Raw genomic sequence first — 52,960 nt, 5'->3', positions numbered from 1 at the left:
GTTTGTGCATACATTGAAATTGTGATAAACAAAAGAAGTGTCATACAAACCAAGTAGTTAACATTTTGTTCAAAAGCAACTTGACACTAAACATTGTTCACCAAAAAATAACACTAAACTATGCTAAGTAGCAACCTTTCTTTTCTTCTCCCTTGTGTTGCCTTGCTGTGAAGAGGAAGTTGCATGTTCGGCCTTCTTTGCTGATGCCTTTTTGCCTTGCACGTCACTGCATTGTGGCCTAGTTCTTTGCATAGGCTACATTTGTTATTCTTGTGCGTTTTTCCTGTTTTTGCTTCATGAGCAGCACTTCTCCTTTGCTTAGGTGGTCTGCCAGCATTTCTTTTCCCTTGGGGTGGTGCAATTTCTGGCACATCAAGTAAAGGCCAGTGAGTTGGATCAGCCATGGGGTGGATGTGGTCTCCATAACTGAGTTTGTATGCAGCCCCCTTGTAGAAAGGTGAGAAAAGTCCCCTAGGATCAAGTCTCTAGTTGTAAATGACCCTGATACCATGCTTGCAAGGGATCCCTGATCCTTGCAATTTCCCACACCCACAAGTCATATTTCCAAGGATGAAAGGGAACTTGACATGACCATCCCTTACCTCAAACTCTCCACCACCAGCTGCATTGATATGGCAGAACCTAGAATCATCAGCCCTAGTCTCCAGCACCCCCTTTGCATGCTCTGTCAGCTCATTAGGTTCCATGCCCACTATATGCAGTAATCTCTGAACACATCTAGAAACTATGTTTTGGTTTCAAAAATCAACCACTCCTCAAGAACAACGGATCCAAATGGTCAGTGAGACCAGATTTTACCATTTTTGTACATTTTTTCTAACACATGAGACCCATCTAAGTAATCCTCAAACTTCTCATGTATATTTTCACGAACATCTTCTTCTCTCACAATGTACTTATCCTCCATGTCCAACTCCATATCAGAATCAGCCTCAACATCAGAAGCCTCATAATCACCATCTTCACTATCATCAGAAGGCCAACCATTAGACTCAACATCAATTTCTTCAACCACGGAATTTTTTTGCTCCTAGTGTTGATTTGCATCCATGCTGCAATTTTCTTGCCAACATCAAAGCCAAACTTAACAACAGTGCTTCTAGGCACCCTCCACTCTTTGGGTTACACTCTTCCAACGACTATTTTTAAAAAATGGTATTTGACGCAAAAAAAAAAAAAAAATTAATGGTATATGGTGAATTAATAATTTACCACAAAGGCACATTGACGGCAGTTGTCATTAATAGTATTCTGTGCTAACGTACGAAAACTCAATGGTATATGGTGAATTAAAAAATTTTATGTGGTATATGGTAAATTTTGGAGAAACTCAGTGGTATATCATGAAATTTTCGTTTTTTAATTAATAATTTAAGTAATTTAATAAAATTGATTAAGAAACGATCATAAGAAATAACAATTTAAAAATACCTCATTTTATTTATTTATCAAAAATTAATATCTAATAGTAATACAACTTGGCATGGGCGTTTTGAAGTAGGTCACGTGTCGTGATAGGCCATGAAAAAGGTCGGATTATTATTGTACTCATGTGAACTGCATGCCTAAGCGACCCATGCGCCAATCTGACCCACTTTGCATGCTCTAAAGGATGAGATTATGCATTTCTATGCTTTCTATACTTGGCTTTTAGTTTCGCTCCGTGAACTACTACTTTTGTCTTGATTTTTAAATCCTTATACTTGGCTAAGTTTTCCTCAATTTTGGATTTTTCTAATATAAGATAACATTTTGATAATTGTCTTGACCTCCTCATTTCATCATATTGTATCTGTAGAAACTGTTAGAGATAGTGAATAACAACAAAGGGGGGTGTGAATTGTTGTTTTAATAAGTTTAAATTATTTTTGCCCTACTTTTGCGGAATAGATTGTGGAATTAAAATTTAAACTTAATGCGAAAAAGTATAAGAAGACAACACAATTTATGTGGAAACCTTCTAGGCCTAAATAGAAGGAAAAACCACGATCCCTTGGGATTTCGAAATTCTCCAATATGTTTTAGGCAATTAGTTACAATTACACAAAACAAATAAACAAAACTATGCCAAAATCTTTTTCTCCTTCTCCTTCTCTTTCTCCTTCTGTTGCTTCACTCGAAGCTTCTCAAATTCTCCCCTAGACTTACCCAAGTCTAGTTACAAAAAGTCTCTCAAAAACCCTTTACAAAGGATAAATTCCTAAAGATAAAATTAAAGAGTTGCACAAGAAAATATTATAAGTTAATTGGCAAGTTTTGGAGCAAAATATTTCTTGTTTTGTTTTGATCTCTCACGTATGGACACTCCAAGGCTCACTTTTTCGGTTGAAAAACAAGTCCTCTTTATATAGGAGCTCATGTAGCTAGTAAAAAGATCTAACTACCCACTACATCCTTTTTTTTTCTAAGGTTAAGAAGAATTAAGTGGATCTTGAATCTCAAGAAAAAAATCCCACGGCTATTTTCTCACTACATCCTTATTCCTATGACAAAGGAGAAGTAAGTGGATCTTGATTTGCAAGAAAAAGCCACGGTTATTTTCTAAAATAGGTAAGGTAGTTTTTCTTAATTAAACCCATATTGCAAGCCTATTTATGTGGAGAAAAATAAGAAGTTTTCTCCACTTTAAAAGGAGTGGTTATTTTTCTTTTAAAAAAAATTTTTTCCAATTAACTAATTAAATAAATAATGCAACAAATTAATTTTAACCAATACATCAACTAAAAAATCAGAAAATATATTTAACAGAATTTCCAACTGACATAGATTCTCCAAACTCCAGTCTTGGGAACAGAGCACTGTCTCCATCTACAAGTATTGTCAAATCATCAAATTTGGGAACAGTAGACCTCCTGTCTACATTTGACATCCTAAGCGATCTTCCTTATCTAACATCCTTGGATACATTTGACATGTACAACATTCATAAACTAAGTCATAGGCACTATCAACGATCTTTATCAAGACCGGATATCGACCTATATACAATCTCTAAAAATATATTTGTTTATATTAAGTGTAGTCATCATCAAAACCTAAGAGAGCCAACAATATTCTTCTAACTTCTTTACCACTAAACTACCATCTAAATCTCCTAAAATTTTCTTAGTTATTTGAATGATACAAGTTTACATTCATTTCAAGCATTCTCTACATCCAAAGTCACCTCCTGATATGCTTCTTCAATAACTTTCTTGGCAAATACTTTAAAATTATCCTCTTTTAATCTTTGTCATTTATCCTTCGTTCTTTTTTGATTTTCTTTACCTTTGATCTTGCTTGAAGGCGAACATCTAGAATAAGGAGTTTGCGTTGGGGATCCACACTCTCCTAGGATAAACCTTACCGTTTTGGAATCTACCTTTATCTATCATCCTTATCAAAATGTTGTCAATTTGGGTTGCATTTACTCTGCTTTCAAAATCACTAATTTACTATTTCTTTACCTAAACCATGTATTAGCAAACAAAAATTCATATGAGAGAGTAAGATCCAAAATGGAGCCTTCTATTGTATTCCTTGTTCCTTAACTAAAGCATCCATAAACGTTTTCATATCCACTACGACATATCTCTACGTGCACATTCAAATCACCTCTTAGAGCTTCCCTTTCATTAGTATATTTATACCACATCATCAAATCTTCAAAGAATTTCCTTTTAATTGATTCCTATTTCTCCACTTGCGGTGCATAGACACTTATGGAATTCAAAATCTCTTTAATTACCATACAATTTGCGTTGTTATAATTCTTCGTTCTTCCCGCATACCTCTACTACATTCTTAGATTTTCTATCACATTCACAATAACACCAACTTCATTACGAATTTTGTTTGTCCCAAACACCACAATTTATATTCCTACCTTACATCCATTATCGTTTTGACTCTAGTAAAAGTGTAACAGGCACTATTGTGATACAACTTAATTATAGTACTAATTAAGTTGGGAAGTGTCTGAAGTTATTTATGGTGTATATTGTAATTTTGAGGACGAAATTATTTTAAGTTGGGGAGAATTATACAACCATTATTTTAATACAACTTCATTATAATACTAATTAAGTTAAATTGGGATTCGAAAAAGTTAATCCAAGTAATATTATTTTATAAACAATAATTTGTCTAATTATTTATTTGACTCGTATTATTTAAAGTTTTCTTTATTTTTTTAAAAAAATTGATCTTTGAAAAATAAAATTATAAGACTATTTTATTTTATCTACAATATTTATTTTAATCATCATTTTTTATTTTATCTACAATAATTATTAATTCAAACATATGTTATACTGTGGAATAAAATATACAGTTACAAGTCTTAAATTGTATTGTTATATGGTCAATTGATAAGTGTCAAGTTGGAATTGAGGTTGATAAGATTTATGAGGACATGTGTTATTAGGATGGATGTTTGATGACACATATTACACCATGTGTCAACTAGGGTAACAGGTGGATTTGATCAAAACCAAGTCATAAGATAAAGGCTAAGAGAACATTAGCTTTGGGGTACACAGCAGAAAGGAAATAGAATCCCGTGTATGCATAATAAGGCAAATTTCTTTCTACACCTCTTTCAATATTTTCTTTTTAGAAACTGATATTCCTGTTTTGAAATTTTCGAATAGTTCTGTTCGTTTTTAGCTTTTTGTGTCTGAATATGATTAATAGAGCTTCAAATCGTGAACACGTGGCCACTTGAATCGCCTCGAAACGAGTTCGTATGAGGAAGTTATGTCCAAAATACTAACAGGGTGTCTTTAAAATCGAGTTGGAAGTTACGAAAATGTATAATTAATTGTTCAAGTTTGGATATCAATTGGATATTTTTTTTTATCAAATGTTTAGGGTTATTTATTAGGTATTTATATTTCTTCAAGTGAATTGGGGTTCAATTGATATGTGGGTTAGTATCAAGTTAAATTCAAATCGGGGATAATTATATTCTGAAATTTCAGTTTAGAAAACTGATCTTTCTGTTTTGCGCATTTTGGTGCATTTATGTTTGTTTATGGGTTTTAGTGCCTGCATATCAATTGTAGTGCTATGAGTCGCAATTGCGTAGACACTTGAATCGTCCCATTTGATTTTCGTATGAGTGAGTTGTGCATATTTTAGTAACGAGGTGTCCTGAAATCATACGGGATTTGTAAATTGGAAACACAAGCTTTAGATTTTAATGGGTAATTTACTAATCTGTTTTTAAGCTCATTTTAGCTTTTTATTGGGTTTATTGGGTGAAATAGAGTGGACGTTTGAGTTTATTTGGGGTCGGGAGTAAACAAAATTGAAGAGTAACTCATCCATGGAAAATTTCAAATACATATATGCGGTTTCCTTCTCAAAGCTTTTCTTGGAGTTGCTATTTGGGCTAAAACTCTAATCAATAATCATCTTTAAAGTATTTAAAAGGTGTGGAATAACTTGATATAAAATTCAAATGGAAGCTTTGATCAAGTTATATGTGATTTTGATTGCAATATTTGATCAAAATTATTTAAGCAAACTATATTAAGTATTTGATTGAGTTTAATTGTAAGTCTAAGTTTGGATTATGATTGGTAATTTTGTGTTGTTTATTGAATTTAGATTGAGTTTTATGTTGGTTTGATTGTGTGTGAATATTGATTCGAATTTGGGATGTTGATTTTGTCCAAATGTACCAAAATCGCAATCCATGACAAGGTTTTCAGTTTTCTTTTAATTCATGTTTTGGTCATATCTTCTTCGTTCGAGTTCAGAATGAGGAATATGACCAGTCTTTACGACCGCATGGATGTCTAGAATAATACTCGATTAGAATTTCTTCAAAATGTTTTGTGGAATCTTATTGTGTCCATAGATTCCCAAAGATACAAAAATGACTTTACTAAAATGGTCGGCTTAAACTTATTATAAGGGTATTGTAAACTTTAGTATTAAGTTTGAATTAGCTTATGGACCTATATATCAATTTTTATAATTTTGTTAATAATATATGTGTTATTAAAATGTTGGCATTTATTTGAAAACAGTAACATGATAATTAAAAGGGTTTATAGTAAGGAAATGCCGAACCATGCTCTCGGCATGTAAAAAATGTGGGACGTGTTTTCTGGCACGTCAAATACGGCGAACACAGTAAGGTTATATATACTGACCTGTGGCTCGAGCAACATTGTACCGGAGGAGTGACGACTCCCTTTAAGTTAGGGGTTTTGGTTTACCTCACCCTAACAGGCCTTTATATATGTAAAACAAAGATCATATATGTTGGATTCATCTAATAAATATTTGGATTCCACGCCCTAACGCTCAAGCGGAAGTGTTAGTAAATTACGCCCTGGTACTCAAGCAGAAGGACTAGAAGTTAAATTTATAAACTTAACATAAAAATGAATCTCTTATATTAAATAAAACACATTGCATATAAATTTTTTTTTCCATACACTTTTTTTTGTACATTACTTATTGAAATGCACATATTTTTATACTTGTAAAATTATTGGCAAGTTTCCATACTTTACTTAATAGTTGACCCAATCCCCACCCTCTTTTCTGAATTATGTGAAGTCCTAAGTGCTACGCGGAGTCACTTTTGGGTGCTATAAAGGTTTCATTGTTTCGGGTACTACTCAGCCTTGGTTGCTGATACTACACAGTTTTTGTTGTCACTCTAAATAATTCCCCTTGAGGGATAGTGCATTTACGAGTGTTGTAGGTGTTAGTTGGATATCAGAGTAGCATATCGAAACATGGTTGAAACTTTTTCTCTCGTGATGAATTGCGTTTTTGATTAAAGAAGTTTATTTGTATCTTAATTGAAAAAGAACATTTGTGTAAATTTTTAATAAAATTATTTAATTTATTAAAGTATTTATTTATAAAAATCTAATTGATTTGCTTAGACCTTTGGTCTGAGTTTGAAATAACCCGAGTAATTAGTCAAAAGTCTTTTGTTGTATCAGAAGAAGTATTTTATTAAAGGTAATTAGGATTCGGGCTGTTACAAAAAGTCTTTATATACTTGGTCCACACTATTTTAGCGTGCACCAACCTAATAATAGCAAATATTTTCTAATAATTGGATTTGATTGTATTTGTCAAGTAAAAATACTTACAATATTAATATATTTTAAGGTTAGTAGACGCTAACATAATATGAAAAAAGTCCATTAAAAACTTTGTTTTGGCTCTATATGTAATCCATTTTATCTTTTATAAATATTAAATGTTCATTTTCTTCATTCCTATGTTATTTATCAGCTCTAAAATCAATTAGTTGAACTACTAATATTTCAAGATCCTTTTCTCAACCTAAGGCCCTTGTTTTTTCTTAACCTCTTAAGCTTAAACCTTGTATGACCTTGCTCATTTAACACTGTACGTGGCCAATATGGCGCATTTTTTATGAATAACGTCCTAGTATAAGTAACTTGTCCTTCATCATTTTTAGCACCACACTTGAAGATGAAATCTATTGGAATCCAATTTGACCACTTCCTTTCATCTTGATGAATAATTCACTTTCTTATAAAATTTCCCTTGTTCCTTAATACGATCTTATTTTTGGAAACCTTAGGTTATTAGGTATTATCATTGGACATCTTCAGGCCTATTATGATCGTTCTTCATTCTCGTCCTCTATTTATGATTCTGAATCAATTAATTTTGTTATATTTCTTTTATGTATTTCACTTAATTTTTTCTTAAAATAATATATAAAAAGTTATAGGTAAGCTTGGTGTAACACAGAAAATAAACTGTTTAGGTTCTAAATATTGTTTTTGTATTAAATATTAAGAGAAATACAAGCCTCTATTTATTCAAGTGTAGAGAACCTAATCTAGGAAACTAAGAACTAATTTAGGAAACAAATATGAAATAAATTACAAATTAATAAGAATCAATTGTATACTTTCCTATACTTCCGCTCAAGTTAGGTCTTCGGATCATCAATACCTAACTTGCATAGTGTTTCAATAAAGCCTCACTACTAAAAACACGGAGCTTTTCGACGGAAAAACTATGGTTTTTTCGACGGTTTTAACCGTCAAAAAATATATTTTCGACGCTTGACGAAGCGTGTAAAAACTGTAGTTACAAATTTTCGACGCTTTTTTCAACGCTTTTTACAGTGGATGTTATATCTATTTTCCGATGCTTTTTACTGTGGGAAAAAAGATTTCCCGCCTTAAATCCATACTACAATTTCACGTTTTTAGACGCTTTGAAGCGTGGAAAATGCTGAATATTTTCGACGCTTTTTATATGTGGAAATGCTGAATTTTTTAGACGCTTTTTCATATGGATAGTGCTTAATATTTTAGACGCTTTTATACGTCTAAATGAAAATAAACCCTTTAAAGCCCTTGATATCTAGATATATGCTTTAGATATTTACATGCGTTGAAAATGTATATATTTTCCATACTATATTAAATTCATCAAACATTCATAATTACTAACAAATATCATACCAAAACAATCATATCCACAAAAGTATTAGCATTTGATATATTTTCGACGCACATACATTCGTTGATGTAGCTTTGACCTTAAGTTTTTGTAGCTTGGTCAAAAAGGTCCAAGCAACATAGGTGCCTAATTTGATCAATATTCACATGCACATATATATTCATCGATGTTTAAGAGAGCAAAATTTAAAAGTTAAAAGTTTGTCAAAAGTTGAAGGCCTGCAAAATTGTTTTCATTATGTTGCAATTTCCACTCTAGTGTCAAAGACCTTCGCAAAAGATGATTTGTTGGTCATAATATGAACATCATCTGCAAAAATCTGCAACAAATCAAACAAAATGCACAAACTTTAGTCAAAATACATACTCCCCGTTTGTGCTTCAAGGCCAACAATTATTTTCAAATATGGGATTACCTTAATCACCAAACTCCCCTTGAATATAAAAAAACTTTATATAAGTCATTATCATATCTACTTCATCCAACTACAAGCAAGATTGCACATAACATAAAAAAACTAGAAACTACACATCTACCATAAGCACTAAAAAGTAATATGAAAAAGATTCGATGGATGATATAAATAATAATGATTCTTACTTGTCCTATGATTTTGTTGTAATTGATCTAGGACTAATGCAAGCTGAGTGAGAATTTTTTGATTTTGAGCTCTTAGTTCTTCAACTTCTTCATTTTTTTTCAAAAGTTGGGAAGAACCTCATCATTTCTTTTTTGTAATTGGGAAATAATCTCATCATTTTTTCTCATAACCTCATCACTTTTTCTCTCAACAGACAATAGGTAAGATTTAAGCCCCATAACATCACTTGAAGTACCACCACAATCACCTATGTTGTTGTTTCGTAATTGAGCTTCAATACCAAACACGTGAGATCTACTAACCCCATGACCATAACCAACAACACGCTGATTAAGTTTGTCTTGTTGATGCATCATCTCATTAAAAACTTCTGTCTCAATCACCTCACGAGGTTGTTTCGAATCACGTAAACGTTCATTAACGCTACTTTCAGCAATATCCTATAACAATACAAAAGTATAAATGAAATATGCAATCACATTTGTCATAATGATAAATGTTTCCAATTCACTAACATAATATACCATGAAATCTTGAGTGGATGTATCCTCTACATAACCACCACTCTTTGTGGTATGTGTAGTATAGTCACATGAGAAGTTGGAGGGAGCTTTCATATACACCTATTCTTTTATTTTCCCATGTAGGAATGCATTCTTCACATCAAAGTGGTGTAGTGGCCAATCTTTGTTTGCAGCTGTTGAAAACAAGACTCGGATTGTGTCAATTTTGGTATTGGTGAGAAGATTTCAAAGTAATCTACTCCATATAGGTTTGAGAATACTCTCATGTCACAAGTCCGACTTTGTATTGATCAATGGTTCCATTAGCTAGATATTTGATTGAATCCACCCATCTACGTCCCGTTGTTTTCTTCCCTTTGGGCATATTACGTTTCTCCCGTATTTTATTTTTATTAAGTGTGAAGATTTCTTTTTCCATCACCTTTTTCCAATTTGGATCCTACAACGCTTCTTCAACATTCTTAGGTACAATGTTAGAATAGACTAGGGAAGTATTAAAATCCATTGTTGTCATTGAAAGAGCTTCATCATTGTTTTTATTGATCCAATATCTAGACCGATGTGCTTCAAACACTGGAGCATACCTCTTTGGTGAAATTCCCCTTGTACTTTTCGGAGGTAGTTCATACCTATTTGGTGTGTCATCACTAGGTATAGTATTAGTTACACCAGTAACGGTGTCATGAGGCTCAGAAATTACCTCTTATGGAATAACTTTAGGAATTACCTGTCATGGTGTAGGATGCTCTTCAGATGGAGTGGATGGATACATAAGAGGAGATACTATGGTTTCCATGACAACATCGGTTGTCTTACCTACTTGCTCTTGTAGGTCCAGATTCACCATCGTCGGATATGTCAACAAGTTTAGGTCATCACTTAAAGTCTCTCCCTGCGGATCAGGCTGGGGGTAATAATAAGAGTGCTAAAATAGTCACAATCCATAGTGGTGTATAACCTATTTTGGATGGGATGAAAAAAAAACCCTTTTGATTAACTCCATAACCAACAAAGTCACATTTAATCATTCGAGGTTCTAATTTGTTTCTAACTCATTTGGGAAGATTACTTATACGACACAACCAAAGACACGAGGGGATAAAGAATGTGAGGAAAGAAGAGGAACATGTGAACCGAGAGGTGTTTGGTAGTTAAGGATTTTGTGGGAAGACGATTAGTCAGATACTTAGCGGTAGCAATTGCCTCAAGCCGGAAATGAACATGACTATGGGACTCAATTATAAGAGCTCTAGTAATTTCAAATAGAATATGTTTTTTCATTTAGCTACCCCATTTTGTTGTGGGGTATCAAGACAAGCGGTTTGGTGAAGCATGTCATGGTCAGAGATAAATTGTTTTAAGTTTAACGCAACATATTTACCCCTATTATCATATCGTAAAAAATTTTTGGTTGGATTTAAAATTTGAGTACGAGGCCTGTTATAAATTTAATAAAGACGTTATAGACTTTGGACTTGTGTTTGAAGAAGTAAACCCAACTCATGCGAGTGTAATCATCCAAAACTAAAACAAAATAAGAACAATCATAAGGAGTACATGTTAGGGCAGGGCCCCCTACATTAGAATGCATTAAAGCACACACGATCAATATAAGTCAAACTAGGGAAATAAGAGTGTATGTGACTTTTGGCTAAAACATAGGTTTCACAAGATAGAGTAGTAGTGGAATTTTAAGAGAAGGAAACAAGCATTCTAGATAACCTAAAGAAGTATGACCTAACCGTCGATACCACATTCTTAGCTAAAGATCAGAGGAATCATGAGTAATAGATTAAACATGTTGAATCGTCTCATCCACATAGTACAAACCTTTTCGTTTAGTACCACATCTAATGATCGTGTCTGAGCATCCTGCACAATACACCCATTAGAAGTCATGAGATTAGTACAATAAAGTTCTTTAGTCAATTGACTAATAGATCATTACTTATGAGATAAGTTAGGAGCATTAAGACAATTTTTTAATTGGATAGATGGGGAAATATCAACGGTTTCCACCGAAGTCACCTAATACACTCCTCATTAGCAATCTAAATGTGGTAATTAGTAAAAACATTAAAAAGAAGATTAGAAGTGTCATAGGTCATTGCATTCGTTGCCCCGCAATTAAAATCCAAGGAGATGGATTTGGTTTGTAAAGTAAGCCCAAACCTTCTACATTGGGCTTTGGGAAAATAAAAGGAGTATGAGCATGAAAGAGGTTATGGGTTTTTAGGCGAATAGGATTAGGGGACGTGGTTTGAATTCTTTCAGGATTTAGAGTTCAGTTATCTATTTATGCCTCCATATAAAAATAAGAAGCTGATTTTGTTTCTTCCCCTCCCCCCTTTCAGACATTGTATCTGTTCTATGCTTAGAAGCGTGATCCACTCATTGGATCTGGCAACCGTCACTAATTCTATTTCCAATTCTTTATCAGAATTTGCCACTATTGATGTTGTTGTAAGGTCAAACCTACCACCGATACAGATGAGCAGAACCTTAGTGGTGGTTTGTTTGTGGTGTGAGTGGTGAAGAGGAAGGATCCCCCTATGAAGGTAGAGGAGAAAGAAGAGGAACGTCGAGAATGGTGGGGCTTTGTGTGTTTGTAAGATCTGGGTTTGTGTTTTTATTTGGTAGAGTTAGATGGTTTTCCCAACGCCAGTGACATGGATATTCGTCACAAAGTGAAATTCGGGGTTAGAGACACCGTTGTTAGTGTAACACCGATAAGATGGGCCGATTATAGGTCGCCGGAAAACACTATCGGTTCTGATACTATGAAGACAATAATAATGCGGAAAATAGACTATTTGGGTTTTGAATACTGTGTTTGTATTCAATATTAAGAGAAATACAAGCCTCTATTTATACAAGTGTAGAGAATCTAATCCAGGAAACAAAGAACTAATTTAGGAAACCAAATACCTATGAAATAAATTACAAATCAATTAGAATCAATCATATACTTACCTACATGTGCACTATTGCACCAGGAGAAAACATATATTAAAATTAGGATTATTCAAGGTTATTAAAAAGTTGAGATTATTGTAAAGAAATCAGTAAAAGATTGAATTATTTAGGGCAATTTTTCAGTTACATTATTGGTTGGTTTTACCCTTATAGTTTGTTTTCTAACCAAAATAAAAAAAGCTACACTGCAAAGATTTTTATTTATTAGCTTATACATTTATATGGAAAACTAACTTATACAACTAGCTTAACAACTAATAAAAATAGTAAATAGTAATAACTAGTCAGATATAAATCAATTAAACCAATCTATTGCAAAATATGACCTTAGTTTAATTAAACTAATGTTAATTTATTTTGGAACTATAATACTTAGTTTATTGGATTTCTTCTAATGTTGAACTTTAATCATGTTAGTTATTTGGTCATAATGGTGGTAATAAAGACGAATACCAATCGCAATAAGCTCTCTTATATGCTCTCTAATGTAAACTGTCAATCTACTTACTTTAACATGATGTGAACGGTAAATGTATGGTTTTGTTTTCCTTTATCACTGGGATACACTCTCACTGTTCATGGTCTTTTTCCTGATTTACAACAAAATTCAAGTATCATAGACCAACAACCACATGCCAACATCTTGGTTAAATCAAAATATATTAGATGCTTACCCAGTCATATTATGGATCAAAATTATCATCCATCTTGCTTTGATGTTGAAGTTTAATTGAAAACGTGTTTTTATAGATTAGTTAGAGAGATAAAAGTATGAAATGAGTAAAACAATTTAGAAAATTAATTTATAAAATATACGAACACAATGGAAAAAAAGGGAACAGATATTAAAACCCATAATTATTTACCAATTTGTACCAAAGTTTGTATTCCTACTGAATTCAGTAATCAAAGTAAACCAATTATATCCTCTCACATTTTAATAAAAGACTATAAAATTCCACGTGACATCTTCATAGAGCCCCACTAAATAGAAGAATTTTATTGGTTGATATTGATTTGCATGACAAATCATACAATTTAATACAAAAAATTTAAAATTTCACGTGTAATTAGAGCTGTTCAAAAGTACCCGACCCGAAACCGAATATAAACCGACCCGAAAATGTGTTCCTTTCTTAGGTTTATCGAATCGATATTACTCGACCCGAAGCTATACCCAAACCAATTGACAACCGAAAATGGGAAAACTGAACCCGAGTTGTAACCGATTTTTCTAACCGACACGTAACTATTAACCGAGATTACCGGAACTTAATAGTGACCGACCCGAGTCATATCCGACCCAAATCATGCTCAAAACCCGAACTCGATCCGGCTAAAACCGACTTAACCCAAACGAAGTTTAGATCGAACTACTGTAAACCTGAACCAATTTTTACATAGAAGTATGATTGACTCATATTCAATCATCTTATTAGTTATTCTAATAAAGTCATAAATTTTTTAATAAAATAAATTTTATAAATAGATGTTTATATATATTTAGAGTTAATAATCAATGGTCAATGTTTATTTAACTACTTTTTAATCCAATTATATGAAAATTGATAGAACTTTATAATTTTAATTTCCGGTCAAACAAGTAAAGGAACCTTATCATCAATTAAAAAATGACTAACAACTTAATCTGATACTGACTCGATCAATAGTAATTAGTAATTCGCAATTCGTAGCCAAATTCTACTTGAAAAATAACCGAACCCGATCTGCATCCGGTAAAACCGAACCAATTATTAACCAATGACAACCCGAGACCGATTGAAACTCGAGACGAACTTCAACCAACACCGAATTGATGCTAACCCGATAACTCAAATAACCGATCTTCAATCGAACCGTGACTAACCGACCCGACCCGAGTATGACCTGTCGCAACACGCATCCGAAATATAACCGATCCAAAATACAACTGAATCGAATGACACCCGTCCGAAACCGACCCGATTACCCGAATGAACACCTCTACGTGTGATCAATCTAGAGTCCTGCTATATGGAAGAATTTTATTGTTTGATATTGGCTTACATGACAAATAAAATTAACCAACCTATCATTTATAGTCTTTCTAAAAATTAATTAAACTATATCACTTATTATTTGTTAAAATAGATTGAACTGAATGATTCTTACTTATAATGAGCTATACGAAATAAATTATTGGTCGTAACTTATTATTACATGGTAAATTACCATTTTTATAATTTAATTATTTTATAAAACTAATCACCTGAAAATTTTTACCACATAAAATGATATTCCCTCCTATTCTCTATAAAATTACATTTGAGTTGCACACAAATATCAAGGGATGAAATAGGGGCAGAAACAAAAAATTGAACAATCGATGTCGATAATTTTAAAAAAATACAATGAGTTGCGTTAAAAAAAATTACATTGAACCACGATTGATAAATTGACATGGATATTGGATCCGACCCTGATCCGTGAATCCGTATCTATTTTTACGGATCTGGATCCTAAAAAATTGAACCCGTTGAATCCGTTTAGATTTTACGGATCCGGAGCTTAAAAAATTACCCAGACCCGTGGATCTAAGGACCCGTTTTTATTTTTATAAACATTAAATATACTGGGCTTATGGGCTATTTAATTCAGAAAGCCTAACTGATTTTCTAATAATTGAACCCTTTGGATTCGGGTCCACCTGGACCCATTGCCACCCCTAGTAAGTGTCCACGCCGAATTTTCATATTCTGAAAATGACGCATAATATCATCATTTAGATTATATAAATTCAAAATACAGTAGATATTAGTTTAATTTTTCACAATTTACCCTTTGTACTAAGTGTAGTAGATTTTATTATATTTACATTTTTAGTATGACTCAAACAATATTTTATTTTTTCTTTACATATTCAATTTTTTATTTTATTTATATAATTTTTCCCTTATCCATGAAAAAATGTTTTGACATGATAAACATAATACTCCCTCCATTCACCACTAATATCTTATTTGCTTTTTGAACATTATTTATTCCTTACTCTTAATTTTTATTTTATTAATCTATAAGTTGAAACATAGTCAAATAGGATCTTGTTTGATTCGTTTCAATGTAAGAATTGTTTATATCAACTTTCTATAATTTTATAATTTTATTCTTCTTTCTCTTCTAATCTTGTATGCTAAATTTGAATGGTCATAAGAGACTAATGGTGGTGGTTTAATGTTGTACTTAAATGAATTTTATGGCCATCATTAGGGTGTTACGATTTTTCTGGGTAACTGGGTTCATCAATTATGGACATTAAATCCTATTTTCCTTTTTTCCTCTTCCTCTTGGCCAGCTCCTCTCCCTTCCCCTATTACTTTTTTAATTAATTAATTAATTATTTTAATTCCTATGACATACTTTATGCGCCGATGACGAACTGAGAGTTTGCCGGCTTGCCGCCTGCGGCCTGCTGATTGCTGATCATCCGTTAAAATGGGAGGGAAGCCGGAAGGGAAGACTACAGTTCGTAAAATAGGAAATGGGTGGGGAGGCTACTGTTTGTGAAAATGGGGGATTGGGATTAGGAATTAAGAAAAAAATGGGATTAAGAATTGGAATGGCCAGAAGGAGTATGTACATTAAATCAGCAAAAGCCAAAAAAATATGAATGAGAAGGTTTTCAATATGTGATCTTTTTGTTAAAAGTCTATTTCTCTATCAACTTAGTCAACAAAATTTATACTACTAATTTTTTTGTCAAAATTTGAGTGATGTTACACTGGATTATCACTCATTGCCACAACAATTATAGATACCCATGTGATAGTTGAAGTGTTTGAAGAAAAATAATAAAGTTAATAAGGGTATTTTTATAATAAAATAGAACTCATAAAAAAGGAGACCCCAATAATTATAAAATCAATAGAGGTATTTTTGTAAATAAAATAGAACTCATAAACACAAATTGTTAAAAAAAAAACCTTTACTTTAAATAAAAATGAAACAAATATAATGAATTTACTAAATAAGAAAATGAGACAATAAAAAAGAGTAGGAGAGAATATAAACAATGTCATATATATATATATATATATATATATATATATATATATATATATATATATATATATATATATATATATATATATATATATATATATATATATATATATATATTACTTCATATTTAGAATACATAGTGTGATTAATATTACATATCTTTAAAATTACATTTAAATGTATATTTTCTTACTAAGATATTCATGCATTAAACGTGGTTTTATACTAATTAAAATAAAATAATAAAAATAAAATTTGAGTTTCAGAACTCAATACTTGCTAAGATGCGAAATGCATTGCTGTTGATGGAAAACAAAAAGACAGTTCCCATATTGAGTACTACAATTCGATAAATTCTTTTATATTCAAGAAACAACACAAGAGATAAATTCTTTTATATTTTAGCTTTTATGTTGTCTAAAATTATGAATTAGTGTGTAACGAAACAACGAGTACTACAATTCGATAAAGTTTAGTTGTGTATTGTATGATGAACAAACAATGGATTATCGACTATTGATAGCAAACATTTAGAATGGTGTAGTTGGCGTTGCAGCCTCACATTCATTTGCTAGTGAGGCTGGACTTCAACTACTCAGATAATTTGAGAATAGTCGGACATGCCTTCACTCAAAATGATGCACATTGCATTAGACAATAGGGGAACAACATGAAAGCAATCCACAAGATTTACTTCAAAATTCTAATAATTGCTACACAAAGAATGAGCATGTTCATGATGGGATATTCAACAGCACAAGCTCAAAAACGAAGGACGTGATGATAGCAGACGAGACAAGCTGGCAGTCGCAACATCATTATATCCTCCCATAGTCTTTTCTTTCACGAGAAAAAGGTGGAATGTTAACAAAAGGGTCTGTTCGGCGACCTATCAAACAAAGGCAATGGCTATCAATGAACAATATCAACCTTCCCAAGCAACAATCAACAATTATGTAAAGCAGGATGATCAAGTTTAGGCATACCCCATGTTCCAAGAGCATGAGAATTTCCAGGATCAAAGCTAAAAGAACTGTGTGGTGGCATTGGATGAATCCCCTCAAATGATCTCCCGTGATTGTTACGCTGAATAGGAGGCTGTCCCAAACGGCTTAGTGAAGTTGGTGACAATTGTGACCCATATTGTGGGGCCCTTGACATGGAAGGCCCATACCCCAAAGGCATATTGTATACAGAAGGTGGGCTGTTTGCTTCTGGGTTTGAAAAAACTTGAATAGGACCACAGGGCCTGTAGCAAAGAAACAAACACAATTAAGCAATAGCACAATTTCAACCTTAAATTTTAAACTGCAGTCTGTTTACTCATTCAGTACTTGAATAGAAACAAGTATTGTTTTGAGGTCATGATATCTGGCCCACATGGCAAATACGCATGGCCCACATGGCAGGATCATGATGTCAACCAATGACAGACTAATGAACTGTCGCTTCTTTCTCTACCTAGTCCAGAACGACATCTACAAATGCTATGGTGCCTGGTACTCTTGAAAATCCTAGATAAGTATCTGGGTACGTTTTCTATTGGTGCAAATAGAATACGACATAAGGTAGAGAATATCATTCAGTGACTCCGCCAAGTGTCAAGCAGTTGACACACTTACCTACCCTGGTTGATTATGTACCAGGCACAGCCAATTTTTCACTCAGGCATTCTAATAAGCCTCCCCAATCATTAAGTCTTAACACTCATGCCTCTAAACACTCGAAAAATCAATGAAATCAAGAGCACAAGTGCAATAACACAATCCAAAAGTCACATATGAAGTGAATAATGAAACCCTTCCACAATGCAACAAATTCAAACTTCACGTGTTTCCCACCTAATACTAATACACAAGCAATTCTAACTTCTAAAAAGACAACAAATCTGGTTATTGAATACTTAAAATGCATTAGGCAATCCTTGACACTTGCCATGTTGATGAAAAAAATTGACTAGATGCAAATGATTTTAGTGTTCTAGGAACCAATGATATGATTTCTGTATGAAACAAGATATATTAAGTCAGCTAGATCACCTCCAAGATGAATTAGGCACTGGATTTGAATCATGGTTGTATCTTCCCGTTCCAAAAGTCTCTGATGATGCTGTAGCTTGATCGACACAGACCTTCTTACCAAACTCAGAAGTTATGCTGCTCACATCTGAACTATCAGCTTGCAGTAGTAGTTCATCACTGAAAAAGAAATAAGCAAGTTTACTAGGATGCATGGAATTAAAATTAGTTCTTAATATTTTCTTCCCTTTGTTTTTTATAGATTTTCTCTTCTTCTCCTTGTTTTCTTTTTATTTTTTTTCATTCTCTTTGTTTTCTTCTCTGTTTCTCTATTTCACCGTTGGAGTGCGAATAGTAGTTGTTGGCGATTTGGTGTACAACCCGCAACGATGGTAAGGTGGTGTCCCATGATCTAGGTCAACTGTTCTGGATCGGAAAACGGTCCACCATCCCACGACCCAGGAAACTATGGTTTTTATGACAAACTGGATTTCTCTTTCAAAAAACAAGGTGACTTAGGGGTTAGGCATATTTTCCACTGGTTCTATGTTGTTGGGAAGTTGGTATGGCACATTGCTTGTAATAAACAATCTTTATGGTTGAAATGGTATCAAACTCTTTATATTAAGGGAGGATGCTTGTGAGATCTTACTCCTAAGAGTACTAGCAATTGGGTAATGAGACAAGTTCTGAAAGTTAGAGAAGATGGTATGCAAACCTGGTCCGTAAATATATCTTATAAGATTAGTGATGTATATATGAACTTTTACCAGCAATTCTTGTGTAAACTGGTATAGATGGCTTTAGAATAGAGTCTCAGACCCTACGTGTTGCTTTATCAGTTGGTATGGCACATTGCTTCTGTTGCACTCATGAGGAGACTGTCGCTCATGTTTTCTTTCATTGTCCTCTAAGAAATAGATGTTTTGTTGAAATCATGGCTAGGTTTTGGTATCCATCAGACCAGATTCAGACTAAGAGGTGCTCAATGCGTAGAAGGAAAATCCTATTTTCTTGTTTCAACATCAGATCGTATCATAAGTCATCTTAAAAAGGAACTTGGGTCTTGGAGTTAGAGTTGATTTTACTGTTAAGAATTTTTCATGCTATAAATAGAGCTTGGGATGACAAGCATTTGTTGTGAACTCGTGTAGTTGTTCTCTTGTATTCGTGTTGTTTTGGTATGGGCAAGTTGTTTGTACTTCGGCTAATTATTTTTGTTTCCAAATGTATTTTTTGGTGAATATATAATTTATTTTTACCAAAAAACCACTGAAAGCCAACTCAAAGACAACATACAAAGTGGTAACCTAGGAAAACCCTAAGCAAACGTACCTATAATTTGGATCCCAATCACCAGGGTGGGGCAATGCTGTCGCATCAACCTTCTCATCAGAAGGTCCTTCGGTTTGAGAAAACTGCAGACTTGGAATACACGACAGTGACTGATCTGTACTGAAGCTTCGATTACCAGGTGACTGCTTCCAACTTAATGTGTTAGAGTTAAAAGGCATATGCAAGCTACCAACAGGTACCTGTGAGTTACCTTGTCCCTCACCATGACTGAAGCACAGAGTCTCATTCAATTGTCCTTGAGACGAGGACATAGCCTCTTGAAATTGCATATTTCCAGGATATCCCCAATTTTTTCTTCGACTGAAATTGCTAGCAGCAATGCCTTTTCCGAGAGGAGATCCCTGAAAATTTCCTCTTGCTGGAGATGCAGCAGCATAATGTCCAGGAGAACCAGAATATTGAGTATAACTGCTAGGAGGAGTAAATTGTGAAGGACTTGTTCCAAGAGGTAATGGTGCAAAATTTCCAGCAGATGGAGCATAACCAAGTCCTTGAGGCCGATGAAAAATTCTCCACTTCGCATCAGGGCTAGATCCGACCATTGTCATACCACCTTGATTATGAAAATTCATTGCAGATGGACCAACAGGTGAAAAATACGTAAATGTATTAAAATTATCCCCATAGCTCCCATAGCTACTACCAAGTACATTACCATCACTATAACTATTATGGCTTCCTAAACTACCATAACTACTGCCATAAGCATATGGCGGCCTATGAAGGTGCGGAGGAGCATGTATTGATATAGTCCGTCCTGGAATCTGCAGACATGGTATCAAAAGATTGTCAGCAAAACTATAGCTGAGGCTATAAACTTCCTGAAAATGTAGTAATGACTGGACAGGTGATATTATCTAGAAAAAATCATAGAAGGCATCTGAAGAGGCTGCAGACTCACATTAGGAGACAGACCAGCTGCAAACCAGTGACCCCCACCAGGATGATGGTCCACCTTGAAGTTTTGCGGAACTGGGCTAACCGGCTTCCCAGGTGTTTAAAAACAGATAGAGGACATAAAAAAAGTCAGAAACTTGAAAGAAAACAGGATAAAAAGGGAAGAAAATAAAAAGATTCAGAAATTGACATATATACATAACTAAAGAAAAATTGTTTCAACATTTTCTGGATTTTAACAAAACGAATACTTGTTTAAGCAACCAGCAACCAAAACACCACCACCAGGAGTCAAACACCATAAAGGTCACTTTTCGCCAGCAGAAAAATTAATCAACAAAGGTCCTTTTCATCTGATTTTGTACAATTGCAAATAATGAAGCAAGAGGATCCGGATGAGGGTGAGAGGGTTAGTATATTTATGTAGTTGACAGGGAGATAGAAATTCTGAAGAGGTGAAGGAGGTGAAAGAGGGTGAGAGAGGCATTGAGGAGTAAGATAATGAAGGGAGAGGAGAATTAGGACATAGTGATGGTGCAACGAGAGGACTAGACGAGAGACTGTGTTGGAGAGGGAAGAGAAGGAAAGAGTAAATAAAACTGGAGGAAAGGGGTGTCGGGGGGTAGAGGGAGGTCAGTAAGTTTTAGTTCCCAACTGACACCTATTTTTACAAATGAATTTAGAAGTTGACAAAATGCACGTACAAGCCAGTAGTAAAACAGAAGTTACTAACATGAAGAAAATTCCAAATGGTTTTGGGGAAAGAATTTGTTTCAACATTCCAAACACCAGACGAAAAAACTGTTTAGTATTCAAGCAGCATATATAACGCTGGAGTATTAACAGCTTCAAAAATCCATAAGGTAGTGCATGGGAACCAATAGTTGACTTTATTCCATAAATAAAGTTTAAAATCCTCATTTAAATTTGTTTGTCAAATATTAGGATTTTCAACTCCTTAATGCGTAATCCATTATGCTTTTTGGCAAAACAATTTCAATTCCAAATAGTCAACTTCTCTCTTCAACGGCATTCAACTCCATAGTTTGCCATCCTGTTGCACTTTGATATTGGCGAATTAGGCACACCTAATTGCTCATTGTATTAAAGTAACTATAGATTGAGTAATTGAGTTTTTCAAAAGACCATCATTATTGTATTCTTCTTGGCCATGGCTTGTGCTTTTCATTGATGGAGCAAATAGAAATAAGAGAAATCAAAAGAGATAAAAGCAATTTATAGGAGAGAGAAAAGAAAAGAGATACAGAACGTTATAGGAGGAACAAAACAAAAGAGATAAAGAGAAGAGATATGTGTATGGCTAAATCAGAAAAGAGGGTAGATGGAATGTGAGAATAATGAATAAAATAGGATTTACATATGACATAGCTTTTGAGATTTGCAATTCCGTATTTCTAGCCCATTTTTAGCATGCTTGGAACTTAGAATTCCAAAATTTGAACATGACTGAATTTCTTAAACAATAGATTTGGTTCAAATTTAGAATTCCAAATGACGAGACAACAAAAATATAAAACAATTTTAGTATCATTTTACTATAAAAATGTTGACTTTTCACTATTCACAAGTTTTACTTTGACCTCATTTGGTAAATTATCTTCGACATAAATTATAATCATATAGGATTTTTCATGTCGGTCAACATGACGAGACGACATAGGAGTGTACTGAGTCACACGTTGACCAACAACCTCAGGCTGTTGATAAAAATAGGACTTCTAGTAGTAGCGAAGGGGGTAGTGGATTAATGTTACATCTTCCGCAAGGAGTGGATACGCACCTGAGCATAATGCATGGCTACGCACCCAGAACAAGTGATAGATTTGTCTCATTCTTTCAATAAATTAACTTATCATAATTTATAATTATGTATAGTTATTTTTAGCAGTTAAAAATGTGCTTTGGCATGTGTGTTTTGAGAATTATTGCAAGTAAAAGAAAAGGGAGGATAGTATTTTGGTGAGCAGGATTACTGACCACACGAGTCTCTACAGGAGGTTTATATGGGCTTGTGAATGGCTCTCCAGTTACAAAAGGGTGTTTTGAAGCCTGCATGTTAAGTCAAGCAACTGAAGTTACAAATGGTATCACAATACATTGGGCAACTAAGGGTTAACAACAACAAAGACAACAAAAAATTATACATCTATAAGGAAATAATTAACTGCTACTTGGCAGAAAAATGAACGGACCTGATATGGAGACCACCGTTTTGCAGGATCAAACTCCACAAGTCCCCTTAGAAAATCAATAAGTGCTAGCCGTACTTGCCTCTCTGCAATATTCAAAGGTTATAGCAATACACAAAACGTTAGAGGAAAAAACCATGGCCAGAAAAAATTTTCACTCAGGAAATCATCTTAGAGGATCTAAACAGCATACAGACCTTTAATTATTTCTTCTTCACACAGGTTTTTCCTGTAAGGATAAGTTGCAACAATTCCTTCCAAATTCATATAATTAAAATACTCCTTTGCAATCACAGGCTTCTTCTTCTCCCTCTGCCACAAACAATTAACAATGCAAAATTTTAATCCCTGTCTCCATAAGACATAATATTTTGAATGGTGACAAGGATTAGTATATCGAATATCACTTAATATTATATAAGTCAATCAGAAAATCATATATCTTGATGTTGTAAAAATTTCATACAGATAAAACCTCCTAACACCCCACCTTCAGTGAAGGAAAAGATGTGAGAAATCAAACGGAAGAACTAGGCTCCTCCCTCCCTGACTTTCTGAAAAATTGAACCCAAAACCTTATGCATCAATTTGAATAGAAAAGTATATTTATTTAAAAAATCCAACTATTTGAATGGGAAATTTATTCAAAAGAGCAAGTATAGAACTACTGGATTCTTAAATGTCAGAGTCACTCTTCCAATTTTGTAGCTTTTACTCATTGAGCTACCTAAAGTTATATCAATTTTGAACCCTGCTATAAAGAAATCTGGTGAAAGTAACTAAGGATTTAATCAAGGGAAAAAAACAATTTCAACGAAATAGGGTTTTAGATATGAAATCGTGTGATGGTTGTCGATTATTATTTTTGTGATAAGAGATAGTGGGGCATATTTTTCAAAGATTACATACATTGTAAGCAAGAGAGTAAGAAAAACTTTTGATAAAAAATTATCATAAAAAAGGTGGGGTTTTTTCCCAAAGTGGACAAAAAATCACCAAACCAGACTACTTGTAGATCATGATGTGGAAAAAAGCATCCATGTTTCCTTCCTAATGCATTGAGTGACAATAGTGGTTTGTAATAGAAGTTTATACAAAGAGCTGAAAGCAATGGAGCAGAAAAATCTTCTACACACCCCCTCTTCTACTCTATCTTTCTCTCTATCTAAGAAGATAGATGTGTAAAATCAGTGGTTAAATTAGAATGAAAGCAATGGATTACTAATAAATCTCTGATAGTATTTTAGGACCAAGCCAACTAGCCAAGTGCTTCTCGCAAAAAGCAATTGTACTTTTTTGTCAACAAAAGATTACTATATCGATGTATTTTAAGAAGCAAAATCACAACTAGAAATACCAAACCTTATCAGTCATAATTTGTAAATTTGAAATGCTAACGCCTAAAACAAATAATATAAATATTTAATATTGACTCAGCAATATCATAGTATTTTATGTATACAAACACTTACTGCTTCATACTCTTCCTCAGATAATGCTTGGTAAGAACTTTTTGGCCCCATTGAAACATGCCCAGCCTCTATATGATCAACAGTTCCAACAAACTTAAAGAACTTGCTCGTGCTTTTTGCCTTCTTCAATAGATGATCAGGGGGTTGACCCCTACAAATTTCAAAATACAGCTGACGGTCATAGAAGATCCAATAGATTAACACCATCAATGATCTTTATTGGACTGAAATATACATTTATATGAATAGACTTATATGAAAGGAACCAATCAGGTAGACACTGTGTTATGAGAGAACACCGAGTTGCGAGGAAAACAAACCCAAGAATAAGTATGAGATATTATAGTTACAAAAAGACGAACCATAGTATAATGGCTTACTAAATGTACACATTGTACACTATTTTATGTGAAGTTGTAAATACTATTTGCAATCAAGGATCAACATAAAACAACCCCTCTGCAATCAAGGATCAACAAAAAAACCCTCTTTGTGATTAATAGGACCATTGTAATACAAAAAATATGTTTACTAGTGAGTTTTTGTGACATGCAAAATTCATACACCAAAATTAAGAGTTAATTTCAAAATAGAGCGAAGAAGGAGGTATTCTAATATCAAGCAAAACCTTTGAAAATCATCTGTAATCGTAACGATCAAACGAATGAATTTTCTGAAATGTACTCTTATCCACAAGCATCACCAACTCATCTCAAGTTGTCTTCATAACATTTCTTTATACAACCCTCTCCTTAGAATCTCTCCTATTGCATGACCTTAACATCCTATTACAATAGTTGCAATAGGATACTAAATAAACACGTGAATTGCATGTGACTTCTTAAAAAGGTTGTTAGGTTGTTCATATTGTTAGTTTAGTTCCTCAGTTGGTGCTAAAGATAGTTATTTATCCTTTCCTTCCTTAACTGAGCTGAGGGGTTATAAATACCTTCTTGTTTTCTTGTTTGGAGGTAATAAGATCCATCAAATCCTTCTTCCTATTTTATCTCTTTGTTTATTTCCTTGTCTGTATCTTTTCCCTTCTTCTTCTCTTGTCCCTTCTTTCTTTCTTGATCTTTCCGCTTTTCTTGAATTAGTCAGTAATAACAGGTCCAGCTAGGTTGTTGCATTGGTATCAGAGCAGTCCTGGTGAAGAACAAACCTGTGGTTATAAACCTAAAATTCCGCCTTATGGAGGAATCCGTGAAGTGCCTAAAAGAGCGCTATACTCAACTATCTGATATGATGCACAAGATTGAAGAACAACATGTCTCTTTGGGGCTTAAGACGGAGAACAAATGGCCCAACAAGCAAGAACGGATCAAGGGGGCATGGAGCACAATATTCTTGGCACACCACCAATGCTCATGAGGTGAATGGTTCCAACAGACAATTTGGGTATAGTCCTAAACTGGAGTTTCCTCAATTTGATGGTAGCCAACCTAGAATGTGGATTAAAAAAGCAAAAGTACTTAAGATTGTGTAAAATACTGGATGATCAAAGACTAGACTTTTTATCAATTCATTTTGTGGGAAAAGGAAAATCTTAGTTTAGTTCTTAATTTCTTGCTTGAAGAAATGTAGAGTTGGAGGACTTCATGATTGATGTTTGTGCACGTTTTGAGGAACATTTGGACGATAATGTGGTGGAAGAATTCAATAAGCTAAAACAGAAAGGATCAATTGATGAGTACATGAACTCTTTTGAGCATGTAAGGTCACTAATAATACAAAGAAATTCTCAACTTCCTGATTCTTATTTTCTTGATAGCTTAAAAGGGAGATTAAGCTCTAGAGTAAAAATCTTTTGTAAGAGCCTTTCATACTTATAATATTGCATGAGCTGTGAAATATACTAGGCTTAAAAAATCCAATGATGTGGCCATGATAACATATTATAGACCTTCACAAGGGGGGTATGTCAAGAAACCAATTGTGGGTAGTAAGCCTGGAATGAATGGGGGATTTAATAGAGGGTACAACTCAGGAGGGTACCTGAGGGCCTGAGAACCTACTAGACAGTTTTTTTCCCTTACGGCAGATGAAAAATAATGAAACAAGAAAAGGGATTGTCTTATTTCTGTTATAAGCCATATGAGAGGGGGCACGGTTTTCAACTTAAACAAAAACAATTATTTTACATAGATATCCTTGGTATAGATGAACAAAGTAGGGAAGAAATAGATGTTGAGGAGGAGGTTGTGCAGAGGAGGTAGTGGACATAGAACCATGTATTTCATTGAATGCTTTGAGTGGAAATCGAGGGTATAGAACCATGAGAGTTGCAGGGTATTATAAAGATAAACCAATACATATCTTAATTGATTCAGGGAGTACCCATAATTTCTTGGACAGAGATGCAACTAGAATATTATGAGTGGAGGTTGAACATATGCCTTAACTGGTCATTACCATAGCTGACGGAAATCAATTGGCATGGTCAGCCAAATGTAAAGATTTTGAGTGGAAAATTCAGAAGGCAACTTATAAATCTGATATGTGGATTAATCCTTTTGAAATTTGTGATGTAATGTTGGGCATCCAATGGTTGGAAAGAGTAGAGGTTGTAAAATGGGATTTCAAGAATCAGATTATGGATTTTGAGTACAAAGCTCAAGTTAAATTGCTTAAAGGCGCTTCCCCAAAGAATGTGAAAAATGTCGGGTCAACTGCACCTTTGAAGGACCTACATAAGTGTGGGCAACTCATTATGATACAAATATGTGAACAAGAATAGGTAATCCATTCTTAAATGGAGCTCAATACGCAGAAATTAGGAGGAACCAGTGGTGAAGTACCCAACCTTGTGACCAAACTAATACATAAATACCATAGCATCTTTAAGGAACCCAAATCATTACCTCCTATGAGAGGAATTTATGATCATAGAATTCCCTTAAAACATGGAACAAACACAATCAATATAAGACCGTAAAGGTAGCCATTGATACAAGGGATATTATTGAGAAATTGGTTAAGGGAACGCTTGAACAAGGAATCATCCAAGAAAGTAGCAGTCCCTTTGATTCCCAGTGGTTTTGTTGGGTAAAAAGGATGGATCATGGAGGTTGTGTGTAAATTATAGAGCTTTAATTATAAGACTATCACAAACAAATTTCCAATGCCTATAGTAGAAGAGTTAATTGATGAACTGGCTGGGAGCAAGGTGTTTAGTAAGATTGATTTATAGGCATGATATTATCAGTTAAGAGTATGCAAGGATGATGTATATAAGACTGCCTTCAAGACTCACAATGGGCACTATGAGTTATTAGTTATGCACCGACATCATTCCAATCTTAGATGCATCATATCAAACCATTATTAAGAAAAGGAGTATGGTGTTTTTTGATGACATTTTACTATAGGTGGAACATGAACAATAGCAATATTCCAACTAATGGAACAACGTAGGTTATAGGCTAAGATGAGCAAGTGCTATTTTGATAAAATTAAGGTAGAATATTTGGGGCATTTCATGTGAGGGGAAGGGGTGGAAACTGACCCTCAAAAGATGGAAGCAATCAGAACTTGGCCACCCCCAAAAAAATCAAGCAACTAAGGAGTTTCCTTGGCCTCACTGGGCATTACAGGAGTTTTATAAGGCACTATGCCTTGATCAGCAAATCTCTGACCTCCTTGCTTAAAGGGGGCTTTTCTTTAGGATGAGACATCACAAGTTGCTTTTCAGCAGCTCTGGAATGCACTTAGTACAAATCCAATCTTGGCATTACCAGATTTTCAAAGACATCCATTAGCATAGTTAAGCAGAACTTTAGGCCCAAGGTAGCAAAAGCTCTCAATGTATGAGAAGGAACTTCTAGTGTTAGCGCCGCGGTGGTTGCTGTTGTTCAAAAATGGGAGCAATACTTGTGTGCTCAACAGTTCATCATCAGGACAGATCAAAAGAGCCTTAAATGTCTATTTCAACAAAAAGTATCAACTTCTTTTCAGCAGTTAGAATTGTCAAAGTCGATGGGCTTCTCTTATGTAATTGAATACAAAAGTGGGGTAGAAAACAAGTAGCAGATGCCCTTTTTTCTACGGTATCAGGGACTGAAATCATGTTGATGGCTCTCTCAGTACCGCAATCTGATCTAAACTCTGAACTCCAACAAAGTTATGTAGGCGACACACATATAGAGGCCTTGCTACAAAATTTATAAGAAGGGAAACTAATACCCCAATATAGCCTTGAGGAAGGATTAATAAGGAGAAAGGGTAGAATTGTGGTGGGAACTGATGAACAACTAATGCACACCATGCTACAATGGCTACATACTTCTGTGCAAGGAGGGCATTTTGGCACGATGCAACTTTGAAGAGGGTCAAGGCACTTTTTACATGGAGAGGGCTAACCACTTTTGTTACTCATTGTGTGAAAATTTGCACTACTGGTCAAGCTTCAAAGGCTGAATCAATAGCTTCACTAGGATTATTGCACCTCTTAACAATTCCTAGTGAAGTATGGACTGATATTCCAATGGATTTCATTTCAGGGCTCCCAAGGGCAGATAATAAAGATGTTATATTTGTGGTGGTGGATAGACTGAGCAAGTATAGTCATTTCATGGAACTCTTTCACCCATACTCAGTAGTTGAGGTAGTTCACGTCTATCCGGATAATGTCTATAAGCTGCATGGGTGGCCAAGGTCTATAGTCACCAGAGACCTTTTCCTTGGTAAATTTTGAAAAACTTTATTTACAATTCAGGGTGCTGGCGTCCTACTTTCATCAGCCTATCACCCACAGATGGACAGACTGAGGTGGTAAAGAAATATCTTGAGACATACTTAAGATGCATGATTTTAGCCTGTCCTAATAGCTAGAACAAGTGGCTCCCTCTAGCTAAATGGTGGTATAATACTAATTTCTACTCCTTAGCCCAAGTCACACCTTTTGAAATTGTTTACAATCAGCCTCCACCATTACATATGCCTTACCTTCCAGGGGAAACAAAGGTGGATTGGTATGGCTTAAAACACAGCCGCACAGACAAATGACTGTCAAAAGCAAGAGAGGGGATGACAGCTATCTCCAAGATACTTTGGGCCTTTTCAAATTGAAGCGGTGATTGGGCAGGTTGTTTATAAGCTAAAGCTACCATCTACAGCACAAATCCACAAAGTATTTTATGCGTCTAAACTTAAATCCTTCAAGGGCACTTTGCCAAAGGTTAGCTCATATCCCAACATGGTTCCATGACAAGCAGACCAATGACAAGCCCACTCCACCTGCCATACTAGACAAAAGAATGGTCAAACATCAAAACGCTGCTCAAGGACAATATTTGGTGCAATGGCAAGAATTTTCCCTTGAAGAAGCAACATGGGCACCTACTGCACTCATGGAACAACACCCTCAATTTGCAGCTCAACAGTTTGAAATATGTATGTACAACTCTTGAGACAAGAGTTTTTAAGGGGGATGGAATGCTACAGTAGTTAGCAATAAAATACTAAATAAACCCGTGAATTGCATGTGTCTTCTTAAAAGGTTGTTAGGTTGATAATATTGTTAGTTAAGTTCCTCAGTTGAAGGGAAAGTTAGTTACTTATCCTTTCCTTCCTTAAGTGAGCTGAGGGGTTATAAATACCCTTCTTCCCTTCTTGTCCTGTCTTTCTTTCTCAACCTTTCCTCTTTTCTTGAATTAGTCGGCAATAACAGGCCCAACTATAGCTAGGTTGTTGCTCATCCCAAGTTATCTTCATAATTGTTCGCCCATAGAACTTGCGACGGCATTCGTTTCAGTGCTTTGAGCATAATGAGATCAGCAATGATCAACCTTCCGATATTTTGGGTACATTCAGGGTGAGATCTCTTAAAAAAAGAGGTGACATTATATTGTTTTAAGAAAATGTCGGATAAATTCTTCGAAACCTACTCACTAGGAAGGAAGTTGTCTGAAGATTAATATCGTCATTACTAAGGACAAACATGGAAACTAAAGTGACATAGATTGTATTTATTTCAACTAAGAGTAATATCACTATGTTTGAGGATAGCAATGTCATAAAAAGAAAATTTAATAATTTTGGCTTAGAAATCAAGGAAATGAGTCATGATTATTGTTTATATAAAGAGCACAAGAGAGTTGTCAGAAAGAACAGAAACGTACCCAAGTATGCAGATCATTCTTTTAAGTAGGTCAAATTCTGATCCTCCAGGAAACAAAGGTAGGCCAAGAAACAACTCAGCAACAATGCAACCAAACGACCACATGTCAATAGCAGTATTATATCTTAAAAACTGGTTAAGGTATGCATGTAATATTGATGCATTAACTTTCTCGATATTTAGGATGAGGAAGAGTTAAATAATGCAATAAAAAATGTTGATAAATCTTCAATACTCCAGATTTGGAGAGTGTTGCTAAATCTTCTTTGAAATTCAGGGATGTAGGCTAAGAATTTACCAACAAAATGTCATCAATACTCAAGACAAGGTAAAAAGACAAGGTAAGAGGTGAAGGATACTGATAGCCAAGAAGCACTTCTGGGGACCGATAATAACGGCTCTGCAAAAAGAAAGTAAAAACCTCAGTCTTTAAAGAGAAAAAACTTTCCAATTAAATACTTTTCAAACGATGAAGATGTCACCTGAATATAAGAGTAAACGGTCTTATCTTCCATGCATGCAGATCCAAAGTCAATTATTTTTATTTCTGCTGGTTTACTGTCAAGATCACAAATATATCATACTTTGCTTACAAAGCACAGAAAATCCCCAAATCCGTTTTACTATTTCCCTTTTCTCTTGAGCTCATAAGACTAAAGCTTACCTAGTGCACAAAAGAATGTTCTCTGGCTTTAGATCACAGTGAATAATACCAGCATCTTTCATCAATTCCAACCCACGCAAAATCTAATGGAAAAAAAATAATTAGAAATCCAGAAACAGAACAACAGTTTTACAGAAGAAACTGAATCACCAATAATTTCTACCTGCTTTGAGAACAACTGCACAATGCTCAGCGATAGCCCTCTAAATTTGTTAAGTTTAATCAACTCATACCTACGTCATAAGCATAGCATCAAGTGTTATACCATTCATAATTCATAAAGCTAGATTGAAGGATCGCAAAGGTAGAACTTACAAGTTAGTATCTAGCAACTCAAAAGAAATACACAGATGACACTGAAAGACAAAGTAGTCATTGATGCGAACAATATGATGTTGATCCTCAGGATCAAGCTTTTTGTTTAACTGATAAGAGGATAATAAAAAACAAAGGTAAAAAAGAAAAAAGGTAACTTATTCACGTCCTGTGTAAAAATATTTATAAATGGAAAATCAGCAGTTAAGATACCGTTGTCAAGATTGAAACTTCAACCCATGCCTGTTGATAGTAAGAAGCCTGGTTCTTTATAATCTTGACTGCTACAAAACTATTAGTTTCAGGCACCAAACACTTAGCAACCTGTCCAAATGTCCCATGCCCAAGAATATCCTTCACGATGTATCTGTAATAGAAGTTAAACAAAAATTTAAAAACTTAATACTGGTTATACATAAAATTGTTAGAATGAAGCTAAAACCTAAGAGTTGCACTTAACCAACAATTAGCTGAGGGGACCACAGGTGAAACGGCTAGCTACCTATCCATCAAAATCAAGTGTATTCACCAATGATTTATCATCAAGTAATAAGTGGTCATACTTGGAAAAAGAAATAATTTTATAGGGAGACGAAAATGAAACTACATTCAATTATTTAGTTTTTTCCCCTGTTTCTATTTGGTTAGGTTGAAAAAAATGCCTATAGTATTTCACAGGATGAGACATGAGGACTGTATACATAGACCTTAACTTTACTCCCAAGATCTCAATAACTTCAAAAACTTACCTCTTCCAAAAACAAAATCAACTCTCATATATAGGGGTATTCCAGTTTATTCATTAACTCAAATCAGAATCCTAATCTTACAGGCACACAAAGAGGAACGAAGACCTATAAATTACAAGCTAATATACAATTTCTTTCCTTGACAAAACAATCCTCATATTCCCACATTGTTTCATCAGATAAGAATATTTATAACCAATTGAAAACGTACAAAAGGACGAGTACAATACATTAATACTCTAACAAATTTCCTCTACAGTTTGAGAAAAAAGAGATTGCAACTAATAAAAACTACAACAAGATGAGTTAATCCAAACCAACCCCTCTTAAGGCTAAACACATGATCATTAAAGAGGTATGCTCATTCTGTACAATGGTTTTGGTGCCTCTCTAAGGGCTTTGGTCTATACAACCTTAGCAACACAACATTGAAGAGCCTATTTCTGTACATTATCATAGAACATAGAAAATTTACTCGGTTATTACAATTGAAATTGATTATTTATTCCAACTATGACTTTTCAACTATTTTGAATACAAAGAAACTAATAAATGATAAACCAAGAAACCAATTCTACATCTAAAAAATGCCATTAAGCCACCTTAGAACAATCTGTCATTTATGGGATATAAGGATATTATGGGTACTTTAGTATGAGTTAGTTAGGGAAAGTAGTATAAATAAGGATGTAAAATAGCATGTAAGAGAATTGTAATTGATTTTGTATTGATTCAAGAACTACAAAAATACACGGGCATTTGAGAGGCTTGCATTCTCCCATGAATGGTTAAGAACTCAACCTAAATGTATACAAAACTAGAGAAAGATATCATAAATATTTTGTATACATTTAGGTTGAGTTCTAAACTCATTCATGAGAGAATGCAAGCCTCTCAAATGCCGAAGTATTTTTGTAGTTCTTAAATCAATACAAAATCTATTACATTTCTCTTACATAATATTTTACATCCTTTCTACACTACATTTAAAAATATTCTTGGTGTTATATTGTCTAGATTAGTATCACAGTAGTCCTTGATGTGCCAGTGACTAGAATCACTATCGGAGATGACCAAGTTCATTACACAATCACTTCTCTCTAGCTACATTTGAAAGATTTAGCCACAAATGACATACATCTTCCTCACACCCCCTCTCCAACAACATACTCCAGATCTTCATAGTTCCTTCAAATATGAAAAAGCAACAATACTTTCACAATTTTTAGGTAGAAGTATGGTCTACCCGATTACCTGACTCGTGATCTTAAACTCCCTATTCCAAATTCCTCCCTAGAGGTAGCATGTATGCGTCTTAGTGCTTTTCTCAAATGGTCAACAAACTCCTCATTCATTGAAAAAATGCAAATACTTAGCAATTAGCATCAGTAATTGCAAATGAATATAGTTTGGCATCAACCTTCTCCTGACCTTAATAGTTTTACCACTTTGGCACCCCATTCGAGAACCCCAGTGTTGACGAAACATAGGATCCACAATGCTTTATAATTGTAAGCCCTAACCCATCTCATTGCATATACATCCATAATGTAAACACACCATCATGTCCAGGCATAAAACGCTTTAAACAGAAATTTCACGAACAAATTCGAATAGTAATCTTCTTTCAGAAAAGACTCCTCTTCACCATTAAACTTAAAACTCTCCAAATGTAAGTCCTAACTCATTCTCATCACACATCTTCACACGTCATATTTGCCATTAGTGTGTCTACAAACTGAATATCTTCACCATCAAAAGTGGCTTTATTCCTTGAGACTCATCGGCATTGTTTTGGGATAATTCACTAGTACAATTTCCCACTAACTAGAAGCTCCATCAGCTTTTTCATGATTGACAGGAGAAACACTTCAAAATTTGCAACACAAGTTATCCCCCTAAAGCACTTTGAATCTACTTTCAATTCTCATTCAAGTTTCATAACAGCTAAGAACTCTCCCTATCCGCGCAATCTCATATGCCAAAGAAACCATCAATAACTTTATGATGTTACCTATGTCCTCGTAAAGTGCAAACTACTCAGTACCTCCTAGCCTAATCTCAATACAATTGAAAAGATCAATCTACTAGAGTAGCAAGAGTACTGTCGCAAAATACAATTTTCTTCGTACCAACCAACTTTAATATGTTTTTCCACGTGCTCTTTGCAAACCTCATTCAGGATCAGTAACATACTGCACAAATCTCACACTAGTTGCTAATGATTGCCAGATGTCACTACGGAAACCCCCTAGTATGATTCTGCACACCAAATACACCTTTCTTCCCACTGCCAATATCTAGTAACTTACTAGAAACCACTTACTCCAAAAACCCTCACTGAGAAATATCAAACCTAATTCACAACTATGATGAAGCATTACCACCTAAAACGCTTGAAAAAAAGTTTTGGATAATAGTTCTTATTTAAAGCCAATCTATTCACATGTTCACGTAAAAATTTTGTGCCAAATCTGATCAACAATAGTTTACTTCAAGGACAATTCCAATGCCAAGATTGAGGGGAATAATAGAGATTGAGCAATCCAAAACAAAAGTAGAAAAAAAAAACAATAAAATCATACCTTTGTTGAGTACGAGAATTGACCAAGACATAATTCACAAAAAGAATAAGATCTGAATTTGCATTATCATGGCCATCATTAAGCACGCCATCGGATGGACTTGTTAAAAACCTCTTGGGAATTAATTCTTCAGAAAATCTGAATTCAACATTGCATTCTTGATAGGTTTCAACAATGTGCTTTGTAAGTTTTGCTACCAACTACATAGAAAAAAATATCATACATACATACATATTAGCATGGTGATGATACAAGCGACCAAACCAAACCAAGCCCAAAATCCCAAAGTTCAATCCTTTACACCTTCTTAACTAAAAACTTCCACTGAAAAAACACACTTTATCGTCTATTTATTTTGTACCAATACAAGTGCTCATTACATAAAACATATGAAATCTAGCAAGTAACAACACTATAACTGTTGGATACGTTGACTCATAATCCCATCTTGAGTCTATTAAATGATGTGTAGCATTAGAGGTATATGATGATATAAGGGTATATTAGAAGTCTTGAAGGAACTGTGCATTTTCTGCCTAATGAGTTGTTGCCCGCTCGGCCCCTCGACCTGTGGCTCAACCAAGTCAAGTCACTCGACGAGGTCAAGCAAACAAATTGAAGCTACTGATCTCTCGCTCGATTAGCTGCTCGACCTTATTCAGACCAGGTCAAGCGAAAGTGTCGAGACTACTGTTTTATTTCTGCATGGGCTGTTATTTCAAATGTTATTATCATTTTGTTATCTCTTGTTTCCAATGCCTATAAAAGGCTCATGTACATCATTTGTAAGATGAAGTAAGATCATTTGATCTAATCAAATAGGAATTAAGAGTGAGAGTGCTGCAATCAAATCTTAGGGTTTCAAGTGAGATTTAGGGTTTTCTATATTCCATCAAAGAAACATTCTAAGGGGGGTTCTCCATTAGAGTTTGGATATATATTGTAATCAAAAAACCCTCAATCAATAAGATTCGTTCAGTTGTTTTAGGTGGGTTTTTATAGTCTAATATCACATTGATATCAGGAATTTCCCCAAATTCAAAATTTGTGTTTTGTCTTTAGATTTTGCTGTTCTATATTCATTCTTTTTTTAAGTATCATGCTATATACTAAAACAAAGACCACCTAATGACACGTGTCAGCCTCTGGTAAAAAATTTTCCCACTCAAATTAGCTTCTCACATACACTTATAACTTTATTGTAGCTTTCAGGACAAGATTACTATACATTAATGCATACTATTGCAATTTTATATAACAATTAATTTTGCCTATTTAAGATTAAGAAGATTTATATCCTTATACCAATTGGAATAATATATGTGATTTTAGTAAGATTGAAAACAAATTTTCTTCCCTTTATATGTGTTGAAATATTATATGTGATTTTAGTAAGATTGAAAATAAATTTTCTATTTAACATTTAACTTCTATACATTAATACAAATTACTGTGATATTTTCTACCTCTAAATTGAGCATGCCTCTTTATTTATACTGTATATAGTTGGTCATCATTCTATATACTAAAATGTTTACTAAATGAGGTTGATGAATAGCTTGATCGAGTAAATGGCTAATTGCAAAAATATTTGTCTTCTATTGTGAAGCAAAGACAAAAAGAGGTCAAACAAAAATAAATAAACTTATTATTATTAAAAAAGAAAATTTGATATTAATAATCCAACCTTTCATTCATCTGTAGTGAATAATCTCACCTATGGATTTTTTTTAATAATCCAACCTTTCCCCTTTGTTTGCTGTCAGCATACTAATAGAATATGCTGATAGCAAACTAAGGTCAAAGGTTAGATTATTAAAAATTAAAAAGATGTTGCTAGCGAACTAAAGGCAAAGGCCACCTAATGACATGTGTCATCTGGTAAAAAATTTTCCCGCTCAAATTAGCTTCTCATATACACTTTCTTATAATTTTATTGTAGCTTTCAGGACAAGATTACTATACATTAATGCATGCTATTGCAATTTTATATGACTATTAATTTTGCCTATTTAAGATTAAGGAGATTTATATCTTTATACCAATTAGATTAATATATGTGATTTTAGTAAGATTGAAAACAAATTTTCTTCCCTATATATGTGTTGGAATATTATATGTGATTTTAGTAAGCTTGAAAATAAATTTTCTATTTAAGATTTATCTTTTATATATTAATACAAATTTTCTAAAATGTTTACTAAATAAGGTTGATAAATAACTTGATCGAGTACGTGGCTAACTGTAAAAATATTTGTCTTCAATTGCGAAGCAAAGACAAAAATAGGTCAAACAAAAATAAATAAACTTATTATTATTAAAAAGGAAAATTTGATATTAATAATCCAACTTTTCACTCATTTGTTGTGAATAATCCCACCTATGGATTATTTTTTAATAATCCAACCTTTCTCCTTTGTTTGCTGTCAACATACTAATAGGGTATGTTGATAGCAAATTAAGGGCAAAAGTTGGATAATATCAATTTTTCCAATTAAAAATGAAATGGGGAACTCAAAGGCTTAAAATTAATCAAATGAGGTGAGCAGCAAAGTGAAGGTGTATAAAATGTCGTCATTTGCAAGATTATGACTTTCATACACCATTCCTATTCATCAACACTTAGAAATAAATGTTGCCTTCAAAAGAAAAGTCTCATAGAAAAGAGAAAGGCAAATGAGAGAAAATTGTAATTTGATAATTTTTCTAGGTTAGAATTCTTCTTTACATTTACAAATATTATTATGTGGAAATTCATTAAAATATATCAACAATTTAAGTTGATTATATTTCGCCAAGTACTCAGTCATTGAAAAAGCGTCATTTAAGGTCAACCTTGCAAGGGGCAGTAGCTCAATCTACTACCACGGTTGAGTACATGGCAATAACGGAAGGTTTTAAAGAAGGCCAATGGCTAGGAAGTTTCATTGGTGAACTTAAAGTCGAAAGATATCTGCCTATTGTTTTTTGTGATAGCCTAAGTGCTATAGATTTGGTTATGAACCAAAACTCTTACTATAGGAGGACTAAACACATTGAGATAAAATTTTACTACATTAGAGACACTATTGAAAAAGCGAAGGTGATCTTGGATAAGGTTCATACAAGCAACAATCTGAGGGATATGTTAACTAAGCCTTTAGCTACTTTCAAGTTTGAGCATTGCTCAAACTTAATTGGGTGTTATTGATGTTTGTAGGGAATATCTCCTGTTGAGGGAGATGCACCTCTTACGAGGTGGTTACATCCTTGATTGGATGGGTATTCTTGGATACACTTCATACTAAGTGTATATTGTGAAGATGATTGATAATTTTTGTTTTTGTTCATGACGAGATTGAGTTTATTTCGTCAAGGTGTTGCCATTCGACCTGTGGCTCAACCAAGTCAAGTCGCTCGACAAGGTCGAGAAATCAAAGTGTAGCTACTGATCTCTCGCTCAACCAGCAACTCAACCTCATTAAGTTGCTCGACCAGGTCAAGCAAAAATGTCGAGACTATTGTTTTATTTCTGCGCGGGATGTTATTTCAAATGTAATATCATTTTGTTATCTCTTGTTTCCAAAGCCTAAGGCTCATGTACATCATTTGTAAGACGAAGCAAGATCATTTCATCAAATCAATTGGGCATTAAAAGTGTGACTGCCACAATCAAATCTTAGGGTTTCTAGTGAGAGGATTTTGAGGTTTTCTATAATCCATCATCGAAACATTCTAAGGGGTTCTTCATTAGAGTTTAAATTATTATACATTGTAATCAAGAAATCTCAATCAATAATATACATTCAATTGTTTCGGGTGGATTTTATATTCTAATATCACATTGATATTAGGATTTTCCCCACGTTCCAAGTTTGTGTATTCAATTGTTCATCTATAATTGACAATTACTCTAACAATAATCAAAAAGGAAGTAGGCATTTTCCAATTCAAACAAGAAAGTTCAATAAACTTACAGGTCTTTTAACAACAACCCTTAAAGATTTGGGCTTCTTACTCAAATCTTGAGAAAGCGAATATGGACGGAAAGCCAGCTGACGTGGAGACCACCCAGAAACATTTGACGGCGAAGATGACGGTGACTCATCTGCAAGATCACCACCATCGTGCCGTCTAACTTCATCCATAGACAAAACCAACTAAAAATTAGCTATGCCCACCAAAATCCCCTGCTAACTTTCATCACTCAGTTCATCCTTGACCTCCAAATTCAACTAGATTACAACTTGAGAAAATTGAGTGTCTTCCTCATTCAGGTATTGGATTCCCCCAACCCAAAAGACTGCAACCCGATCACCTATAAAACTCAATTATTAAAAAATGGATTCAAATTCCCAAAATTCTACTAATTATCCCTCTTCAAATTATGTAATTGAGGAGCAACGAATTGCAAAATTTCAGAAAAAATAATATAAGGCAGATGAAAACTCAAAGAACCTACAAAAAATTATAGTTTAAAACTCAAAAAGGTGAAGATTGAAGTCGATTCGAAAATAGCAAAGATCGATACAAAAAAAAAAAAAAAAAAAAGAATAGTGATTAAGGATAAGGATCCAAGAAGTAGATTGATAAAATGAAGTTTTGTGATTGACTAAACAAAGCCAAGAGTTGAAAAGTTGATGAATTTTGGATGATTGAAGAAGAAAAGATTAGACTTGAAAATGGTTTGTCGATCACCGTTTTACTCCGGGCTAAATCTTACTGCCTAAATACGCTCAGCACCGGAATATCTAAACCCGGTTCTTTTTGCGACATTTTCGTCATAATCAAATGTCAACATAATTAGTGGTTTTATTATCTTGATGTAAATTTAAAATAAAATTACTCCTTGTCATAATCATTTACTCTCATTTTTGTTTTCACACGGACTCGAAAATTAATTATTATGGATATAAATATAGGATGTTGAAAAAAATATGGAGAGAAACGAATTTATCTCAGTTGAAAGATAAGTATTACTTTATAGAGAAGATCATGAGATCGATTTTCACTTATTTTTTCTCTGACCTCAGTATATCTTGTAATCATCAAGCAATGACAATAAAAAAAATAGTGGACTGAGAAAGATTTTTGTTTGATTTTGTTTTGTTACTATATATAAAAAAAAATACTATGTTATAAAGTAAGAACATTCTAAAAATTTATGTCATAGTTACTTTTCTGTGTAACATAGTTACTTTTAATTTATGTGTTTTTGGCTCAATCGTGACCATAGATTTTTTTTATTGTAGTGAAATCAAGGGTGTAGAGTCCTTCTTACCCTTCTAAAATTTAGAAGGGTAAGAAGGACTCTACACCCTTGATTTCACTAAAATAAAAAAATCTATGGTCACGATTGAGCTAAAAACACATAATTGTAAAAGTAACTATGTTACACAGAAAAGTAACTATGACATAAATTTTTAGAATGTTCTTACTTTATAACATAGTATCTTTTTTTATATATATAGTAACAAAACAAAATCAAACAAAAATCATTCTCATCCTTCTTATTTTTAAATCTTTTTCTTATTTAATCCTACATCTATATATACTAGTTGGTGGGGCGCGTAGCGCTCCCCCAAGAAATCCTATTTTCCTTAAAAAAATCAGCTCAAAGTGAAAGTATTTACTATGCATTTCATGTTGGCGGTGTAAAATTAAAGTTGAGGCTTTAAATGGTTTTGCTTAATGGTGTGATTAAAGGTAGATAATGTAGGTCAAAAAGAAGTTGCTAATATACTAACAAGTCAATAGAAGTACTAAGTACTTATATAAGTTTGAGTATACTTATAAAATAGAGTTCTAACTAAATTCTTTTTTATTTAAATTATTTAACATTGCATATTAACATAATTTGATACAAATAAAAAGTTAATAAATATTTGATAAACATCTCGATAATTAGTAGTATGTATTGTGTAAATTGTTATTGATATAATTTTTGTGAATGAAACAAACTACCAAGAGTTTTTTTATACTCAATATGCATGTTGTTCTAAATGACAATCTTGGTCATAGGTTGGCAAGCTTGCCTACATAACAATATACACATGTTGGTTGAGTTGTCTCTTAATATGATCTCCCAAAAACCCACCAAACTGTTAAGAGCTCACATCATCATGGTTGTCAAACCAAATAACAATATAAATATTTACGATAATATACAACCATACAATAATCATAATGCAAAACCTTGATCCCAAATATTAAGAGTAGCTACATGATATATCAATTCTGAATTTTAACGTATGCAAGATGCAAGAAAAGACAACATAATAATAATATAAATCGGTATTGGCGTTGAAATTAGTATAATCAATACAAGAATAATTAATTAGCAGAAATACAACAAAGCAACATAAGACAACAACATATGCAAGATGCATATTAACGTATTCATTCAAAATCTATTTTGTATTGTACAAATTCTTGTATGACATTAAATACAAAGCTTTGATTCAGCAAATTTATAGTTGCTTTTCAAGTGTTTTTGTGCAGCGAGCTTTTGAACATATGTAACTATACTTGTTTAACGTTATAAATGTATAATCTACATCATACATTTGGATTACAACTCATTCCTATTGTTTTTTACATTTAAATTAAGCTTTTGTAAGATGATTTTAATTTTCAAGACATTTTCTTTTGTATTATAGCAAATACTTTATATTAATGTCAATGAAATGTAATAATAATGACTTCAATTGTTGAAATGACCTGCTTACAAAAAGCTTTTTCATTGCTATTTTGTCAATTCATTGATCATTTTCTATTGCTTGAAATGCTTTTTGAATCACATAAGCAGATATACATTGGTGTTTCGTAACAAATCCTGTATAACGAAAGTTGTTATACCTTACACATTACATATAAACAAGACATTTCTCAATCATGTGAATTTTATAGAAACTGTTTTTTTGAATATCATCAAAAAACAAAGTTTATGTTTCAGTAATCCAAATTAAAAAGTACCAAAAATTAATCCATAAAAATGTCTGTGGAGTGATTAAGACAAAAGAGATGATAGTTTGCTGGCTTTTGGAGTTTAATGATCTAAGAATTCTCCCGTATAATAAATCATAAAACACTATACACTTACCTTGCACACTCCATGCCACAAAACAACAAACATAAAATTTGTGTTGCCATCAGTCTCCATCATTATGCGTTATTCTTTATCAGTCTGATAACTGAATATTTTTGAATAGCTTCACGTGAAGTATCTCTCTTCCATGCTTTAACCCATTTTGAGTAATATGCCATGGGGCTTAATTTCTCTAATTTTTCCCTTTCGACTTTTATCCTACATTAAACAATTTAGACCATTTAAAGAAGACTATATATTATTTCACAGCATGTCTGCTACAAATACAAAAAAATCTTGATCTTTTTGCTTCAAATAAACAAAGAGGTATTATCCAGGAATATGAAAAAGAGAGGACATTTACAGAAGTGCAGCCTACTGAAAAACAAAAAAAAATGCAACTTTTCATACTACGAACAGCACTATATAAAAATATGAGTATTTTGATAAATTTTCTTCTTGGATAAAAATTCATTTTAGTGAATCATATGTGTTCATATTGGCTTTAATGACCCACAAAAATCCAAAAGTATTATGTCTTAGTCCTTGAATTGATCGAACAATCTCAAAGAAAAACGGTAATATTTTTTTGCTTGGATCAAACATGGATCTTTATTTCATAGTAAAAGCTCTAAAATAATTTATATAAAAACAAAATAGTAAATAACAAAGGGGAGGCTCAAACCTGCGTGAGAAGATCTAAGCCCTAGCCTCCAGTAGACCTCTTTTTTCAGCTTGGATCAACTCCTTGGATGCATGTTCTTTGATCCTTCGCTCTAGCTCTGGTCGAAAGTGTCTGATAAGACCTTGCACATAGTGTGCCCCTCAATCTGCTTCGTCAACTCTTGAAGCATATCAATCTCCTCCAGCTTTAAACAAAACCCTACAAACAAAAAGAGCAAGTGAAACAATCAAGATCAACAAAAATCAAACCTGTAACGATTACATCAAGAATAATTTGTAATAGTTTTAGACTTTCAGCTACTTAAAGATCAGTAATTTAGATGTTCATCTCTCTATAGTCCACTTAAGGCAGGGTTCATGGAAGGTTGCACCCATTACTCATTAGAAATCTTTCTCTCTATCAGTAAAATACATTAGCTCACAACAAGAGGGTTTTTACGTTGCCCCAAATAACACCCCTGTAGTTCTATGAAAAGTCTCTTCTAGTACCTTATGGAATTTAGCTGAGCTAATATACAACCAGCCTTTCCTTTTGCCAGGGTTAGTATAAACCAAGTCCTAGTAAAACAACCATTCCAGTTTTCTCCAAATTGTTCCTTCACTGTCATTCCTAAGCTTCAAATTTATGCAACTACAGAATTGGATTTAGAAGCAGCGAGTTCAACCGAATGTGCTTAAAATTACAATAATTACTAATACTAAAAAAAACTAAAAAGCAAGAGGATTTTAAAGTGTTTGGGCAAATATATTCAATTGTCATCAAGCAACTGCTAGAAGTTTAGAGATGTAATAAAGCTCAAGGCTGGTTGAATTTTTTAATAACATGCTTTTATAAATATTGGTGTTCAGTGGGCTGCTAAATCTCATCCACTGATTTTGTTGTTGATCATATCAAGACAAAGTGAGGGAGAAGGTTCACTGGTTTATTAAGATGAAGCTTTCCTTAAAAGATAGGCTTGCTACCCTATAGTTATACTCTTGCCTTGATGTTAGCCGTTAGACTAGTTATTGCAGTTACATGTATAGGACAATTATTTTATTAATGTAGCAGTTAATAGGACAGTTAGGACGGTTATTCTTCATTAGAAACAGTTACTTAAAGTTCTTGTGTATATTATCATCATCATTATTGAATGAAATACACAGAAATAATCAGAAACAAAGAAACTTGTTAAACCAGAAATCATGGTATCAGAGCGGCAATGATTCTAAATCGTTTTTGCACCTTCATCATATACCGTTAACCTATCTGAAACCCTAAAATGGAAGACGAATCGAGAACTGTCATAGCACCAGATCAACCGTTCACAATGGGGCAATTGTTGCAACTGTTCAAACAGTTAAACTCCAACCAACCGCCCACTGAAACCGTGACCAACACCCATACCTCTCAATCTCAGAGAAATTAACAAATTAGAATTACACAAAATGGTCCAGGCTGATGCACTTGGCCATTAGTGGACGTGATCCTCTCAATCACATCATCGACGACCCACCTTCCTCAAATGACCCAGCGTACAACCAGTGGATCAAACGCGACTCGATTGTTATCTCATGGATTTTGGAGAACATAAATTCTGACTTAGTTAATCAGTATCTTGATTTCCCGACAGCCAAAACTTTGTGGCAAGGGATTGAAACACTTTACAGTAGTGGGAGAGACGGCCTGCAAATATTCGATCTAATAGTCAAAACCAACAAAATCCAACAAGGAACCGACACAATTGAAACATATTACAGCAAGTTGCTCATGCTGTGGAAAGAAATCGACAGAAGGCAGCCAAATCCCATGAAAGACCCGGAAGATATCATCATTTATAATTAACTAATCCAAAAAAATCGATTGTACCAGTTTTTAGCAGAAATTCATCAAACATTCGACAAAGATAGGCGAGACCTATTACTGTTAGACCCACTCCCTACAGTGGAGGAGGCTTATGCAAGTATAAGGAGTGAAATACTAAGGCGTGGAATCATGAAAACGGAGCCCTCATTAGATCTGGAATCATCGGGCTCCGGTGGAGTTTTCTCGGCTAGAGGAAGGACTTACCGGCGAGAGGATGATAAAACTCACCTAAAATGTACCCATTGTGGAGGTACAAGGCATACAAAAAACAGAGTGCTTTAAACTCGTTGGGTACCCGGAGTGGTGGCCAGACACAAAGAAAAAGGGGGAAAAGAAGCCGACACGATATTCCGATCAGCACCGGATCGACAGAGCAGCAGTGGGGTGGAGCATGGAAGAACTCCTATCCATGGAGGAAAGGGAAAACCAAGGTGGAGCCATGCAAGTCACCTGTATCAGAGAAGGAAAAGGAAACAACACACGCAAGGAAGAAGAAGGAAACGACGCACTTCCACAGAAACAAGAAACAGGTCTAGGGTTAAGGAGAGTGGGGAGTGAAGACAAGGGACCTCAACCCTTTATAAAGAGGGGAGGGTCACGTGCCTCACACGCCACATTTCCTCCCAATCAATTCTCGACCTCTTTTAATACTTTATCTTATCTCGAAGGGAGTTGGATTTTTAATTGTGATGCTACAGATACAATGTCATATGACCTGAAAGATTTTTTGACTCGTGACAAACCTATGAAAGACATCATTAAAACAGCTAATGGGGAAGGGATTAAAGTGAACGGAGCCGGAAGTATTTCTTTCACAAAAAATCTCACTTTAAAATATTGTTTATTTTTTCCTGACCTGTCTCACAAATTATTGTCAGTGAGTCAACTTACTAGAGACCTTGATTGTACTGTACTCATGAAACCCGGGTGTTGTATTGTGCAGGATGCTCAGACAGGGAAAATTATTGGGCGTGGTATTGAGAAAGGTGGACTATACTACTTGGAAGGGGAGACTCAAAACGGCAAAGCGGGGTTCTTGTTCGCGGGTCAGAGGAAAGACAACTATGGACTTGGCATCGTCGGGGACATCCATCTGTAGGGTATCTAGAAAAACTTTTTCCTAATTTTGTAGGACTCAAAACTGAATTCAAATGTGAAACATGCATCCTTGCGAAAAGACATAAACATTCATATTCTAGTAGTTTGAATAAAGCTGATATGCCTTTTATGCTAGTTCATTCTGATCTATGGGGCCCTGCTCCCGTTGTAGGATTACATGGTTTTCATACTTCGTTACTTTTATTGATGACTGCACCCGTATGAGTTGGATTTACTTCCTTAAACAGAAATCTGAGGTGTTTCATGTGTTTATTGAATTCTATAATATGATTTGTACCCAATTCCGAACCCGACCCCGCATGTTTTGAACTGATAAGGGTAGAGAATACATTAATTCTAACATGCAATAATTCTTTAAACAGCAAGGCCTTATACATCAAACTTCTTGCCCTAATACACCCCAACAAAATGGAGTGGCAGAACGGAAAACCGCACACTTCTTGAGATGACCCGTGCTATTATGCTTGAATCTCATGTTCCCACTCATCTTTGGCCTGAAGCCATCGCTACTGCCAATTACCTTACCAATAGACTTCCCACCAAGAGCCTTCAGTATAACACACCCCTAGTCACTCTACAAACTCATATTTCTATACCCTCCTCACATACTTTACCTCCTCGTATATTTGAGTGCACAGTATTTGTTCATTGTCCAGCAAGGGTACGTAATAAGTTTGAACCAAGAGCAGTCAAATGTGTTTTTATTGGATATGAAAGGAATCAGAAGGGCTATCGATGTTATAATCCCTTGACTAGGAAAATCCATACCACCATGGATTGTGAGTTCTTCGAAAATGAATACTACTACCACCATCCTCGATGTCAAGGGAAGAAACATAGTGACGATCTCAGATGGTTAATTAATCCGCGGTTATCCAACCTAGACCCAAAAGATCAAGTAGACAATGCTATAGAGTTACCCCACTAAGATGTTTTTTCCACCATTCCTCTGTCGTTACCAATCCTATCTGACCATCAGGTGAGTCATACAAATCTTGATAATATTGTTTCAGAAGGCACTAACAATGGTAATGTGATTGTTGATACTTTAAATGAGGAAGTTGTCACAGATATAATTGAAATAGGGAATCATGACAGCCAAAATGTTGAGAGTGCACCATATATACTACCTCCTCGTTCTACTCGAGGAGTTCCCCCAAGAAGATATGACACTAAGTATGAAGCAAAACGTTCGAGATATCTCATTGAGAATTCTGGCTCAGAAACTGGTCACAGAGTGCCTTGGCATTCAAGGCAACCTTAGATGTAACCAAAAGCCCAACCACAATCGAAGAAGCCCTAACTTCCGATCACTGGAAAAAAGCTATGGAGGAAGAGATTAACGCTCTCAAGAACAATGGCACATGGGAAAAGTGCACCTTGCCGAATAAAACGAAAGTCGTCGGATGTAAATGGGTGTTCACAATCAAATACAGATCAGATAGTACGATTGAAAGATACAAAGCTCGACTCGTGGCAAAAGGATACACTCAGACGTATGGATTCGATTACTCAGAAACCTTCTCTCCTGTTGCTAAGCTTGATACAATTCGGGTTCTGTTCAGCATTGCAGCAAACTTAGACTGGCCCCTTCATCAATTTGACGTAAAAAATGCATTTCTGCATGGAGAGCTACAAGAGGAAGTGTACATGGAAGCCCCACCAGGGTTTAAATCAGAGTTCTCAGAGAATGAGGGGTGCAGATTAAGGAAAGCTTTGTACGGGTTAAAACAGTCTCCTAGAGCATGGTTCGAAAGATTCACATCTGCGATGAAGAGATTCGGTTACAGCCAAAGTAACTCGGATCACACCTTGTTTCTCAGACGAAGAGGAAGGAGAATAACATGTTTGATAATATATGTCGATGACATGATCATTACTGGGGATGACAGAGAGGAAATAGCCAACCTAAAGGAAAAACTATTCCAAGAATTTGAGATGAAAGACCTTGGTAGACTGAAATATTTTTTAGGGATTGAAGTTCTCAAATCAAACAAAAGAATTTTCATATCCCAGAGGAAATATGTTTTAGACATGTTAACTGAAATAGGGATGCTGGACTGCAAGCCCGCTGAGACACCAATGATGACGAACCATGGACTACAGATGATTGAAGGAGGGAAACTGACTGATCGAATGCAGTACCAACGCATGGTAGGGAAATTAATCTATTTAGCTCACACAAGGCCTGATATTGCATATGCAGTAGGAGTAGTTAGCCGATTCATGCACAGACCACAGGTTCAGCATATGGACGTAGTTCATTGGATTCTCAGGTACCTCAAAGGATGCCCTGGAAAGGGAGTTTTATATCAGAAGAATGGTCATCTTGATCTTGTGGCATATACAGATGTAGACTGGGCAGGTGATAGAGACGACAGGAAGTCAACTTTAGGCTACTTTACTTTAGTGGGAGGAAATCTAGTCACATGGAGGAGCAAGAAACAAAATGTCGTTGCTATGTCCAGTGCAGAAGCCGAATTTAGAGGTGTAGCAAAGGGAATCACAGAAATCCTATGGCTGAGAAAGTTATTAACTGAACTGGGATTCACTCCTACAAGGAGTTGTGAACTATACTGTGATAATCAAACAGCTATCAACATTTCAGAAAATCCAGTTCAACATGATCGGACAAAACATGTAGAAGTCGACAGACATTTCATAAAAGAGAAATTAGAAACCAAAATAATCAAGCTTCCACATGTCAAATCAAAAGATCAGCTACCAGACATTCTTGCGAAGGCAGTTGGAATTGAGTTCTTTGAAGAAGTTTTATGCAAGTTGGGTGTTGCTAACCCTACGATCCAACTTGAGGGGGAGTGTTAGACTAGTTATTGCAGTTACATGTATTGAACAGTTATTTTATTAATGTAGCAGTTAATAGGACGTTTATTCTTCATTAGAAGCAGTTACTTAAAGTTCTTAGTATATATTATCATCATCATTATTGAATGAAATACACAGGAATAATCGAAAACAACAAAGAAACTTGTTGTTAAACCAGAAATCATTAGCTATTGGTGTATCTGTTTGGAATCCATGTGTTTTGTACTACTTAAGTTGGTACCAATGAATTTCCTTTCATTTTCCAACACAAAAATACAAAAAATATAATTGCTACCTAATTTGCACAAAAATTGAATAAACTAATCAACACTGAATGCAACAAAGAAAGGGAGAAATGGTGACTTTTAACTCTAAAATAAAAAATTTTCCAATCTTAACCGTGAATATATATTTAAGAAACCACATAATAATTGATAGTAGTAAGGAAAGAAAACAAATTTTTAATAAACATACGGGAATAGTATAGAATTTTAAAAAGGTTATAGATTTTCACCAATGTTGAGTACACACCAGAAAAACCCAAACGTTCTTTATCAACCACATAAACCCTTTTTCTTCCTGAATTGTAACTTACTTTTCTTTTTATATGCACTATCAATCACATTTTTTACAACTTACATTTAAGTGCTGTCAATATCGATAATAAAGTCAACTATAAACTTCTTTGCAGCCATGCAGTGCCGAATATAATTGTTCCTTATGTAGCTGAACGCAGTAGTAGGCTAGTAGCTAATTACAAAAACAATCATATCAAAAACATCTGGCTGAAAAACATAAATATTTCTAATTCCAGGGAAAAAGGAATTGTAATTTGTATGTGCAACACCAAGAGACTATCACCAATATCATGGTTGCATCAAGCTCAATAGATTCAATATGTTCAAGATGTTGGAATTTGAATGCATGAGACGGAGTAAAACACATAATGTTCTGTTTTGAAACATGTTCAAAAGCGATAGCTATTCCAATAAAAGAAATGCTCGAAAAAGAAACCCATTAATAAAAATCATCAAACATGACATTACAATGTTCCACATGTTTGTTTGGCAAGTCAAGGGAAACTAAAATAGCACAAGGTCTGACATTTAAGTAATAAGTGTAACAAAACACTATGCTAAACTTCACATTTAAAAGTTAAAAAAGAATATGTTCAGTAAATTCGTTATAGCATTAATTATATATAAATATATATCAGCAGCAAAGGTTCACAAAAGAAGAGAGAACTGTTTGATCACCTCTAACCTCTAAACTCATTTCTTAATACTATGTTTTAGCTGCTTACGGATAATAATAAGAAGGATTGCAAATAAAATCAATTTTCGCACTGTCAACATCGACACCATCCCCCTGCTCTCCTTTATCTATGCCGGAATTCGTAAAGGACAGGAGGAAATTCGAGTGTTCCCTAAAATAATAACAAATAAAAGATAAATTAAAACTAATAAAAATGCTCGAGGTATAATTTATGATGGGGTAAAATGAATCAAAAACCAAATGCTGAGTAAATGTCGTTGCCCAACAACAATCCCATTATATCCTAAAAATTAAAAAATAATGAGAGAAGGATCAATATAACAAATGAAGCATACTTACGATTAAAAGTGCTAATCCATGGGTCTTTGAATGACCCTATAGTCAGGGAAAAAAAGCGGATTCGGAAAATTAAGGGTTGTCATACTATTTATTTTCCGAATAAATATGTTATCAAAATTTGATGTAATGTTCGTATTTTAGGAACCCATTTTTTTCGATCAGAGCTCCGAAAATTTACAAGACAACCCTACTTACATATTTTAAAACCTCAGTGGCAAAATACAGAGTAGGTATTAATCAAAGTTTATACAGTGTGCCCACTTGATGTTAAAATTTTGCGAAAAACTTTTGTTTTTCTTTTGGCCTTATGAAATGTCAACGACATTGACGCTTAATGTTCACACTACAGCAAATTGTGTTAAGCCCTGGGAAAATTTTAAGTTGATTGTATTGCTAGTTTGACAATGGCACCAACATAAGTAAATAGTTATGTATTCAAAAGACTTTGGAGATGCACTAAAGGATTTTATGAGTACCCCTAAAATGGGTTTTCCATGGCTAGATCCAGTTAGATCTACACATCAATGAGCAATACTCTATCTATTATAATAGGGCTTTAGAGGAGGAGAAGAAGGCTTCATTCATAACTGCTCTTTGACTCATGTAATTACACTATAACTCTTGTAGTTACATGATAGAGAAAAGAGCAACATAGTGTCATTACCTTCATTAGTTCCAGCCAAACTTTGTGGCTCATTTTCCCCTTGGAATTCACTAAAGTCATCTGGGGGCTCATGATTTTGCTGATCAGCGAGATTAGTATACTCAGGTAACTTGCTTTGGATTGCTTGGTTTGATCTGTTCCAAGTTGTACATCGGTTCAACTGCATATGCCTCTGGGGGCTGGCTGTAGCAGAAGAAATTTCTTTAACTGCATTGCTTGGTTTGATCTGTTCTAAGTTCTATAGTTTAATTATTTACAACATTACTTCACACAAAGGTTAAGCAGCATGTTTTAACGATGAGTTCCTTGCTGCAGGCAAAGTTGTCCATGGTCTAGCTGTCAGTTCTGGTCTTTCTAATAATTTGATTGTTGGCAACTCATTGATCACCATGTATGCAAATTGTGGCTTAACAATGAATGCTAAGCAGGTTTTTGATGTCATGCCTGAGCATGATATAGTCACATGGAATTCGCTGATTGGGGGTCATGCTGTAAACGAAGAACCCGATCAAGCATTTGGAACTTATCAGTTGATGAGAAGAAGAGGCTTGCAAGAAAATTAATTTCAAATCACAAATCAACTACAAACAACACAATTCAACTTTCACCGTAAATTGCACCAAAATCAATCATTGATCAATGCTAAAAGTTAAAAATTTAAAATTAGCATGTAAAATCTGAATCAGCTATGCCATACTTCAACTAACAACTTGGAGCTTGTATGTAAAAGATCACATGAAAATATGCAAAGCAATGTTTTAAACTTGGAGTAGAATATCCCAAAAACCCAATGAAGAGACCGAAAAGAATTCAACTCTTTGATCCATTGATTTCCCAAACATCCGAAGTGTGCAGATATCAAGCCACCAACCACACATCAAAGGGAAAACCCCAAGTTCAATGCAACAACACCAAAGTAAAGAAGAAGGATAAGGGAGAAAATAAACATATATCCAACTGCCAGTGTAATAACATCAGAAAGCTTGGATGTTCCAATAGTCATCCCTTTCAGGACATCTGAAGTAAGGGGGGGAGCTGATGTTGTTATGAGAAACATTCAGCTCACTTGCATTTGCTTTCATTACTTCATTTACATGATCATTAAGATTTCCAGAGTTAACACCCTTTCTAAACCAAATCTCTGAAGACCCCTTCTGCAGCTGGGCTTCCACATATATTTCCTAAGCAAACAAAGAGAATAGCAAAAGGATTGGTTTCAGATGAAGAAGTAGAGGAAGCCATTGATGAAGATGAATAAGCTTTGACTATAATGGGTTTAATATATTCTAGTTAGTGGGGAAGTAAAGTTAAGATTTTGAAAAAGGGTAATGTTGTTTGAAGTTATGTGAGATAGAAAAGTGGAATGGCAAAGTAGGTAGAGTTGGTGCCAATACCCTAGTGTTAATGTTGATGTACAAGGTCAAGGACTGCATTTTTCTGACTTATGAGAAAGGGTACAATAGGAAACTTCCAGTACTTGTATTAGTACTCATTATAAGGCAGAAAAGGAGCAGGGATCACACCACATATTAGCAGTAACCAATATTGAAAGTTTTGATTAATAAACTATTATGCAATATAATGATTCAAAAACAAACCTTGAGCTATCCAAGACATGCAAATCTAAAAGCCCACATAATATTTGGTAGGTTACTCAAACACTTACAAGCTGAAAAGAGTATAAAAGAACAAAATTGATCCAGCAAATCAAAAAATTTATATTACGTAAATAGTTTTATTGAGTCTTGACCAATAAGTTTAGCATAGAGCAATTGAAAATGCAGAAATGAGCAGTTCAAGGATTCAAAAGACAACAACTTTGGCATAAAATCAAATCCGGGTCTTGGGAGAAAGTCAGAAAGTTAACAATCATAACCTAACCCAAGTACCAAAACATCGGAGAAAATATGACATTGAATACAAAATCATATTGGGGATGATACATCCATCTCAACAAATCCACCACCAGCTGGTTGAAGTTTCGATTATTAAGCTGCCAGCTCAGACATCTCTTTTTGATTCCACACAGTATGTATGTATGTATATATATATATATATATATATATATATATATATATATATATATATATATATATATATATATATATATATATATATATATGTATATATGTATATA

General features: G+C 34.3%; 1 protein-coding gene across 1 annotated transcript; it reads right to left on the bottom strand.

The window, feature by feature from the left end:
* Positions 1 to 17,002: 17,002 nt before the first annotated feature.
* LOC130800662 (dual specificity protein kinase YAK1 homolog) lies at positions 17,003 to 39,766 on the bottom strand. The gene is made up of 18 exons (XM_057664235.1): positions 38,961 to 39,766; positions 35,005 to 35,204; positions 31,884 to 32,037; positions 31,671 to 31,780; positions 31,519 to 31,588; positions 31,356 to 31,438; positions 31,174 to 31,249; positions 31,051 to 31,091; positions 30,693 to 30,815; positions 24,574 to 24,724; positions 23,299 to 23,413; positions 23,105 to 23,187; positions 22,890 to 22,961; positions 20,896 to 20,979; positions 19,974 to 20,758; positions 18,660 to 18,818; positions 17,607 to 17,869; positions 17,003 to 17,509 (listed from the first exon to the last, which is right to left on the bottom strand). The coding sequence occupies exons 1-18, from the start codon at positions 39,129 to 39,131 to the stop codon at positions 17,439 to 17,441; spliced, it is 2,811 nt and encodes a 936-aa protein (XP_057520218.1). The 5' UTR covers positions 39,132 to 39,766; the 3' UTR covers positions 17,003 to 17,438.
* Positions 39,767 to 52,960: the final 13,194 nt, after the last annotated feature.

This window comes from Amaranthus tricolor, chromosome 1, assembly GCF_026212465.1.
Source record: "Amaranthus tricolor cultivar Red isolate AtriRed21 chromosome 1, ASM2621246v1, whole genome shotgun sequence".
Taxonomy (NCBI): Eukaryota; Viridiplantae; Streptophyta; class Magnoliopsida; order Caryophyllales; family Amaranthaceae; genus Amaranthus; species Amaranthus tricolor.
This window is presented reverse-complemented; position numbering and strand designations above follow the sequence as displayed.

Coding starts and splice junctions, on each gene's coding strand:
- LOC130800662 (XM_057664235.1), bottom strand. CDS start 39,131: ATGGATGAAGTTAGACGGCACGATGGTGGTGATCTTGCAGATGAGTCA. Junction 35,205..38,960: donor GGGTTGTTGTTAAAAGACCT/GTAAGTTTATTG, acceptor TTTTCTATGTAG/TTGGTAGCAAAACTTACAAA. Junction 18,819..19,973: donor GATTGGGATCCAAATTATAG/GTACGTTTGCTT, acceptor TTTCTTTTTCAG/TGATGAACTACTACTGCAAG.